The 72089-nt window shown below is 43.1% G+C and overlaps 2 protein-coding genes across 10 annotated transcripts; one reads left to right on the forward strand and one right to left on the reverse strand.

Annotated features, from left to right (window-relative positions):
• Positions 1 to 912: 912 nt before the first annotated feature.
• Positions 913 to 46080, forward strand: LOC135214924 (tRNA (cytosine(72)-C(5))-methyltransferase NSUN6-like). 9 transcript variants are annotated; one of them, XM_064249406.1, is made up of 5 exons: positions 913 to 1074; positions 1399 to 1601; positions 2434 to 2557; positions 22506 to 23184; positions 44483 to 46080. In XM_064249406.1, exon 5 carries the CDS (start codon positions 44491 to 44493, stop codon positions 45979 to 45981), a length of 1491 nt encoding a protein of 496 aa, XP_064105476.1. In that variant the 5' UTR covers positions 913 to 1074; positions 1399 to 1601; positions 2434 to 2557; positions 22506 to 23184; positions 44483 to 44490; the 3' UTR covers positions 45982 to 46080. The 9 variants fall into 9 exon arrangements, with proteins under 9 accessions (XP_064105476.1, XP_064105479.1, XP_064105478.1 ...); XM_064249409.1 differs by having other exon boundaries at positions 22506 to 22548; XM_064249408.1 differs by lacking the exon at positions 22506 to 23184.
• On the reverse strand, positions 10784 to 11257 carry LOC135214699 (uncharacterized). The gene has a single exon (XM_064249032.1). It carries the CDS (start codon positions 11255 to 11257, stop codon positions 10784 to 10786), a length of 474 nt encoding a protein of 157 aa, XP_064105102.1.
• Positions 46081 to 72089: the final 26009 nt, after the last annotated feature.

The following is a 72089-nucleotide window of genomic DNA, read 5'->3' on the forward strand; positions in this document are numbered from 1 at the left end:
AAGTATATAGAACAATTTTGAAAGTGCCAAGTTACACAGCAAGTTGTGTGTTAAGATCTGAAATAGGAGCCTCTTCCTGTCACTCAAGAGATATGAAGAATAAACTATTCTACCTGAAACATTCATTGAAGAGTGGCAGAAAAAGGCTCCTATATGACATAACCATGGATCAATTATATTATATATATTATATCTATATATATATATATATATCAAATATATATATGTATATATATTATTATATATATATATATATATATATATATATCTATATATATATATATATATCATATATATCTATATATATATATATATATATATATATATATATATATATATATATATATTATATATATATATATATATATATATATAAACATGGATAATGCAAGTAAAAGAATATATGAAAGAACTAAACATAAACTTAAGTAAAATTGAATCAGTTAAAGACAAACAGTTAAGAGAAATAATAAACAACTGGGACAGAAAAGCATGGCAGAAAGAAATGAATGAAAAGTCAACATTAAGAATCTACAGAAAATATAAAGAAAACATAAGAAGAAACCTGGTATGACAACACTGAAAAAACAATGCTGATCACTAGGGCCAGACTAAGTACACTAGGATTAAATGATAGAAATAGGATGAAAGAAGATACAAAATGTTTATGCTATGAGGAACAAAATGAAAATTTAGAACATTTCTTACTTTACTGTCCAGCATACAATGAGATTAGAAATAGATATGGATTTGTGCAGCCACCATATCAAGAAAATAAAGACATTAGTAGCCGAGGGAGGAAGTGGAGAATAGGAAAGATTTTCTAAAAGAAATGTGGTATTTCAGAGAGAAGAAACTCAAAACAAAGTAGGAATAAACAAGCAAGGGAGCCGTTTCAAAGGCATATCCCGCCTAATACTACTACTACTACTACTACTGAGCATCAAATCCCATCAATTCTGAAAAACTACTAAATTTTTAAGGAAGATGCATGATTGTTTAATAAGCACATAGGTGCCAGACTATGCCTCACTGCTTGTGAAGAAACTTGGCAAGATCACCTAATCCCACAAGGTAGTTTTACAAGTTAGGAAGGCAATTTCATTCTTGACTTCAAAAAACATTCTCATACATTGGCTAGATCAATTTTGTAGATTAAATTTCACATCTGAACAGCCACAATATTACAAGCCATCCAAATGTTAATTACATATATGTACTACTATAATATTGGTTAGACACTTTCAAATGTATTTCACCATCCCAACTGAATATAGTACAATATGAACCAGTTCTAGTCTGAACATCCACAATCAAATCCCAAACACCCGAAGGAGTCTAAAAAACTACTATTTAGATTTTGAGAATATGGTAAATCAGTTCATTTTTCTTTTTCAGATAATGAAACCCAGGGATTTGAACCTAGTACCACAACTCGCTAGCCTACACCCATCCAAGCGCTAAATGTCAAGTGTTACTAGGTAGGTACTTAGGGGAGTCCATTGGATATGTAGCCCCCTCAGCCAGATCAGGGCACAGCGCCCCGAGTCAGATTAGGAACAAAAGTTCGGGTCAGGTGAGGATACAACGTTCTAGGAAAGGTAAGGTCAAGTTTGTTTGGTTAGACTGTAGCCAGGGCCAGACCAAGTATATTTGAATGGAAATTTAGTCCTTTAGTCCTGCCAATCTGTTTCTGATAGTGTTACTTGGGGGATACCAGGGGGAGGGGGGCTGAAGTCCCCCCCCAGCCAGGTCAGGGCACAATGCACTAAGTCAGGTTAGGTAAGGCCTGCTTAAGTCAGGACACAGCATTCTAGGAAAGGTTAGGTTTGGCCTGTTTTTACGGTCGGATTTTTCACACCTACAACAGTCTCCCTCCTCTGCGCCCACTCCAACTTCCTTTCTTATATGAGACTGAAAATTGGTATAAATTGAAAATAAAAGTTAGACAACCACATTGGGAGACCAAAGGGATCAGATTAAGAGAAACTGTAGTAAGCAAGACAACAAAAGGTCAGGGATGATGCTAAGGTCATTTAATATTGTCTACTGTGTGTTGTTCAAGACACGACATGACTTTTAGAACATAGTTTGAGGAACTATTGTGGTAAACTACTACTGTGCCTCTCTGGTTTGGTAACTACTAGTTGACATACAAAATGAGTGCTGTGTTTACTATCAGGCCCATGGGGATACACATGAAAAAATAAGTCAGTTAATATTAAAAACATAAGCAAAAGAAAAATATAAAGTGGTAAGCATTCCAGGCAGTGACTAGCAGGAACCAGGCCATGTTGGTAATATGATATTTTTTAATATATTTAAGTTTTATTTTACTTACCCAGTAATTGCATCGCTGTAGTTTTTTTTACTTCGATGGCAGCTGGAATTTCAAATTTCGCAGTAATACTCTCTTTTTCTTCTGTCAAGTAGGTGACTGGGCTCCACCCACTTTCTGGGAAGAAGAGGAAAAACTTCATGAAAAAAAAGAGTTCAATTTACTTCCCCAAAATGTCCATGTGAGAGGAGGACAGTGGGCTCTACTGACAATTACTGGGTAAGTACAAATAAACAATATTATAACAAAATTATTTGAGTAACATACCCAGTAATTACATTGCTGAATCCCACATTGATAGGTGTGGGGATTCACGAACATCTCGTAAGTACAGTGGTACCTTGGTTTTCATACATAATCCTTTCCAGAACCTCCAACGATATCCAAAGCAATAATTCCCATAAGGAATAATGTAAATACGTAGTATTAATGTGCTCCAGACCCCCAAAAATATTAACAAAAAATACATTTTACATGAAATAAACAGTTTTAGATACAAAAAACAATGAGAAATAAATATAAATGAATAATGAAATGAATAATGAACATTTACCATCACTCTTACCTTTATGGAAGACTTGTTAGCGTATGGAAGACTGAGAGGAGGGGAGACGGAGGAGGAGAGGTTACTGTTTGGAAGGGGAATCCCCCTCCAGAAGGACTTCGGGTATTATGAACCTATCTGGGGTTACTTCTTCGTATTTTTTAGTGGCACTGTCTGAGGTTACTTCCCCGACTTCGTTTTTTTACTGGCGCTAGGAACAGCTTGAGAGTCACATGCTGGACCCCTGCCAAATAACAAACCTGTCCAGAGACATTTGTTCCTGACGTCTCTTCGATATCTGCCTGAAATGGTACAAAGCATTGTCATTAAACATATTAGAGACATGGATTGCAATGTCTTCATTAGGATGATTGATTATGGTTTGACTGATTATGGACTTTAGGGGATGAACCAAGGGATGGGACTTGTAAAGGTCATTCAGCGCTGCAGTGGTATGATTTAATGAAATGTATAAAATGATTATGTGAATCAATTAAAATCTTTTATACAACTGATCAATTAAAATTGCAATTTGAATATCTAATGATACACAACAATCTAAACTATTATCATCTAATGATATACAGCAATTAAAACTAAGACACTCACTCATTCAAAACCATTTACACCATAATTAAAAAATCACATTTGAAATTACAATTTAAAAACTATCTGACATGCATACATTCATTTAACACCATTTATACCTTAATTAAAAATAAATAAAAATTATAAATAATTAGGTATATACTTAATATGATGACTATGAACAAAAATAAAATTAAAAAATAAAATTAATAAGTTAAAATTTGCCATGCTACTAAATTTCATAAAATCTTAATACATTTTAAAAATCACAATTTGAAGTAAATTGTATTTTTCCTAACTATACAAACCTGAGGTCCTTTACATAAGGAATTACTTACGGCATAACTGGAATTACGGCCGTTGAATCTTGGACAAGGTGGTTAGGCAGTAACTACCGTGGGGCAGGCTAATCCGGGCCTGCCCGGATGTAAACACTCCCACTTTGCCCTTCGGCCCAGGTTCAGGTTGAGGGTGGCATGAGGTGAGCATATATGTAAAGGACCTCAGGTTTGTATAGTTAGGAAAAATACAATTTACTTCAAATTGTGATTTGTTTGATTTGTTCCGACACGTAATGCAAACCCTCGGTCCTTTACATAAGGAAGACTCACTGATTGGTGGGAGGAATCTGAGACTTCAACCAGGCACGAGGCGTCAGTCAGGCGCGAGACTTTTTGAGAGGCGCGAGGCACCAGTCAGGCGCGAGGCGCCAGCCAAGCGCGAAGAGTCAGTCAGGCGCGAGACGCCAGCCAAGCGCGAGGATCCTGCAGGCGCGAGGCGCCAGCCAAGCGCGAGGAGTCAGCCAGGCGCGAACGCCAGCAAGCGCGAGGCAGCCAGAGCGCGAGGCGCCAGCCAGGCGCAAGCGCCAGCAACCGCGCGAGGAGCCAACCAAGTACGAAGAGCCCAGTCAAACATAGGAGCTCTTTACACTCTCTTAGCCCCTCTCCTATTAGGGAGTTTGTCCCCAGTAGAGAGTTGTTGGACAGGAAGACCCGGAACGGGAAGTGGCCTCTCCTAATGATCCGATTTTGGAAGAGGACTCAGAGGACGAGTCTCACGGTAAAGAAGGACTGTCGAACTACAAAGTTTTGACAGCTCTCCTTCTCCAGGAATACGGAGATGCATTGATCCCTGCCGCTCCTCCTTCGCCTCGTTCACTTTTTCATGCTCGAAGACTCCGAAATCGTCGGCTTTCTTGAAGATGAGACCGACGATTTCTATGAAGAGAGCTCTGCAATCGCTGGATAACTGGATGCTAACTAAGAAAGAGCTAGTAAGGACAGTCTTTTGCATGCCTCCCCCTAGACTTATGGGCAGAGAGGGATTTGGTACCAGACTGGGGAGAATATGGGTCTCACTCTTCCAGCTTCAGCTGAAGCTGACTTTTCCCAGTCTGGTAGATGCATCCAGGAGACATAGCCTTCACACGGCTAAAATTACTTGGGGTCTTTCTGAGTTGGATCATCTCCTCAAGGGACTTTTTCACATTCTAGAAGTCTTTAACTTCCTAGATTGGTCCCTTGGGGTGATGTCCAAGAAGGCTCATGCCCCTGAAGGGCTAGAACCGGAGGATGTACTCCTGGCAATTTTGTCATGTATTGACAAGGCGGTGCAAGATGGCTCAGGGGAAGTTCTTCCTTATTTGGAGCAGGTCTCTTGAAGAAGAGATCTGTGTTTAGCGCTTTCTTGACGAAAGCAGTATCGCATTCACAAAGAGCAGCTTTGTTATTCGCCCCTAGGTCTGATTTTCTTGTTCCCGTCACAGTTGGTGAGGATATTTCCCGATCTCTGACGGAGAAAGCGACTCAGGATCTTCTCCTGCAATCGTCCAGGAAGAAGAGACCAGTGATGGTGGGAGAAAAAGAAAGTGGCGTCTACTCCTGTTCGGCCCTTTCGAGGTGGCCTCCCACTAGAGTTACCGCTAAAAGGGAAAACAACCGAGAAGAGAGGTCGAGCCTCGTTCCCGCCCCTTTAAAAGGGGAATGTGAAGTGGCGCTCCTCCAAACACCATGTGGGTGCCAGGCTCCGGGGATTTGCGGAAGCCCTGGACTCGCATCGACACAGACCCTTGGTCGATGTCGGTTCTTCAGAAGGGATATCTCATTCCTTTCCTGGACAATCCTCCCCTGACGTCAACTCCGAGGGAATTGTCCGCCAATTACAAGGACCCTGTGTTGAAAGATACTCTTCAACAAATGGTGGATCAGATGTGGGACAAGAGAGCTATAGAACTTGTGTTGGATCAAAGCTACCGGGGTTTTACAATCGTCTTTTCTTGGTGCGAAAGCCTCGGGGGGCTGGAGACCAGTTCTGGATGTCAGCGCTCTGAACAAGTTTGTTCAAAACAGAAGTTCTCCATGGAAACCTCTGCTTCAGTCCTGGCGGGTCTTCGCCAAGGGGATTGGATGGTGTCTCTGGATCTCCAGGACGCCTATTTTCCAGTCTCGATCCATCCTTCGTCGAAGAAGTACCTCCGTTTCATGACGGGGGGGGGGGGGAAGGATCTTCCAATTCAGAGCCTTGTGCTTCGGCCTGTCGACGGCGCCTCAGGTTTTCACGAACCTTTACATAAGGAAGACTCACTGCTTGATGGGAGGAAATCTGAGTGAGCCTCTAGAACTGACCTGGAGTTCTGCACACCTAGGCTACTCCTCCTGGTCGTAAGAGCGAGGAGGATGCCTGCTGCCTCTGACAACTTGATCGGAGTATAGGAGCTGCATGATCAAGAGTAGGACTTCTGAGCCTTTTCGAAATGAGTGAGGAATCGTGAACTCATCAGAAAAAAGGGCTGTGAAGAATATTTGGCGTCGGAGACATTAATGCAAAGTTCTGGAAGGGTTTGCATTAATTGTCAGTCTCCTTCCTCCCCTTGCTAGAGGAAGGAGCGGGAATGCTTCTATGATTCTGATAAGAGCTTACCGGGAGAACGAGCGCTTACAGTTCGTTTGACCACGGGTTTCGTCTGCTATGGAATCGGCGGAGCAATACAAACAAGATGGCGGACGCTTTGTTTTGGCGCCCGGTTTAAAAACCCCGAAACCTATAAAAACGCTAATGGGGGACCCTTTTGGGAACCGGGTTTTTGGGTGGTGGGAGTACATGCGAGTAAATGAAAACGGTAAGGGGGGAGCCATTGGGAAACCGGGTTTTTGGGTGGGGGGAAACCCAGATGACGACAATGAACACGAAAAACAACAAAACCCTAGCAGACGAAACCCGTTGCCAAGTAAACTGTAGAAGCTCACGTACCAACAAAAAATGTAGGAGGTCCCGTCCCCCGTTGTGTTAGGCTAACAACGACGGCAATTGACACTAAAAACCACGAAACCCTAGCCAAAAAAAACCATGGCCAACTAAACTGTATGAGCTCCCTTCCAACTCCAACTAAACTGTAGGAGCTCCTGTTCCAACTAAACTGTAGAGCTCCTGTTCCAACTAAACTGAGGAGCTCCGGTGATCGTAACCAAACGAACCAACCTAACCAAACTTAGGCCGCGCGCCCTTACCTGGCCGGGGGGCGAAGTATAGTATATTAAGTGATTGCTACCTAACCAAAGGAACCAACAACCTAACCATAGTTAGTCTCCACGTCCTTACCATGGCCGGGGGGCTTCGCCCCCCTGGACCCCCCAGTATAGTATTAATTCACGTGATTGCTACTAACCAAAGGAACCGACCTAACCAAACTAAGTCTGCATGTCCTTACCTGGCCGGGGGGCTTCGCCCCCCTGGACCCCCCTGTGTAGTAAGTTAACAATTATAAATATCTAACCAATATAACTTGTCCATAAATATGGCTGGCACCCGTATATCCTTACTGATAACTAAACAAAATGAATATTTCCGAGAATACATTGGTAAAGAAAGTCAAGGCCACGTTGTTTGCTCGAACACATGGACTGCGTTCGAACACGTGGACTTCTAGCGAACGTGAATGTTCGGATGTGTTGAGCGTGCCTTGACTTCAGCAAAGCGGAAATAACAATGGCGTGCTTAATTTTGGCAAAATAATTAAAATAACGTGCATTTACATTGATAACCTTACCTTGGAGATGTTGCTAGTCGTCCAGAATATAGAACTTAATAAGAGAAATCCGAGTCGTTCAAATCTTCTGGGTAGAGGATTTTTTTTTTCTTTCTGGCGGGACGGTTGTTTTCCGAGATGACTGAACAAGGGGAATTTGTTTTCATTAAATAACTAACTAGGGATCGTTCGTCTTGACACAAAATGTATATGTCTTCCAGCGTGACTGGGAACGGCGGCAGCGAACGCCACGTGTGCGGAACACGACAAATTCTCGGCAGAAGAAGACATGGTAGTTATGACGAAGCACTGAACTGGCTGAGAAGCAGGAACAGACTGAAGGGTCGAGGAAGGTCGGGCAAGGGTCCGTTCCAGGTACTAGTTATCCTAGCGGATAACTAGTACCTGGAAAATATGTATCGAAGAATGTAAAAAAATGTAGGTCATACAGATGAGTTGGGGCAAAGGAAAGAAATATCGAATAATGGGGAAAAAAAATGTATCTCCTACAGATTATGGTTGGCACGGGTAAAACTATCGTGAGCAAGAGTCAAAATATCGAATAATGAAAAAAAAATGGAAACTCCTGCAAATTAGTTGGGCAAGCATGGGAAAAAAAAAATAGAATAACGAAGGGAAAAAAATGGAGCTCTTACAGTTCAGTTGGGCATGGGTGAAAATATAGAAATACTTGTAAATTAAATTGGAGGTCCTAAAGATTAGTTGGGCAAGATTAAAAATATCAAAGAGAATCGGCTTTCATGTTGATGCATGTTCGGGTTCGGTCCTGTGGGTTGGGTTCGGGTTTGGTCTCTGGGGTCGGGTTTGGTAGGCTGCAGGTCATCTGCGAGACTACTTACCTTGGCAGGATTACGGACCAGGCAAAATGGTGTTACACGGTCCGGTCACTGAACTGTAATCTACCCGCTTACCGCTATCAATGTCCGACCAGCCAGTGTGAGTTTTGAGTCCTATCCTCAACCCGAAGAAGAGGAGTGGAAGGACGAGGGGTGGAAGGGGGGAGAGGCAGTCACTCTCGCATCCTTCTTACTCTACAACTGCACACCATGGATGAGATGCAACTTGGTCCTTCTTGAAGGAGCTGGGTAAGCAAACACATCTTGCAAGCATCCACCACTGGTCCAGGAAATGAGGTTCCAAGGACCTGAGGGCAGTCCCAAAGGGAAAGAAGGATATGGTTGCTGTGTGGGATGCTGCCACATACATCATGCGAGAAAAAAATGGAATGAAGGTGTGACAAATTAAATCCATAGGTTCTTTAAAATCTTGTAATGAAGATAAACAGACATCAAGACAACAGTAGCGGGAAGCAGGTCCACGCTTGTCACTACAATGACCACTGGACAGTGACTGACTATGCATATGGCGGGAAATAAAGACAGTGTTGACACATCTAATTACAATGTTGCCATGATGCATAATGAAATTGTGGTCTCACAGTATGTGCGATGGGAAATATACATGGAAACATAAATATCATCCTTCTATAGAATAATACAAGCAAATGTACATTAATGTTCATAAAACTGTACGTAATGTAATTAATATACAGCCTAACATTAAATATCTATACACCTCTCTCCCCCTTTACGCTCGTAGCAGTGTCTCGAGCGGAACATTAATTCCTCTGAGCTAGTCGAGGTGAATGACGAGGGACATTGGAGGGTTTGAATGATGGCTCTCTTTCCTAGCCAGGGCAAGGGGACACAGGGACTTGGGGAGAGGTGTCATCACTCATATTAGCCACTGGCCGTAAATGTCTTCGGTTTGCGAAACCATACACGACCACTTGAAGGCTATTTCATACTTTCTTGACATTCCGCGGCCCATCACGATGCCAACCTTGTCCCATCGAAGCGTCGTTTGCGTCCTGTATCCTAACTTGTTGGCCGATGGTGAGCTTGGGTAGAGGGCGGGCATGGGAATTGTAAAGGCTCATGGCTTGGTCGGTTTGGGCAGCAGTGAGACGGTCGTAATCTTCAGTCTTAGTTTGCCACTCCTCTGTGAATGATCTGGGGTGAGCTGGAACACAAGTGCGGAGAGGATGGCCATAGAGGATCTGCGCAGGGGAGTGTCCAGCAGGGTTCGGTGTATTCCGAAGCTCCAGCAGTCCTCTATCAAAGGCTTCACAATCTATGTTCCCGGATGGGGCAGGTCTTGATGATAAGGTGTTTAACCGCTTTAACTGCAGCTTCTGTGTGTCCATTAGCCTGAGGGTAAGTGGAGAAGTGATGATGTGATGAACTCCCCAGCGGTCGGCAAATTGCTTGAAGTCATGGCTGGAAAATGGGGGTCCTCCATCAGTTCGTAAGCGGAGTGGAACACCAACCTCACGGAAGAAAACACAGAACATTCTTGTAACTCTGGCTGCAGTTGTGTCAAGTCCACAGGGAACAACCACAGGCCAGCCTGAAAGTCTATCAGCAATAACAAGGAAGGATTTCCCTGCCACGTGGAAGAAGTCAGCTGACACACTTTCGAAGGGCCGGGATGGATGGTCGTCATACATGTAAGGTTCTTGTTGCTGACTAGGGAGAAGCTGTTGGCAGGCCTCACAGCTTTCTACTTTACTCTTGATATCTGCATTGATACCTGGCCAGAATACTGTCTGCATTGCACGACGTCGAGTAGCTTCAATCCCTTGATGGCTGTCGTGAAGTCGATCTAAGGTGCGTCTACGGAGGGCTGCAGGGATGACGATCCGGGGTCCATAGAATACTAACTCTCCATCCGCGTAAAGGTTGTCCCGCAACTTCCAATACGGGAAGGCGGAAGCGTGGAGATCATGCGGTTGGTAGGAAACCGTTGGAGACGTAGTGAACGAGACGACTGTAATCTTGATCCTGAGATGCGGCCGTGCGTATTTCTTGTAGGGACTTGTCTTCTTCGATGATGGGTCCTGTTGCCTGGTCGTCAGTGGAAGTGGCGGTGCTGGCAACGATACGCCTGACATGTGCAGTCGAAGTAGTGCACTCCTCTTCATCTTCAGGTGTGGGGCGACTGGTTGGGGAGCGAGACAGGGCATCTGGTATGCAAAGTTGTTTCCCTGCGGCCCATACTGTAGTGAATGTAGGAGGCCACTTCATCTTGAGGCGCTGAAGGCGTGGATTCTCAATAGCATCTAAAGTGTGGTGATTGAGAATTGGCATCAAGGGGCGATGGTCAGTCATTAAGGTGAAATGTTGAAGTCCAGACAAGTATAGGCGGCACTTAGCTATAGCCCATGACTGCAAGTAGCTCCAGCTCTATGGTGGCGTAGCGAGTCTCTTTATCCGTAAGGTAAACGAGAGCCACACTGGACGAGACGCATCTGACCTCGGCCGTTATCTGAAGTATGGGCATAGCCGAGACCGTATCGGCGTGAGGCATCTGTTTGTAGAACCACAGGCGAGGCAGGATTGAAGGGTGCCAGGACAGGTGGTGAAGTCAGAGCTGTCTTGACTTTCTTAAATGCTCGCTCATGGTCGGGCATCCAGACGAATGTGCGTTTGGGGCTCATAAGTGGGTGTAGGGGCTGTGCTGCTGCTGCGATGTTTGGAGTGAAGTCGGCAAGTTGATTGACGAGACCCATAAACGACCTGATGTCTGTGATATTGGACGGTGTCGGGAAGTCGCATATAGCTGATACCTTGTCAGGGTCTGCTGCAATACCATCGGATGATAAGACATAACCGCAAAAGTTAACTTTAGGGGCGGCTACAGTAAATTTCTCCTTGTTGAGGTGATGCCATATTGACGGCATCTGGTCAGCATTTGGTTTCACGTTGTTGTAGGTGGGAAGGGAGATCCTCATCGGAAAGGAGAATGTCATCTACCACCTTCACACAGTTGGGAACACCTTGTAGTGCCATATCTCCACGGAGGCAGTATGCATACCTGTTGCTGAAAATCCCATCGGGCCATGACAGTGCTGGAATCTTCCATATGGAGTTTATAAATGTAGTCAGTTGGCGGTCCTCTTCTACCAACTCCATTTGCCCAATAGCCATGCAGGGCATCCGCTGTGGTGAAGTACTTCGCAGTAGGAGTATGTTGCGGACGGCATCATGGGGCGTAGGTGAAGGGTGTGTAGGGCGGGCTACCTGAGAATTTAGGTGGGTGTGATCCACAGTGATGCGCACACCTTTGTCCTTGGGTACCAAGACCATGGGATGGCACCATTCAGATAGGGTTCGTCGCCTGCTGGTCTGATGATTCCTTGTTGCACCAAGGAGTCAAGTTCTTCTTTCACTTGATCTCTGAGAGCGAACGGAATGGGCCTGGGTGTATGCACAGCGAATGGTGTAGCACCAGGTTTCAGGTGAATCCTCATCGGATGGCCTGCCATTTTCTTTAGTGGCTGGGTTTGTAGATCCTTCTTGGATATGAGGACGTCGCTGAAGTGCCGAAGAAAATAGTCCTTAATAGCTGCAGGTGACATCATGGCAGAGGCAGGAAACTGAACGGATCTGTTGACGTGTTACCTTGAGGATGGGCTTCAGGAATTCCGGTGACACTATGGTGAGGGCTCGGCAATGTTCACGGGAGAGGAGGGGAGTCTGGATATCCTCTGAACATGTATGGTTGCTGAGCAAGACTTGTTGCCAAGACAAAGGGTTTGCCTGGAAGTATCCTACAGCTGGTGTCATGGGGGTGGTCCATCTGCTGTCACAACGTCTGTCAGGGTGGGAGGTTCGAGCCTTGTTCGAGGTATGCGGAGTGCATCCAAATGTATGGTGCCAATCACTGTGATGTCTGCTCCTGTATCGGGATTAGCTGGAGTTTGTGCTGATATATCGCCAAATGACAGAGAGACAGTGACTGGTGTGGGGGACTCGTTACCCAGGTTATCACCCACGAAACGGCAGCTGGGATTTGACTTATTAAGAGGGAGGTGAAGCTGTGTACCCAGTCTGACTTTTCTTGGTCGACCTGCACATCTTCTCAAAATGTCCCTGTTTTCTGGCAGGTCTTGCACTGAGCTTCCTTAGCGGGGCATTTCTGAGTGCGGGGCCAGTGACCCGTGCGTCCGCAGTTATTGCATGATACACCCGTGGCTGGGCATTGTCCGGAATCGTGTTTGCGAGAGCAATATTGACAAGGGTCACTGTTAGGAGACTGGTGAGAAGTCCTCTTATGTAGACGCTGGTTCTTCTTGTATGTAAATACTGCATTGACCTGGCTAGGGGAAGATGCAATGGCTGATGCAGTCACACATGTAGATTCGTAGGAGCGGCAGCATGTCACGAACTCTGCGAGGGTAGACGAGGGTTGGAGGGGGATAAGGCGTTGTATAACTCTTCTCTTCTCTCACACCCTCAAAATTACCTTCTGCAATTGCCGTTCGGTGCAGGAGGTGGGGTTGCCAGTGCATAAGTTCACTTCATCAGTGAGATCCTTGAGGCGTGCGTAGTAGTCTGCAAATGATTCACCGACAGCCTGTTTGCAGGACAACAATTCCCTGCGTCGTAAGGCTTCATTTCTGAGGCTGTGAAAGTGCTTTTGCAGAGTATCCAACACCTCTGTAAGGGAAAGTGATGTGTTGGGAGGGATGCCCAGTGTAGGCGCTGGATGTCCAGGGAGATGCAAGTTCTCAGGTGAATCAGCTGGGAAAGTTTGATGTATCCTATCAAGTCCAACTAATGCCGCATAGTCCTCGAAACGGAGTCCTCCATTGGCGAAACGCTTGGTACGTTGCATCTTGTTGCAGGAGAGGTGGGGGATGGACTGTAGGCTTGCTAGAACTGAAGGTGTATTCTCTGAGAAACCAGGGGGTGGGGAACAGGTGTAACAAGAGGTGCAATCATGGGGTTAGTTTGCTGGGGTTGCGATGCCGCAATCTGTCTTGATAGCAAGGAGAAAAGAGACATGAACCGCTGGTTTGTCTTCCTGTCTTGATTGCTCCATCTGTAGTCTGAAGTTCTGCTCCTCTTGTCGTTCGGTCTTGCTCTTGCATGCTGGAAGTCTGCAGAAAGTGTATAAGATGAAGTATGTCATTATTCTGGTCTCCTGTCCTGTTGGGAGTCAGGGGAGGAGGGAGAGTGGTGCTGGTATCTTCATCAGCGGTGGGTAGGTGCACAGGTACCTCGTCTCTCATCAGACCCTCCGTTTGATCCTCTGCCTGATCCGCTGTCTGCTCCTCTGTCTCATCCGCTGTCTGATCCATTAAATCAATTAGCTTTTCCTCTTGCTGAGCCATACCGTGTTCGGTGTCGTAAGAGAGTTTGAGAGCTGCAGAATGTCAGAAAAATATCCAAGTCGTTGTATGTAAGTGAAAGAAAGCACTTAGGATATTTTAAAAATTACAAACGTTTGACCAGTGTGCTTGTGAAATAAGCGGCAGTCGGGTGGGTGAGTGAGTGTGTGTTGCGAGCTAGCGACCAGAGGGGAGGCAGGAGGGGTGAGAGTGCCTCTGGGGGAGAGACTCGGGCCTCAGTCACCATCGATGCATGACGAAGGGAGGATGTATGGTGGGGGCTCCCGAGAAAACAGGCGCTAGAGTTCAAATGTCCTGAAGAAAGCTTGGCAAGGTCACTTTAATATAAAGCAACACAACACTATAACACACTGTCACTAACCCTGCACTGCACAAACACTGTATCACTCTTGGAGACACTGTAGTAAATTGTCGTTGATATCTTGAGTCACTGTAAGGAATCCAATGTGCGAGACGAGAAGTAAGCGGCAATGGCGGTCAATACGTGCGGTTACTCACTGCGCCATGTGTGGGATGCTGCCACATACATCCATGCGAGAAATGGAATGAAGGGGTGACAAATTAAATCCATAGGTTCTTTAAAATCTTGTAATGAAGATAAACAGACATCAAGACGACAGTAGCGGGAAGCAGGTCCACGCTTGTCACTACAATGACCACTGGACAGTGACTGACTATGCATATGGCGGGAAATAAAGGCAGTGTTGACACATCTAATTACAATGTTGCCACGATGCATAATGAAATAGTGGTCTCACAGTATGTGCGATGGGAAATATACATGGAAACATAAATATCATTCTTCTATAGAATAATACAAGCAAATGTACATTAATGTTCATAAATTGTACGTAATGTAATTAATATACAGCCTAACATTAAATATCTATACAGTTGCAATGACCTATCCATCTTCCTGTCTGATATATTCTTCGGAGTGATGGCCAGTACCCATCCACTGGTCTATCCCACTGCAGCAAAGTCTCTCACGGTCTTGTCGTCTCCACAGTAGATAATGACACCGACACTCCATGGTGGGTGTCGATACTTATGGGTACTGGAACACGCCAGTAGGACAAAGTAATGATTGATCTGGATCAACTGATACAAAGTCCACAGCGTAGCTCGTGAGGGTCTCGGACGCTTCAACAGCTGCCGACTGACTGCTTTCGGTTGTGTGAGGCGAGCCGTCGTGCATCCGAGGCATGGTCACATGACACTCGCCTTTTGAAGGGTTATGCCGAGAAACAATACAAATCGTCTATCTTGTTGCCACCGATGCTGGAAGGCGAGATGATGATTCTCTCAAGGCATGTGCCCATCAGACGAAAGTCAATTGCCTTCTAGTAGTCAAATCTCAACTAAGGAGAAACAATCCTATGTGCTGTTGAAGACGAATGTGATTAAGTGGATGAAGACCTACGTCTTCACAGCTGAATCGAGAGAAGTTAACTCTCAAGATTCTGAGCGTAGAAAAGTCCCGCCGATGACACCAACCCATGAAGACAGCTTTAATCCCTGTTGTTTACAGAGGACTGAAAACGCTAAACCGCTACTTCATTGCCGTTCGGTGAGAAGCTGGAGTTGCAATGAAAGCGGAGCGCTTTTCAGTAATGATAACACAGGGATCGTACTGCCTGAAGAACCGCTTCTCATGGGCTGGATCAGGAAGGACATCTATATACTTTGAAGTAGAGCTGGCAGGGCGGGGAACAGGCGATGTCTTCTGTTATTCATCTACAATTTGGGGTGGATAAAGAATAATTGCACACCTACGAATACGAGATGTATTTAGAAGACAAACCAGATGTCTGAAAGAAATCATTCTGCGTCATTGCAGTGGCAGGTGCGATGCAGCGGGAGACTAGGCTACAGACTTCTGTTACCAAGTGGTAAACAGAAAGATGATAACGAGTCTAGTGAGATATCTCTGTCTGAAAATTCTCGCAACGGCAAAAGGCGATGCAGTAGAGATGGTCATACACGGTTGCGAGAATTCCAGCCGACCAGAGACCTAAGTCTGTGATTGCTGGGCAGAGATTCGGTTCGGTAGTCAATCATCGCAGAGGACGAGAGACAATATCTGACCGTACTATCTCAGAGAGCCAGCTGGTACTGGGCTGTGGCAGGCAGGGCACCAGCTGGGCTGTGGCAGGCAGGGCTGGCAGGCAGCCTATACACCGCTAGCTCTCGCTCACTCGTCATCCTGAGTTGCCAGGATTCCATTCCAAGAAGGAATGTGTTCGGCTAGAACCATCGAGCGCAAGAAAATACGCTCGAACGTCTGCATTTTAACCAAAACGGATTTCGGTGAATGCAAACGCTGTGGTATTGTTGTTGTAACAATACCACAAGTATCTCAAAATCGAAACTGGTAACTCTTGGGAGTCTTGCACGACAGTCCCGAGTTGTAGTTCAATTAAGAAGATACTAGTATTCGTCTCGGTCACAACCCGTACAGTTAACTACGGTATGTGCCTACCCCTCAGACAAATCAACTGATAACAGAAGCATGTCGTGAGGGAAATATACGTAGTATATTAGTAGGTTCGTGTACATAGACTTCCAGCCAAAATTCTCTTCCATACAAGGAACAAGAATAAGGACTGGAAGCTGACTTCCTTCCTTCTCTAATGAAGAGAGCGAAGGTGAAGTTTTCCCGAAGGAAGACTTCTACGGTGTCACAGGATACTGAAGATGATAGTTCAAGCCGAACTGGATGTTCTCACCCATTCTTCTCTATCCCGGGGTTGACTGCCTACTGAGGCTCTGTCCAGGCTGAGCCCCTCCCGAGATACCTTCCTTAGCAGCAGTACTTCCTTCGAACGCTAGAAATTCCAAGAATTCGAGCATTCAGCGGGATTCCCAATTATCGTAGTAATGATATCCGGGATCTCGTCTCGCCCCCTCTGGACCGTGGTTTTCGCCCAAGTGTTCTCAGATCGTAGAAGACTCGAACCCTCGAAGACTGCTAGAAACTCCGACCCCCCACGCAAATCTCGTCAGATGATCATCGGTTGGTGGTCCTCCCGATTCTCGTAGAAATCGAGGATTGGGCAAGATCCTTCCTCCACGACGAGGCCTTCCATCCGGTAGGACCCGAAGGTCCCTCCAGGAATGTAGTCCCCGACGCGGAATCCTACGGAGAACGTTCTGCAGGGTCCCTCCCATTCCCGTCGCCATCATAGGAGGAGAGGGAATGGGGGAGGAAGACTGGACGCTCTCGCTCGCCTTGCCAGCGGAACTAGCAGTCGGAGAAGTGAGTTACGGGTAGCCGTCAACCTGCGGTGATGGCCGCTTCGAGTCTAGGAAAATGTTATCGTCTAGAGAAAGCGTTTCCCGAGGAGGGTTACGAAACTCGTACTGTAGGCGAAACGTCCGCCGTCACCGTGACCGTCGTCTGGGTGGGGCTGAGCGTGTACGTGACAAGAGAGAGCCGATACCGTCCTCTGACGCGTCCCAGCCCTCGTCGAGGTCGAAACCTCTCAAGAGGACCGAAGGGGGGGCTCACACCGTTATCTACGTGTGTGGTCCAGCGGGACCATCACGTGAACAGCGGTGATGGTCACTCCGTGAGTCCAGGAAGCGTCATCGTCCTCGCCAGCCCCCACGATCCCCTCCAACCACTTGAGCGAGGATCTGTTTGGTCCCAGGACCGAACCAAGCTCGTGGTCGGACCATAAGAAGTGCATTCATCACGGTCACTCCTGTTCGCCTCGTTCCTCCCGGTGTAGCCTGAGGAAGTTGAAGGGACAGGTGAGGGAGACCTGACGCTCCTACCCTGCCTATTAGTCGAACCAGTAGGCTGGGAGGACTGCAGGCGATCGCCAACCCACGGTGGTGATCGAGCTGCAGGTCTGGACCAGTGGTCTCCTTGCGGAGAAGCGCTGGACAAAGGAGGGGGCGTTGGTCTTGTGTGTCAAGGGAGCTGCTACAAGCGCTCCTCCCTGCCTAACAGCAGAACCAGTAAGCTTGGAGGACTGCAGCAGGGGATCGCCAACCCACGGTGGTGATCGAGCTGCAGGACTGGACCAGCGGTCTCCTTGTGGAGAAGCGCTGGATAAAGGACGGAGCATCGGTCTTGCGCGTCAAGGGAGCTGCTACGAACGCTCCTACCCTGCCTACCAGCAGAACCGGTAAGCTGGGAGGATTGCAGGCGATCGCCAACCCTCGGTGGTGATCGAGCTGCAGGACTGGACCAGCGGTCTCCTTGCGGAGAAGTACTGGACCGAGGATGATAATGTCGGCTACGTGCATCAGGGGAGCTGTTATCAGTCATGCGAGCTGTCCGGTCCCGGTGGGAGTGACGGTCAGGTGACTGGTAGTGTCCACTAAGGCGGAGAGAGCGAGCACCGTCCTCTCGACGTGCCACGGTACCAGTGAGCAGGCCCAGCCAGGTGAAGATGGACCAGGTCCAGGCGAGGCCTCTTCCCAGCCTCGCTACGTGAACAGTCTGATGGGAACGTCTCATCTACCCTGGGTACTGGATGATCGCTGCGCAAACGATCGCCGGTCTGGCGAGTCACTTGAGCGCCTCTTACCATCCTTCCGCTCCGTGCCTGGGTCCCGACACGGTGAGCATGCTCAGCAGTCTGGACTTTGGCTGCACGGTCACCCGTACGTGACCGTACGTTCGGTGACGCTCGCAAGCGAGCCGCCGAGACGGTTCCCGGTCTGGAGGTAGAACCTCTGGAGCTGGGACCAGGGGTACCAGCGTAGCCGGTACCCCTACGGTCCCCGTCTTTTCTTCCCAGGGGAAGGAGAGACGGGCCCCATTCCAGGAGGAACGGGAGGACCAGTGGAAGACCAACCTGTCTCACCGGAGCGAGACAGACCCTTAAAAGTCTCTGCAAGACTTCGTGGGGGGGGGGGGGGTGGGGTGGGGGGGGGGGGGGGGGGGGGGGGGGGGGGGGGGGGCACCCAGGCCACCACCTTATTCCTTCGGCTGGGGCCCTCGGAAGGTCGAAGGGAAAGAGGCGGCAGAAGACGATGACGACACCTTCCTCTTCTTCCTGGGCTTCCTCTTAGACAGTTCCTCAGGACAACCGACAGGTCCTCCATCCAGGACGGAGTTGAGGCAGTTGCGGTAGCAACACGGCCCAACTGCACCTGTCTGGAGGAACTTGCGGGAGCAGCAGTGGAGAGAACGCTTCTTCGAGGAGGTTACGAAACTCTTGCCTGGCAGGCGAAGCGTCTGCTGCCACCGAGACTGGTCGGTCTGGGTGGGGCTGAGCGTGCACTTGACAGGAGATGGCTGATACCGTCCTCCGACTCTTCCAAGTCCTCGTTGAGGCTGAAACCTCTTTGAAAAGAAAACGAATAATTAAAAGAGGGCTGGATGGGCCGCCTCCACTGGTCTCTGCGTGCACGGACCCGTGGGAACGTCACGTCAACCCTGGGTACTGGACGATCGCTGCAAGAGCGAACGCCGGTCTAGCAAGAGTCACCCGAGCAACTCTTACCATCCTTCCGCTCCGTGCCTGGGTCCTGACACGGTGAGCATACTCAGCAGTCTGAACCTTGGCTGCACGGTCACCCATAAGTGACCGTACACTCGGCAACGCTCGCAAGCGGGCGGCCGAGACGGTTCCCGGTCCGGAGGTGGAACCTCGAAACCGGGAGAGGAGGTACCAGCGGTGGCCGGTACCTCCATGGTCCCCGTCTGCTTCCTCCCTGAGGAAGGAAAGACGGGGCCCATTGGCCCGAGGAAGCGGGAAGGACCCAGCGGAAGACCCACCTGTCTCACTGGAGCGAGACAGACCCTTTGAAGTCCCGTGACAAACTTCTTAGGTGGGGAGACCACCTCCTCTTCTACGGCAAAGCCTTAAAAGTCGAAGGGGTGGAGGCATGAAGGTCTGATGATCTCTAAGAGGAGGACGACGACACTTGACGAGCTCTCTTCCTCCTCGATTCCTCCAAATTCTGCCAGACTTCTACCATCAGTAGATAAACCTCACAGGGCAGCGCGACAGCTTCGTCCAGTGACATAATTCCAGGGTAGTAGTGGTAAATGAATATGATTATCAGCAGGGAATCAGTACACACAATCTTTGAAGTCCCGTGCAAAACTTCTTAGGGGGGAGACCACCTCCTCTTCTACGTCAAAGCCTTAAAAGTCGAAGGGTGGAGGCCATGAAGATCTGATGATCTCTAAGAGGAGGACAGACGACACTTGACGAGCTCTCTTCCTCCTCGAATTCCTCCAAATTCTGCAGACTTCTAACCATCAGTAGATAAACCTCACAGGGTGCAGCGCGACAGCTTTCATCCAGTTGACATAATTCCAGGGTAGTAGTGGTAAAATGAATATGATTATCAGCAGGGAATCAGTACACACACTCGAGGATCGGTACGCAACATGCTACGAGTTATAGGTACAATTCCAAGGTTAGGATAACCAATACGAAGAGCATCCAACCAAACTGTTGTAAACACAATCACCACTAGTCTGTAAAATAAGGAAAAATTATTAAAGTAATGAGGATACTCATCACGCATCCAAGGGCACCGCCCTCCTAAGTTGAAGTTAGAGATCCCCCAACATCAACAACCGCACGCCCATTCTTCTACCTTCTTCCGATAGTAAGTGAAAGGATGAAGGAGAAGAGAAATTACCATAAAAACAAAGCAAGGACAAACCTTTGAAGTTCCCCTCGGTATTCCCAAGCATGAGCGTAAGTTTCGGATGAATACATGTCTCGTTACAGGATCAATATCACTCACGTTAAATACATGTCTCATCCTCACGTTAAATACATGTCTCATCCTCACGTTTAAATACATTGTTCTCATCCTCATGTTAAATACATATCTCGTCCTCATGCAGGTCTGAATCAGTGTTAAAGGGTGAAAGAATGTAAATAATATGTTGGCATACCTTTGCCCGACTCTTAACACAAGAAGAGGGGCGGTTATAAAGGCTATCACAAAAAGTGGGTTTGTATATTAATTTAAAAACAAGGACAAACCTTTGTTTAGTATTTATATCAAACACCGTATATACATATTTATTTAAAAAACAAAAATAAACCAAAAGGATCCCACCGGGAAAAAAGATCAACGACCAGTCAGCCAGAGCTCACAAACACACGTCTTCATCGGAAGACAGCCAAAGCAAAGTGGAGTGTTTACATCCGGGCAGGCTAGCTAGCCTGCCCAACGGTAGTTACTGCCTAACCACCTTGTTCAAGATTCAACGGCCATAATTCCAGCTACGCCGTAAGTAATTCCTTATGTAAAGGACCGAGGGTTTGTATTACGTGTCAGAACAAATCTCACTAGTGTAGGAATATCTGCTCTGTCATCTAGAATATTGGCAAGAGATTTTCCATCAAGGTGGAATCTCTGACTCTGTTCTCTTTAATTTGCACGATGCACCAGGATGTGCTCCACTCATAAGGTAGCATCACATCTAGCACACACTGGCACACTGCCACCTTCTAAAATAACCTTATGCAAAGTTGCCCCAAAGCAATTTCTATTCTCTCTTTTTGAAAAGAGGAGGGGCATTTTTCTATGCTTTTCCTTATCTTCTTAAATTTCTTATTGTTGGCTAAGAGAGGGGAGGACCATCTCTCTTGCCACTTAAAGATGTACAACTTGATGGGTCTTTTCATATCAACATGTGGCACTTTGGTACCTGATACCAATTACTCATAGCTGGTTCCTTTGATTATCTATCTGCCTCCTCATTCATGCGAACTCCAACGTGAGTTGGATCCAGCAGAAAAATGAAATCCAAAAGAGCCACTCCTGGGTATTTTGTACCAGAGGATGAATTGCATACCGCTGCTTTAATTAATATGATGCACTTCTTGAGTCACTATATATTATTTGAGTTATAAATAATTTCTAAAGCTTAACTATAGCTAATAATTCTGCATGTATATGGAAGCCGACTCCGGCAATTTTGCCTCATAAATTTCAATCCCAAGCACAACTGCACACCCAATTCCATTATCAGATTTTGATCCATCAGTGTAAAACTTTACCTGCCCATCATGTTTACTGTCATGCTTTAAAAAATGAGTTCTTATCTCTTCGTCAGACTGTTGCTTTTCGTTTATTTTCTTAGAACATAAGGAAATCTTGGGAGTAAGCCATGGAGGTACAGAGGATGGTTTTACTTCAACTTTTTGGCACTGAATTACCATGTCATTCAAACATTCCAACTGTCTTATTTGAAAAGGTTTGGAAGATCTTTCATTAAACTTTCTAGAGTCACACACTAAAATTTTTTGTGTAAGGTTCTCTCGAGAGCTTTTCAGTCGCAAGGTGTACCACAACCCAAGCTCTTCTCTTTGCAGATCTAAAGGAAGTTCATGAGAGTCAATGTAGATACTCCCAACAGATGTCGTCCTGAAAGCACCTGTACATATTCTTAACCCCATATTATGAAATATGTCCAATTCTTTGAACCTGGACTTGCTGGCAGATGAATATACCTGACAGCCATAGTCCAGTTTTGATTTACATAATGAGTCATACAACTTTAGTAAACTTTTCTCATCAGCTCCCCAGTCGAATCCCGATACCACCTTTAAAATATTAAGCGATTTTCTAACCTTTGTTTTTAAAGAGTCAATGTGGCTATGCCAATTAACTTGCTGTCAAATATCATGCCCAAAAACTTTACTTCTTTCTTGTAAGGAATAAGATAATCCTTCAGTTTCAAATTACAATTAGTTTCGTTGCAGGTACACCTGGTGAACCGAATGGCTACAGTTTTAGTTGAAGAAAATCAGAGACAATGTTCATCAGCCCATTTACTGATGACATTTATTGTCTTTTGCAGGTAGTTACAAGCTGATACAGCGTTGTACGTGGTGACATAGATGGTGAGTCATCCACAAACAGTGAAGCCCTAACTGGAGCAGAAACAGATTTCACAATATCATCAATAGCAATGGCAAAGCTAGTAACACTCGATATGCTGCCAGTGGGAAACCTTCTTCCATCTCATAACAAGGAGAAAACTTATTCCCAACTGTTGCTGTAATAAATGTCACTTAAAAATGAGTTGATAAAAGTTTAACATATTGTCCCAGTTCCAATTTCATTGAGCCGTTTAACAATACCAAATTGCCATGTCAAATCATAGGCCTTCTCCAGATCAAAAAATACTCCTATTGTCTGAGATTGATTGGAAAATCCCTGTTGCATCTGATTTGATAATCTCAGTAAAGGGTCCAATGCAGAACAATTCTTCCTGAAACCAAACTGAACAGGAGATAACAATCTGTTTTTCTCCAAATGCCACATTAGACGAGAGTTCACCATTTTCTCAAACAATTTACAGACACAGCTCATTAGTGAAATTGGCCTGTAATTAGTGAGCTGATATGAATCTTTGTTTGGCTATATGACTGGAACTACTATGGCTATCTTCCAAGATGGGGGAATGATGCCTGTTTCCCAGACCTTATTATTTTCATGAGATATGTTTTGGTATGTTCCAGATGATGTTTAATCATGTAAGTAATGTTATCTGCAACAGGGGCTGTTGACTCACAAGATGAGAGAGCTTCTCGTATTTCCCTTAGTGAGAACTTAGCCTTATATGCTTTATTGTTTTGCAAGTTAAATCTAATTGGCACCTTGACATTTCGAATCTTATTGAACTGTGGTGTGTAGTTTTTGGAACTTGATATATTAGCAAATTGCTCTCCAAATTTTTCTGCCACATCAACTGGTTTTGAAATAAGGATATCACTGATTTTTAGAGTAGAGTAGGTGATTTCTCACTTAGCTTTTTAATCGTTTTCCATACTAATCTTTTTAGTTTTTTAGAATTAATACCATTAATATAGTAATGTCAAGATTCCTTTGTGGCTTTTCTAATATATTTTCGTTGTTTAGCTAAGGCCTGTTGGCATGTAGTTTAGTTGTTCCAGGGAGTTTTGGCTTAAAGCGTCTATAACATTTTCTCACTATTCTTCACAGCCTATTACAAGTTTCGTCCCACCAGGGAACTGCCGGCTTGCTTGGCTTACCCTCTGTCTTTGGGATATATTTCTAAGCATTATCCAATGTAGTTGAGGTCCAGTAATCATATGCATCTAAGTGTGACTCAAACGACTCTACTTCCTGATATAATTGAAAGCTTCCTTTATAATTCACCCAATCCACTTCATTCTCCTTCCACTTTATAGGAGATTCAGCAGGTATATTTGTAGCATACTTTAATGAATGGGAAGGTGATCACTTCCGTGCAAAAATTCGTCTACAGATCAGTTGAAGTCTAAGTGGACTGCAGGTGAACTTATGCTTAAATCTATGGCCGAAAAGACATTGGTGTAGATGTTATGAAATGTCGTTGTACCATCATTGTAAAGAGAAAGATCATTATTCAGGATAAAATCAGTGATGGTTCTACCTATGCATCCAAGGTATCTCCTTCCCACAGACTGTTATGGGTATTACAATCCCCCTTGTAGTAAGAAAGGAGGAGGTAGTTGAATAGCTAGTGCCTGAATGTCATTCAAAGTAATCTCTGACCTAGGTGGGGGTTAAATAGAGCAAATAGTAATCTCTCTTTCAAAGCATGCTCGAATGAGGACTACTTGTAGGTTTATGCTCAAAGGAACGCTTGTATGTTGCACAGACTTTATAACAATAATTGCAACCCCCCATGAGCTCAATCACCATCTTTGGGGTTCATCATATACATTTTATAGTTTAGTCCTGAATTGTATAGTGTTGCCTAACTTAGTTCCTTGAAGGCAAACTACATCTGGATCATGATGGTAATAATAATTTTAACTCTTCCAAACAAATCCTAAGGCCTTTGCAATTCCATTGCAAGATATTAAATTGGAATTTTGACTGTGATTCTAATGCCCAGCCGTGTCATTTTTTGAATGGGTTTTCAAATACGGCCGAATGATCTTGGGTTTGAAAGTCTCTTAAGCCTGGTGCCTGGCAGACTTTTATTTTTATTAGATGATAGGGAGTTTGAACATTTTTCCTGCACATCCTGTTGGTTCAGTTTAAGACTAGATTTATCTGAACTTTTAACCATATTTAAAGAATCAATATGTTTTCCCTTCACTTCAGAAGTAGCTGTTTCTGAATATGATTGAAGGGATTGGGAGGGATTGGTCATACTTGAATGTGAGCAGGACTGAGACATCTTTTCCAATGGCTGTGAGGTTGATAATGGCTTAAAGGGGTCATCTAGTACATTGAATCTGTTGGAAATTTGAGTTTTAAATGTTATAGGAGAGGATGTTCTACATTTTTTTGGCTTTGGGAGCAACTGAAAACTCATAAGATTTGTTAAGATTTCCTTTAGATTTTATTTTCTCTTTGGGCTTAACTGTTTCATATGATTATGCAGAAGTATGTCAAAATCGACTTGATCACTTACATTACTACAATACAAAACTCAGATTTTCATTTATACCGCCAGTATTTACAGCCTGGTGTCCCGGTGTTTGGTCAAGTAAAAGGCCAGAGACGGAATTCTTAATGAAGTGCGGGTCATCGTCAGAGGGGAAAGGACAAAATCCATGTGACTATGGTATGACCATTCATCCAGGTTGGCCCCATACCCACCATAGAGCCACAATTAGAGGGTGATATAGCACCCTAGGAGTCCAACCCAGATATAAACCCCACACCCAGTGCCTTGTGGGTTGTCAGTCTGTCGAGATCAGACCCAGCACTGAGTGCAGAATTTAAACATGCCCCATACCATATAAATGGCCTTCAGTTCCTTTACATTGATGTGGGTGTTCCTTAGGTCTTCTGACCATTATGCCCGAAATTCTTATTTCTCTAGAAGAGCTCCCCAACCCAGATCTGAGGCATCAGAGTAAAAGTGTAGGTCAGGGTTCAACGGTAGAAGGGATTTCACTACCTGAAGTCTTATTTCTAGGCAACAACTCTGCCTGGACTGCAACAAACATTCCCGCGAATATGACAGCCACTATGGATTGGGCCATCAAATGTATTTTGCCGTGTTTAATACTTGCCCCTGGGGGTTAATTTCAGTCGAACTCAAAAATAACAGCAAATTCTTAATAAGCAACCAAAATACTATGGGAAACTGAAAATTCCAAAGAAATACCCACCGCGGAGTTATTAGCTAGATTTAATGAGTCCGGTCGAGACTTATTGGTCCAGTTTGCCTTTAGAAAAAATAGCAGCGGTCTCATGTGCAATCTGCCCAACCTCATGAATTGCTCCAGAGGCCAGGGTTCCTACAAGACTCATTTATTGTACAGCTGAGCAAGACTGGAGAGAAAAATTTCTGGACTGTCTGAAGGCAGGAGGCAACTCTTCAGCGAAACAGAGAAGCCCAAAAAGCTCAAGTGTCTAGAATCACCCCTAAACCACACTGAGCCGCCCTCCCCCAAACCGAATAGCAGGGGCTACCTATAAACATTGCAGAAGCTCCACAGGACACATGTTTAGTATAGGGGGAAACACCGCAGTGGATCCATCGTCATCTTGTGGATCTGCCTTATTCACTCGATATGTAATTGTTGAAACATGAATACAATTACATCTTTAAGCATACCATTCAAAAGATTGAAGTTTCCTCAACATAATGTGAAAGCGCCATACAAACTATAATAGGCATGTGAGGTCTTCGTAAAATATGTTTTCAAGGCAATTATGAAATCCAATATGGTGTCCACCGACTGAGGTGCCGTTCATAACCGCCAAGGATCCAACATCTTTCCCAGCACTCATTTGAACAATGTTAGCGTATATATGTCTACCGTTTATTGATCTTAGTTGTAATCAGCACAATAAAACAACATTTTTTTGCCTATAGTATTAGTGAAAGTATGAAACTTCTTATTCCCGGGGACATGGTTTGAACTGAAATTCATTTTTACCTTGTAATTGGTGGTTTTATCCTTACTGCCATCACAACTGAAACTTCACAGTGCTTATTTCATTGTAATTATACATGTTTTGGTCTTAATTCACTCCAGATTGCACTTGAACTAAATTGCGGTTCCTGGTTCCTAAGTGCTCACTCCACAAACACAGTTGCGGGCCGCACACGACTACACAGTTTATGAGGTGCAAAGCTTGATTCCCTTAATTGTTTACTTTACTCATTAGTTAGTTTAACTTTACTTTATTACTTCAAAATGTTTATTTAATTCATGTCTATTATCCCTTTTTTGCAACCAAATTAACCCCGAAAAATTACCGATACAAGCAGACAGCAGCAAAATGTCATCGTTGCCAATTTAGTGGAGCTTTACACATACGCCGATGCATTTACAAACTGTTTCCATGAATTCTAGTTGTCATAGTAATGCAGTATGTAATGATAAAATTGCTCTAATACGTATAGCATATACTACAATTAGATACGCTAATTTCACTTATTTCCCCGGTTTTGTGTAAATCTTATACCCAGCTTGGAGGGTAAACACATACCTATTGGCAACACTGATAAACACTAGAAGAGTGTGAATGACGCCGTAGGTACTGTTCACAGCAGAACTGTTGATTAATTGAGTCAGGAATCTATTTACTTTTTTAACAACGAATATTTTCAAATTAATAATGAATATGTAAAAAATTTATGCAATTCATGACCTTATATTGCCGTTTAACTATTTACTTAAATAATTATCTAGTGCACGCTTCTTTTTCGTCTACCAAATAATCGTAATTTCCTTGGATAGGTCGTGTTTGGAAGTCAAAGTTTACGATTTTTGTGAAGAAGGTGCCCCAGTGTCTATGGGTACAAGTGGTGTGCGGATTTAGCACATGAAATGAGAAGTTTATTGACATAAGCGACTCTGCAAACATCCAGATGGTGTCAATCTTCTAAATATTTGGAGTTGTAAGTAAAAATTTTGAAAGCGTCATGGAGGTATGTGTGCACTGCGTAGAGCCAGACTTTCATTAACCTCTGTTTAACCTTAAAATATGACCTTAATTTCTAACTTTAGAGAAAATATTTACTTCAAAAGGATAGTAGTTGTCTCGAGCTGTTGCTGTCACCGCCGATGACTTGTGACTGGTGCCCATCTCCGGAGTCAGGATGTGTTAAAGTACTTTTTCGGAGGGTGGATCCACTAGTCCAATTGGTTGTTCCAAGGGGGAAAAAACCGACTGGACTAGCTAATCCAGTTTTCACCGCATGTGGATCCACCCTTTGTAAATGTACTTTAAGATGTCCTGACACTGGAGATGGGCACTAGTCACGAGTCATCGGTGGTGAGAGCAACAGCTCGAGACCTCTACTATCCTTTCAAAGTAAGTATTTTCTCCAAAGTTAGAAATTAAGGTCATACATATTTTAAGATTAAATACAGGTTAATGAAAGTCTAGCCATGCGCAGTGCAAACATATCTCCATGATGATTTCGAAATTTTACTTATAACACCAACAATTTAGAAAGAAGATTGACGCCATCTCGATGGCAGATCCAAGGAAACTACGATTTTTTGGTAGAAGAAGAAGAAGCGTGCAGTAGATAATTATTTAATTAAATAGTTAAACGGCAGTATAAGGTCATGAATTGCATAAATTTTTTACATATTCATGATTATTAATTTGAAAATATTCGTTGTTAAAAAAGTAAATAGATTCCTGACTCAAATATCAACAGTTTTGCTGTGAACAGTACCTATGGTGTTGTTCGCGCTCTTCTATTGTTTATCAATGTTGCCAATTGGTATGTGTTTACCCTCCAAACTAGGAATAAGACTTACACAAAACCGGGGAAATAAGTAAAATTAGCGTATCTATTTGTAGTATATAATACATATTAGAACAATTTTATCATTATTGCATTACTATGACAACTAGAATTCATGGAAACAGTTTGTAAATCGATCGGCGTATGTGTGAAGCTCCACTAGATTGGAAACGATGAGCCATTTTGCAGTCTGCTCGTATCTACTTTAGAAATATCTGTAGTTTTTCGGGGTTAATTTGGTTGCAAAAAAGGGATAATAGACATGAATTAAATAAACATTTTGAAGTAACAGTAAAGTTAAACTAAATAATGAGTAAAGTAAACAATTAAGGGAATAAAGCTTTGCACCCCATAAACCGTCTAGTCGTGTGCTGCCCACAACTGTTTGTGGAGTGAGCGCTTAGGAACCAGGAACTGCATGTAGTTCAAGTGCAATTTGGAGTGAATTAAGACCAAAATGTGTATAATTACAATCAAATAAGCACTGTGGAGTTTCAGTTGTGATGGCAGTTAAGGATAAAACCACCGATTACAAGGGAAAATTGAAATTCAGTTCAAACCATGTCCCTGGGAATAAGTTTCATACTTTCACTAATATAGGCAACAAAATGTTTTATTGTTGTGATTACAACTGCAATCTTGAGTAAGATCAATAAACGTTACATATATACGCTAACATTGTTCAAATGAGTGCTGAGAAGGCTGGGAAAGATGTTGGACAATTGCGGTTACGAACGGCACCTCATTCGGTGGACGCCATATTGGATTTATAAACTGCCTTGAAAACATATTTTACGAAGACCTCACATGCCTATTTTAGTTCATATGGCACTTTCATATATCTCATTTTGTTGATGAAACTTCAATCTTTTGAATTGTATGCTTAAAGATGTAATGGTATTCTTGTTTCACCAATTAAATATCAAGTGAATAAGGCTGATCCACCAGATGACGATGGATCCACTGTGGCGTTTCCCCCTAGTACCAGTCCCCCTGGATTATAGTAAAATATAAACGAAAATACTACCTGAAATCATCTCGGCTGTAATGCTTTAGGCTACCTGTACTACTTTCTACATTGTTTGGCCGAAAAATTACTTTGAAAAATACTAGGGTAGGCCTAAGTTAGGTAGTAGGTACATACGCTTAACTATTCGCCAAACGACTCCCTAAAATAAACTTATCCTGTATTACTTCTAAGTAATAAAAGCCAATGACCAAATCTGCTATAACTAGGTACGTATAATATAACACTTTGTTGAAAATTGTATTTTTCCTAACTATACAAACCTGAGGTCCTTTAACAATAGGAATGGTACTTACGGCAGCTGAACCTGTCATTAGCTTCGAACAAGAGAGTTCGGCAGTTAACTGCTTGTCTCGTAGTTGGCGGTCAGCTCGACTGCGAGGAGAGGAGTCACTTTGCTTTAGGCCCAGGAAAATGCAGAGTGAGGGGTGGCATGAGGTGGGACTATATGTAAAGGACCTCAGGTTTGTATAGTAGTTAGGAAAAATACAATTTTCGACAAATTGTTATTTGTTCCGGTACGTATACAAACCCTCGGGTCTTTTAACAATAGGAAGACACTTATTGGTGGGTGGAATCTGAGTCTTATGAACAGACTGGTGTTCGTCCTACCTTGGTTCCCTCCCTGGTTGTAAGAGCAAAGGGAGGGATCCTAGCCTCTGTCCAGCTGATTGGGGTGTACACCGCAGGATCAGTGGTCAGACTTCTGGACCAAATTTGTAAGAGGGAGGCAAGCGTACCTCTTATAAATAGCAACAAATGCAAGAACTAGTTCCTACTTCAAGAGCCAAGATGAAGTCATGGGTTTGTCTCTTGTTGGCTTCCACTACCTCCCTTGTTGGGGAGTGGTGGATAAAAACTCCTATCCCTAATGAAAGGGATAGGATGGAGCTTACCTGCATCAGCCTCCTGTTCAGCGTAGTGATGACCGTGGCCCTCTGCCCACAGGTAGAGGAGGAAGAACGAAGGAGGAAGAGAAGCCAGTCACACTCTCTTTCACTCGCCCATTCATGCAGTCACACAAGGATGCGATGCTGTTCTGTCCGCTCGGGTGCTGGGTAGACTACACAACTTGTTAAGCAGCCACCACGGGTCCCAAGGGAAAAGTGTCCAAGGACCTGTGGGTAATATCCCGAAGGTAGAAGGAAGTAAAGGTGGTCTGGTTGGCCCAAACCCCTGCCTTCAGAACCTGCGCCAGGGAGAAGTTCTTGCGGAATGCAAGGGTTGGACCAATACCTCTGACTTCGTGGGCTCTCGGACGAAGGGTACGAGTGTCGTCACTACCATCCGCGTCGTACGCCCTCCTGATCACCTCACGTAGCCAGAAAGAAAGAGTGTTCTTGGAAACTTCTTTCTTGGTAACTCTGACGCTAACGAAGAGGCGTCGACACTCAGGCCTGAGGTGTCGAGTTCTCTTCAGATAGCGCTGTAGCGCCCTAACCAGTCGTCAGGGACCGAAGGATTCTGAGTCTTCGCTACGAAGTTCGGGACAAAATCGAGCGTCACAGATCCCCATCCTCTGGAATGCTTGACGTTGTAGGAAAAACCATGAAGATCCCCTACTCTCTTCGCCGATGCCAGGGCCAGCAAGAAGAGGGTCTTGAGGGTCAAATCCCTGTCTGATGACTCTCAGAGTGGCTTGAAGGGTCTGCGAGTCAAACTCCTAAGGACGAGAGTCACATCCCACCCCGGGGGCCTGAGTTCATTAAGTGGGCAAGACCTCTCGAAGCTCTTCATCAGGAGGGAGATCTCAAAGGAAGAAGAGATGTCCACACCTCGCAGTTTAAGGATTAGTGCCAGGGCGGCTCTGTATCCTTTAACTGCAGAGACGGAGAGGAGCTTCTCTCGGCGAAGAAAAACTAGGAAATTCGCTACCTGCTGAACAGTGGCTCTGAGAGGAGAGAGACCCCGTCCACGACACCACCATCAAAGACGGCCCACTTCCCCATGCGTTATAACAGCTGCAGAGGACTGTCTGAGGTACCCAGCCATCTCTGTTGCTGCACTGCGAGAAAAGCCTCTCGCTCGCAAGAGATGGTGGACAACAGCCAGCCATGAAGACACAGGGACTCAACCGACCGGTGGTACCGCTCTACGTATGGCTGGCACAGGAGGTTGTGCCAGGGGGGAATCTCCTTCGGTGCTTCAGCGAGCAGAGCCAGTAGGTCCGGGTACCAAACAACTTGAGGCCATTTGGGGGCCACCAGGATCATCCGGAGATTCAAGGTGATCAGTGCCCTGCTGATCAGGTGGTGAAGAGCGTTCTCTGCAGCTGCCCATGGGTCCGGCACGACTGAGTAGAAAACCTGGAGTTTTCTGTTGTGCCGGGTGGCAAACAGGTCTACGACTGGACGCCCCCACAGGTTGAAGAGCGTTTCCGCCACGTCTGGGTGAATGGACCACTCGGTTCCTATCACCTGATCCCGACGGCTGAGCTTGTCTGCTACTACATTCCTCTTGCCTGGAATGTATCGGGCTGACAGCTCTACTTGAGTGTTCCACGGCCCACTCGTGCACCTGCAACGTCAACTGGTGCAGCGGAAGGGACACTAGGCCCCCCTGCTTGTTGATGTACGCCACTACCGTGGTGTTGTCACTCATCAACACCACTGAGTGTCCCACCAGACGATCCCGGAACTCTTGGAGAGCGAAGAACGCTGCCTTGAACTCCAGGACGTTGATGTGAAGGTGCTTGTCGTGATGATCCCACACACCCGCAGCCAGCAACTCCTCCAGGTGTGCACCCCATCCCTCGGTCGATGTGGTCTGAGAACAGCAACATCTTTGGGGGGGCGTGCGAAGAAGCACTCCTCTTACGAGGTTCCCGTCCAGCCACCAGGCTAGGTCCTGCCTCATCTCCTCCATGAGGGACACGGGGAAGAAGGGAGGGTCCCTTGCCTGTGACCAACACTCCTTTAGTCTCTACTGAAGAGACCGCAGGTGAAGACGCCCGTGAGGGACTAGCTTCTCAAGAGACGACAGGTGACCGATCACGACCTGCCACTGCTGAGCTGGCTGCTCCTGTCGAGACAGGAACTGTCTTGCTGCCTCCCTGAACCTGCTGATCCGCGAATCTGCGGGGAAGACTTGCCCTGCTACCGTATCAATCAGCATGCCCAGGTACTTCATCCTCTGCTTGGGCTAGAGATCCGACTTCTCGTAATTCATTACGATCCCCAGATCGCGACAGAATTCGAGGAGTTGGTCCCTGTCCTGTAGCAACTGCAAGCGGGAGCTCGCCAGGACTAGCCAATCGTCGAGATACCTCAGAAGATATATCCCTACCGAGTGGGCCCAAGACGACACCAGCGTGAACACCTGTGGGGCGGTTGAGATTAGATTAGATTACACTTTTTGGCACATAGCCAAGCGCCGGAGCCGAGGGCCATTCAGCGCATATATATCTTAATACAAAAAGTCACTGTCACAAACAAACATACACACAACCGATCTAACATACAAATCATTCATTCATAAACCAAACAAGAAACCTAAAACAATTAAAAGAAAACTACAATTCGTAAAAAAGACCAATATTTTTAAAAAATGTCATAATTTGCTCTGCCCGAGCACCTTCACATAAAATACGGCAAGAGACTTATTTGCCAGCAAACAAGCTCTACGTTTGGTTTCAAAATGAGGGACTCCACAAAATATGCACCACAGTCAAATCCACATGACAGGTGGAACAGCGAGGAACCTGCTATCTGCTCCACTCGTCATTGAAATTACCCGTGAGTATATTTAGTGTGGCCAATACCAATCTAGCTAAAACTATCTCAGACCTTCTATCCATCCGGCTATGAGGCCAAGGATGAACAGAAGGCCTAATCGATTTCAATTTAAGATTATTATCTAAAGTAGACCAGTGGGCCTGCCACTGGTCTCTACAATAAAATCGAATGGTACTTTTTAAAATCAGATACAGGGACGCCCATGTTGGAAATGTGCTAAGCCTAGTTGCAGCCTTAGCAGCAGCGTCGGTCTCGCTCATTCTCAACAATTCCAACATGGGACGGAGCCCAACAAAATCCAACAGAAATCCCTCTTCTATTAATTAAAAGATAACCAATCTTGTACTTCTTGCACTAAAGGATGGCAAGAGACTAGGGCTTTTTTAGAGAAGATAAAACACTCAAAGAGTCGGTAAAAATGGTAAAAACCTTGTTGGTACAAGAACTATAAAAAGATATATTTAAGAGCAGTCAAACTGCCAGCAGTTCAGCTGTTAAAAACATGAAGAATTAGAAGGAAGTTTTCTTTTTTTAATGAATTATTACCAACCAGTCAGCTTACAGAGCCAACCAACCCACCCATCAGAAACCCTTCGAGCCCATCAGTATACTATTATATGAGAATCACCATGTTCGGAAGCATGGTCCAAGAAACTTGCCCTCAACTGTTCACCAGAACTGTTGCTCCTGCTGTCCCTAATTGGGCAGATTTCTAGGCATGGTCTATTCGAAGGATGAAACTTTGAAGGCGAATTTCAGCTACTGCAGGGGGAAGTAATCCCACCTCCCTGGCAGAGCTTGCTAGTCGGACCTCAAGCGGCTTTGGAAGTCTCGGTCTATTTGGGGCTCTGTCAGTTGGTTCTCTAACGTACTTATAGTTAGGGTTTGTTTAGCTTTGACGTAAGTATTCTTGATATGGCTCTCAAGCCTAATTCCTCCCTACGGATAAATAGTGGGGGAAAACCGGACTCAACATATAGGCTTTCTACTGGTGAAGTTCTATAGGCTCCCGTACAAATACGTAAAGCCATATTATGGACAACATCTAATTTCTGCAGTGTTGTCTTGCACGCACAACCACTAAACTTGGCAACCATATCAATTTTGCTTAGGCATAACACCTGGTACATCCTCAAAAGGGTAATTCGATCTGCCCCACGTTAAATTAGATACAACTTTAAGAATATTAAGTCGAAGTTTCACGTTACATACAACTTCATTAACATGTTGAGTAAAAGTTAATTTCTTATCAAATGTAACACCTAAGATACTTAATGCTATCTTCATAAGGTAAAATCGAATCGTTTAAAAACAACGTAGGGATCTCTTCCACTCTTCGTAATCGACAAAATCGTATAGCTTTGGTTTTTTTTCTGGTGAAAAATTTGAACCCTTTAGCACTGGCCCATGAGTTGAAGCATTAATAGCAGTCTGGATCATTTGACAAGCTTCAACAGCTGTGGACTTACTACAGATTATTGCTAATCATCAGCAAAGGCCAGACCATGCACCCCGACAGGAACTTGTTCTAGTAGACCGTTGACAGCTACATTAAAGAGTGTTGGACTAAGAACGCTTCCCTGAGGTAACCCTTCTTCCTGAGGGAAAGCAGAAGAAATTGTAAGAGCCCACTCTTACTTTCAGGTAACGTTTCTGACAAAAAATCTTTCAGACAATAGAATAAATTACCCACAACACCCCACTCTACAAGTTGCAAAAGGATACCCCCTCGCCAGGTCGTGTCGTAGGCTTTTTCTAGTCAAAGAAACACTGCAACAGTCTGGTTTTGCACAGCAAAAGCATTCTGTATCTCCCGAGTAGGAACATCAAAGGTCAGAAAGTCACTTCTATTTTTCCTAAAGCCAAACTGCCGATTAGATAAAGATTCTTTGTCCAATCCAAATACCAACAAGTCGAGCATTGACCATCCTCTCATAAATCTTGCTAACACAACTGGTTAGAGCAATTGGCCTATAGTTCTTAGGAAGGAAGGAATCTTTAAAAGTTTTAAAACAGGTACAATAATCGATATCTTCCAAGACTCTGGTGAGTTCCTGAAAGCCTAAAAACTGTTTAAAATGTCTAAAAGACAAATTGTTTTGTACTTCTAGGCAAATTAAAAATCATTGAGTACAGTATATCATCTTCCCCAGGAGATGTTGGGGGGAAGATAACGAGATTGCATGATCTAATTCTTTCATGGTGAAAGGGAGATTATACGACTCTGATTTAAACTTACAGCAGGAACAACCGTGGTATCCGCCATCCCTAATATTCCTGAATGCAGGAGAGTAATGTAGGGCACTAGATTATATTGGAGAAATGCCTACCAAGGTTTCTGCAACTTCTCCAGATCAGATATGAAGAAGCCATCACTTTTTCAAAATAGGCAAGGGAGATGGGAGAAATTTTCCCTTGCAGCTTTCGGATTCTGTTCCAGACAAACGACATAGGGGAATCATATTTTAATTCACTTATATATCTGATAAACGATTCCCTCTTTGCCTGCTTAAATATTTTCTTTTGCTTAGCAAGAGCTCTTTTATAGATAATTTGATTTACCAAGCAAGGATATCTACGATATCTCTTGTAGCAAGTTCTAGTTATCTTTCGGCTCAATTGGCGCATGCATCACACCACCAAGGTACTAGAGGACGACGAGGCTTACCAGAAGTTCGAGGAATAGACAGCATGGCACCGCACAGCAATATACTGATTAAATACATCGTAAGCGGATGTTGGGTCTCTGAAAACTTTTATATCTTGATCAACTTCAGTAGATTTTTTGAATAATCCCCAGTCAGCCTCCCCTACCTTCCATTTTTGGTAAACATGGAGATGGAATATTTTTCATAAACTTTAAGTGAATGGGCCAATGATCACTGCCATGATCATTCTGGTCTACTACCCACTGGTAATCTAACCTCAAGGACGAAGAGCAGATAGTGAGGTCAATGGCTGAGTCAGTATTATGAAAACATCATGTCTTGTAGGGGAACCATCATTCATCAAAGTGATGTCATTTAAGTCGAGCAGCTGTTCTATTATTAAACCCCACCGGTCGCAGTTTGGCTCTCCCCAGAGGGTGTGCTTGGCATTAAAATCCCCCATCACAAAATGAAGGGTTTAGGAAGCTGGTCTATCAATGTCTGAAGATCGTTTAATTCTAGCTGACGAGGATTACCCTGTGCATCCTGTAATCTACTTTCTAATGATGGATCTAGGTATAAAGAACAAATAGTGATCCATTTATGATTGAAAACTTGAACTGCACAAGCCTGCAACACAGTGTTCAATTGAACAACCCTATGATTAACAGACTTGGCAGACTATGATGCCTGTGCCTCCCTGAGCACGTACACCTATCAGGGGTGGAGACCTATGGAATGAATAATTAAAACCCAAGTTGGGAGTGTGCTCTCCCAACTTTGTCTCCTGAAGACACATTGCAGATAGATCATGATCCCTAAACAGAACCCGAACTTGCTCTCTATTTGTATAAAGCCACGGATGTTCCACTGCATGAGAGCCATTATTTAGAGGAAGGCATCTTAAATTCCTACTAATTTAGGAATCTGTGTCCTGGTGAGAGAGATCTTTTCAGTTTTACCTGTACTATTTGACCTAGATCTAGGTGTTTACAGATCTTTTAGAAGATGGCTTTCACTTGCCCTTTCAGTTTTACTTTTGTTTTTTCTATGATTGCTGAGTTGACCGTGAATGAGGCGAAGAGGGAGAAAGGGCCCTCTTCTGACGAATAAAGAGGGCCTCTATCTCCTCACCGTCATCTCCACGGTGCACTGTAATGTCAAGATCAGGTGAGGGCTCAATGTCAGGCAATGTCCCTGACAGAGAGAAGTCGTCAACATATTGAGACCTGGCTTGAACCCTTGAACCAACAGGGTCCCCTGGCTTGACCAGAGTCTCTGCAACATGGGAAACCCCAACAGGGGGGCCCATGAGAAGCCCCACCAGGGGGGGCATGGAATGCCCCACCAGGGGGGGCCCGGGAGCCCCACCAGGGGAGGCATGGGAGGCCCCACCAGGGGGGCACGGGAAGGCCCCAAGCCCCAAACAGGGGGGGCACGGGGCGCCCCCCCACTAGAGGGGGTGTGGAAAACCCACCAGCGGGGCACGGGGACCGCCCACCAGAAGGGGCACTAGAAGCAGCAGTATTCAACTGTTGTGCCTTCAAGGCATCCGAATAGGATTTCCTGCCCAACAGCTTTTTGGCCTGTCCAACACTGATATGTTCAGCAATAGATTTTAGTAATGCCTCTTGTTCTTTTTTTGAATTCACTACATTTCTTATCACGGGCTCGATGTTCATCCCTTGCAGTTTTATGCAAATTACCGGTCCAGAACATTCGTCGTGCTCAGGCTGGCCACACGATTCACAAGAGTTTATTTCTGGTACAAACATTAGAGGAGTCCAAAACCAAAACCAAAACATTTAAAGCACTGGGAGCACTCTCGGTCTATAAGGACGAACTTTCATGATTTCACAGTCAAGAATAATTTCAGATGGCAGGAAAGAATTGATAAAAGTTAAAAAAAATAAGCATTGATGAGCGGGCACTTTAAAAACCTTCCAAACCAAGTCTGGACACATTTCCAAAATTTCCTCCTCCATCCATTTCATGTAGATCTTCATTGAAGATAACACCCTTCGCGTAACTAAAATTATAATGATGTTTTGGTTTTTACCTCTTTTACCATACCCTCAGGATCAAGCTTCAAATTCAGGAGCCATTATCGATTGAACATCTGTCTTGGTATGGACTAAAAAAACTATTACGCCCAAAGCGAGTTACTTCTGGGCTCCCAACGTTGCCGATCTTCTGGCTTACCAACCTTTTCACCTTGAAGAGGTTGCCTCTCTCACCATGTGTGGTGATAATTAACCACTTAGCTGGGTCTGGTGATCTGGATATTTTACTTATTCTACTAGCATCTTTTATTTCATTTGGTGGTTTATAAATGTCAAGATACCTAGGGACCTCTTCTGTCTCCACAAGTCCAACACTCATAGAATCCGACCTAAATTCTCTAAACGCTCTGTGAGCTTCTGATTCATTGTTGAATAAAATTATCCAGATTTCAAATAACCAAAATTTTTGCCAAGTTTATTCCTTAATTCTTTGATGTTCCCAATTTACAAAATTCCTTAAATATTGTGTCATAATTCCAGTCCAAAGGGCCCCCCACTGGTTTCACATGCAGAATGTTTGTAACAAGGATCTCATTTGAAAAAGGGCTCCAAAGTTACGATGGGAATTACCAGGTTTTTCCTTGTCCTTATCCTTGCCTAAGTCGTCAACCGAAGGTCTAATTGATGTCGCCATAAGACGAAGGATTTATGATTCTCCAGGTAGCCCCCCCCCACCCACCATGGAGCCACATTTAGAGGACAGTGTTATCCCATACAGGGCTGCCCTAGGGGTACCACCCAGATATACACCCCACCTCAGTGCTTAAGGCGTCATGATGTCCGTCGAGATCAGACCCAGCTAAGAGCAGGGTTTGACATATAAACTTTCCCCTTCGCTCGACCACGTTAGGTACTAGAGTTCTACGGGTGAGGTGGCATGCCAACCATCCTCACCCTCCACCAAATCCAATGAATAAGTCCAAATCATGTCCAAATCAATCCAAAAGTCCATCAACATAAAATCTGTACCTTATAGGGGGAGGAAGCAGAAGGATGAAAAGTTTTTAGTGAAAGGAAAAGAGCTGACTTATTTAGTTGGATCAACAGCTGGGCACCAAGGCCCAGCGAGAAAGTAGTTCCACCAAGGCATCAGGGCCCAGCTGCTGAACCCTAAGCCCCCATCCTCGGCAAGGCTTCAGCATCTGGGGGGTGGGGCGGTTTGAGAGACTGAAACAAAGTGCCCTGAATTGGTACAACCGTCCCATCGAGGATGAAGCGGAGGTACTTCCTGGAGGATTGATGGATGGGTATCTGGAAATACGCGTCCTTCAGATCCACAGAAAGCATGAAGTCATCCTCCCTGATGGAATTGAGCACTGATCGTGCCGTTTCCATCGTGAACCAAGTCTGGCGAACGAATCGGTTCAAGGGAGAGAGATCACCAGGCGCCAGCCCCCTAAGGACTTTTCCACCAGGAAAAATCGACTGTAGAAGCCCAGCGACTGGTCCCATACAATCTCCACAGCATGTTTGCTCAGCATGGCATCTACTTCCTGCCGAAGCGCTACGTCCTTGGTCGAACCAGGGACGTATGTCTGAAGATGGACCGGGTTGGAGGTGAGGGGTGGCCGAGACTCGAAGGGAAGTAAATATCTCTCCCGAAGAACGTTCACTATCCAGGTCTCTGCTCCGTAGCGCTGCCATGTTGTCCAATGGCTCGCCAGGCACCCCCCCCACTTCCGGCAGCAGGTGAGGGGGAACGCCGTCCCTAGCGTTTCCCGCCTCTCTTCGGCTTCTTCTTCCCAGACCTCCTCGAGAGAAGGACTGGGAGGAGGGCTGGTTACGGTCGCTCCTTACTGAAGAAGTCGAAGGCAGAGTCTTTCCTCTGGGCTTCGACGAAGCAATCGTCTTAGCCGCAGAGGAAGCGCTAGCTAAACTCTTAGGCTTAGCCGCATTCGCTCGAGGTTGCCCAGCCACCTTCGAGACTGCCTGGTGGACCAGACGGTCACTGTCATCAGTGCGCCATAGCGGTAGATTCCAAGGCAAGTGCCTCCTGCTGCGTGAACCAGAGGTTCTCCGACAGGAGCTGCTGCAGGGACACCCCCGGAGTTAGCCTAGCCAGCTCTGGGTTAACCTGTTTGGGCGGCAAAGGATTTTCTGAAGGCACGTAGAATCTCCTCTGTCGTGGTAGAGGCGGGGGAAGGAGCTTGGATGACCTACCGGACCGAAGCGAACCCTCCTGTCCGGAGACAAGAGCATCCACCTGGCTCAGTACACTGTCAGCCAAGGCTGATCGCAGCAGACCCACCGGTGTCCTGGGTTCCTTTTTGGGACCCCAGAACGACTCCAAACCCGATGTGGGCTCGGACTGTGGGAGCGGCGATCCTTCCCTGAGGTCGTTGTGCCGACGAATCAGTGCAATAACCTCTGAAAACGACCTCTGGATCTCGGGAGTGACTGCATCCTGAGGAGACGGGCCGTCAAGCCCGTCCAGTGAGAACGCCTCCCGAGAACCTCCTCCTTCCACATGAGGAACCACCTCATGGTCTCCTCCTGCCACTTGCGCACACGATCTGGTCGATCCGAGGACCGTGCCAGGTTCGTAGGGCGTCGTGGGGTGATCTCGAGGGGTGCGCCGCTCGCGATCACTCCTAATCGCCTCGCTCTTCCCGGTGTAACCCGAGGAAGTTGAAGGGATAAGAGAGGCAGACCTGACGCTCCCCCCGCACCCACCAGCAGAACCAGTGTGCTGAGGGGGCTGCAGGCGATCGCCAACCCGTGGTGGCGATTGAGCTGCAGGCCTAGTCGAGCGGCTGGACTGAGAACAGCGGCGACAGTCCCAAGCGTCAGAAGAGCTGCTGCTAGTCCCCCTCTCCGCCCAGTCCCGGTGGGAGCGCCGGTCAGGGGACCGGCAGAGTCCGCTGTCGCGGTGGGAGCGAGGCCTGTCCTCACGGCGTGCCATGTCGCTTGGACCAGCCGAGGCTGGTTCAAGTGACCGAGGGGACCGCTTCCTTGCCTCAGCCCGCGGACGGTCTGGGACCGTTACGTCAACCCTGGGTACCTGTGGCTCGCTGCGAGAGCGATTGCTGGCCTGGCCGGAGTCACCTGGATGACTCCCACCAGTCTTCCGCTCCGTGCCTGGATGCTGGCGCCGAGTCGACTCGGTTGCCTGGGTCTTGGCTGTATGGCTACTGGTGGGCGACCGTACACTCGGTACCTCTCGGCGAGCGAGAGGCCGAGACGGTACCTGGCACCGAGGCAGAGCCTTTGGCGCCAGGCGAGGAGGTACCGGTGTTAGCCGGTGCTCCTGCGGTCCCCGTCTTCTTCTTCCTTGTGGAAGGAGAGACAGGCCCCATTCCCGAAGGAACAGTAGGACCAGCAGAAGCCCCAACCTTCCCACCGGAGTGGGAAGGTCCCTTAGAAGTCTCAGAGCGAGCCTTCTTAGGGAAGGGAGGAGGCAACCTTCTTCTTCTTAGGCTGTGGGGCCTTAGAAGTCGAAGGGGAAGCGGCGGCAGACGACAACGGAAGAAGACGATGAAGACGACGATGACACCTTCCTCCTCTTCTTCTTCTTCTTCTTCGTCAGCTTCTTCAGGACCACCGTCTTCCATCCAGGACGGAGCTGGGGCAGTTGCCAATGCAACAGGGCCCGACTGCACCTGTCCGGAAGGACCTGGGGTGGGAGCAGCAACACCACAAGCAGGAACGACGGCGGCAGGAACTGGTACTGGTACTGGAGTGGGAGCGTGGACAGGAACAGGAGGCGGGGCAGAAACCAGCGGCATCCTATGCACAGGTGGCAGGTCCAGCGGAGAGCTCTTAGGACACCGGAAGTCAGGGGATGAGGCGAGAGCGGCAAAACCAGGTGGCGGCGTCACAACAGGCATCCTCACCTCTGTCAGCGGCATCTGCACAGCGGCTGTCGGAGTCACCGTGGCTATGTGCTGTGTGTACACCAAGTGCAGTAGCACAGCGTAGCCAGGCGTGGATACCGTAGTTGTAGTGGTGGTGGTCGAGCTGTGGGTGACCGGATAGACCCCCTCGCCAGGCGACTCAGCAGCCCATGAATCGTCGGTGTCCCCTCGAGCCCCAGCGAATACCAGGTCCGGCCGAGATCGTCACCCGTGGCAAGCAAACCTGAAGAAGGGAACAGAGTTGGGTTAGTAAGGGGGGGGATTACCCCTTGCCTGGGGGGGGGACAGATCCCACAATGAGCGAACGGAAGACCCCGAATACAGTTGAATGTCGGGGTACCTCAGCCCCCGCTCTACGGTCGACTGATCGAGCAAAGAGAAGGAACGAAATACCTCCCCCGAAGGGGAAGGAGCCATACGAGGGAGCTGAGATGGAGGGAGAAAAGAGGAAGACGTGTCCGTGACCAGGGAAGCAACCGGAGAATCCTCCGACAACTCCCTGGCTGGCTTACGCGGCTTCTTCCTCCCCCCATAGCGCTCCCACTGCTCCTCCGACCAAGAAACACATACATCACATGACTCGGTGCGAGAGCAATCTCATCCTCTACACCGAGTACAAAACTCGTGAGGATCGACCTCAACAGAGGACCGAAAGGCCCCACACTTTCGGCCCTCCACACCAGGGCACAATCTGCGGCTGATGTTGGGGCGCGGGGGTCTCTCCGGTTCTCGGGATTCCATTTCGAAGTTCAATCACTGAATGAATAATACAAAAAAAACACACGTACTTACGTATCCTTTTGCACAATCACACAATAATAGAGAAAGCCAAAAGAAAATCTTCATGCAGTGAGGCACACAAAGCATACGACGATGGCGGGCCAGAGAGGTGCCGGGAACAACACGTCTGTCTCCGTCGGCGGCCGAAAAGCAAGTGACTCCTCTCCTCGCAGTCAAGCTGACCCCCAACCAACTGCGGGACAAGCAGTTAACTACCGAACTCCCTTGTTCGAAGCTTACGACCGGTTCAGCTGCCGCTAAGTACCATTCCTATTGTTAAAGGACCGAGGGTTTGTATACATACCGGAACAAATTTCAAATTCCATTTTCACTTCTAACTTTTCATAATTCAGGGAGAATTTCCACACTACGTTGACAATTCACAAAAGGCATGTTATGATGGCAGTGCCAATCCTCAAGCAAGACTTACATTTCTTCTTCTTCTTAATTTACTACCGAGCTGTTTTCTACAGTCCTTGGTAACGCGTCTAAAAACAAATTGGGTTTGATAGCAATGATTCAGTTTTTTCTTCTTCTTGTTTACGTTTGCAAGTTTTATTGACCCTGATGTGTTGTGGTGGGATCACAAGCTAAAAAAACAAGCTAGCTAAATCCCCCCCGCCCCCACATAAACCTAATTACTCCACTGCCAAGCACTCACCCCAGTCCCACACTTTCCTCTTTTCACTACGCATACATGCGGACGATTGACCTATACCTACAAAAAAAAAAAAAAAAAAAAAAAAAAAAAACACACATGTACTTACTAACCACTCCAGATACTCCGGGCTATCCTGTGCTGTCTGCTGGTCAAGGTAGCTGAGACACCAACAACCACCACCAACAACCACAACCCACAACCCGGCAACAACACAACACCCAAGGACTACAACCAACAACTCAACAATCAAGGACCACAACAGCAAAACAACAACCGAGGAACACAACCACAACCTAACAACACAGCAAACAACCAAGGAACACAACCACAACCTAACAACACAGCAAACAACCAAGGAACACAACCTCACACTCAACAACACAACAAAAGACCACTGCACAAACAGCACAAAAAATCACAACAGCACAGGCACAACAACTCTAAGCAAACAACACTAACTTGACAACAACTAAATAACAAACAAAAACACACAACTCAGCTGAATATCAACATCTTCACCAACTGCTCCCGACACTACTGACTGTCACAGGCTCTAACCCAAGACTGCCTGAAAACTAACCAAAAACACAGAACTCTGATCTCTAACAGCACCAGCAGACAACCCAGAACTCACCAACAGCCAATCTAGTCGTTAACCATCCAACCACCAATTACTCTCTCTCTCTCTCTCTCTCTCTTCTAATGCAGTCCGGATCTTCTCCCCTTCCCTCTCTCTCTCTTCTCTTCCTCGCGTTCTCGTCTCTCTCTCTCTCTCTCTCTCTCACAGACGTTGTCAAATGAAACTCCATAACTCCTCCATAGTGTTCAACAGTTATGATATTTTTCTGTATTTAACCTTTGTTTTTAGAACAAAAACCGGAAACACACGATGCTCATGCACAGAGTAAGCAACAGACAGAAATACCTGGTTTCTGGGCATGATATCTAAAAGCCAAACACTCATCCCGGTGTTCACAAGCAATCTCAATTCACGAGTGCGGTCTGGTAGTCTCCGAATGGCATTGAATTATAAATTTTCATTAACCCTGGTAATTAATATCCTCAAGAATGCAAAACAAAGAATGGAAAATGCTTAAAATCCACTGTTTTAAGGGATTCATATTTTTGTTTGTTTATTATCAAGGAGCTTTAGCACAAAAACCGACACTTCTATGATTTTTAGCTAATCAATATTTGCTTGATATCACAATGATGTTTCACTTGATTTTTTTCTGGTAATTTTCCTAATATTTCGTATCTTATTTTCGATGTAAGCACATAGCATACATAAGTGTACATTTTATTAATCGCCCATTTACATTTTCAGCAAGACAAATGGAAAAATCGGCCCAGAATTTGCATCAAGAGAGTACTTGCCAGGCACAGTTTACTCCAGGCAAGTTTAATCCTCTTTCAGATGAGATTGTGCAATATATATTAACTTCATCCGGTGTACTACCATTAAAGGAGAGCCACGATGCTGCAACCAAGAAAACTGAAGAATCATTTAGTGATTTCCTGAAGTATTTTGCTGTTTTATCCATGCCCCCAAAATATACTACAGTGCGAGTAAATTTGCGCAAATTGCCTTTGGGAGATGCACTAGCAGATATTGAATGCTATGTAAATGGAAAATGCAAGACAAATCATAAGTCTTCAGTGTATCCACATCCAGTGATTCCAGATGTTATTATAATTGAATCGAACGGCATAAGAAATGTTACTCCTGAGACTAAAGAGGTTATTGTCGGACGAAAATGTGGCTCAGCAGTGCTTCGTGGGGCGAATGTGTTTGCCCCGGGTGTTATGGGAGCCACACCTGGTCTTAAGACAGGAGAAAAGGTCGCAGTTTATTCAGATTTAGATGATAAATGCTTGAGAGGCAGTAAAGCTTACAAAGGGCACAAAATGTTTCTGGGAAATGGTATAGCTGAAAAAGGGAGATTGGAACTATTTCGTGATCCAAAGCCTAATGGCCTGGCTGTAGTGATGGACGAAAAGGTTTTTGATTGTCCTAGTTTTGGCGATTTTCGAAGTGATGTTTTTTATTTACAAAATTTGCCTTCTGTTTTGTGTAGTTATGTGCTGGGACCAGAGCTAAATGGAGTTGTACTAGATATGTGTGCAGCACCAGGTGGAAAAACTACTCACTTAGCTGCAATGGTTGGTAATCATGGAAAAGTAATAGCTATTGATAGGTCAAAAAGGAAAGTTGAACAGATAGAAGAAAGTGCAAAGAAACTAGGCCTAGGAAATATTCATGCTTTTGTGTATGATAGCTGTAGTTTAGTAAAAGAAAATGTTGAGTCCGAGAGTGAAAAGCTAAAGGCAAATGACGAAAGACATGAACCTGTCAGCAGTAGAAATAAACTCGTCTTGTCTCCACCATATGCTCCTTCGTCTTTCAAATGGATATTGTTAGATGCTCCGTGCAGTGCACTTGGTCAGAGACCACAAATGCAGACAAAGTGTTCCCTCAAGGAACTGAAATCCTTTCCGGTTGTTCAACAACAGCTCTTGGCAAATGCAGTCAAGCTGCTGAAATCGGGAGGAGCTCTTGTGTACAGTACATGCACTATTGTCCCTGAAGAAAATGAAAAGATGGTGAGATGGGTATTAGATCATTTTAAGGACGTAGAGTTAATAGACAGTCAACCAAAGATTGGGCAGCCAGGGTTACGAAACTGTGGGTTGGACAGTTACCAATGCAGAAAAGTGCAGAGGTTTGGTTTTGTAGATAATGAAGGGGACGTTCCACACTCGTATCCTACTGACTATGACAGAGATACAATTGGATTTTTTATTGCTTCATTTAGAAAGTTATAATGGTATATTTAATTTACCGTAATAACTATGTCCTCTAAGTAACTTTAATGAGAAACGACTGTTGATTTGATATTTTCATAAATAAAATCATATCTGACTCATGGGCTTTTAATTTTCATCTTTCTAGTTTATTGTAATATGCATAGAAAACGGATTCAGAGCGCCAAGAGGAATGAATTCCCTTTGGCTGTGTAAGGTCTCTGTTAAACTTCTGGTTAATTAGCAACTACATAACTGCTGCCGTAAATTACACCGTTGAATTTATGGTCCTAAGTCTTAGCCAGAAGAACTAATTATAGGCTCCAACATTAATTAGCCAGACATAGATAAGGAAGGAATTATAATTAATTGCATTTAGACTAAAGTCAGAGCCGAGATGAAGTTTCGAGGGTTCTGCGGTTTTTCTTTACGAACAGATGATGAACGCAAAGCGTCACAAGGAAGCTACTACACTGGGCTTGTAAGAACTTACTGGTCGATACTCCAGCGTTAGCAAGTACGAGAAGGGAACAAATACGCATCTAGTGCGACTCAGCACTAAGTAATCACGAAAGAACTCCATGGAACAGTCCTTAATACTGCATAGGCGCCAAGGGACGTGAGTAGAAGGACTGAGCTACAAAAGGCTGGACAGCAAGACGGTAAAGAGCGCAACATTGCGATCTCTTAGACTAAGACTGAAAGTACATTCTAATTGGCAAGTGTTAATTATTACCTTGGGTCGTGTAGGAGGATGATTGCAAGGGAAGGATAAAGAGGGACGTCTGTGAATATGTCACAGTTATTAAATTATTTCATAGTGCACGTCATAAACAGCAGATAAATTCATTTGTCTAAATATGAAGATATGCTTACAATAAAATAAGTTCTTTTTGTCTATCTTCATTATAAATAAACAACTGGACCAAACTATCTTAGTCTTTAAGATTCATTACAAAGACTATAATTAGTTAATACAGTTCTCAGAAGCCATCTCCAGCGTATCTTGATAAAAATCCCTCTACGAATGATTTAAAAAATATATTATATATATAAACCACGAGCCTTGTTGCTGTAAAGGATCGGTTTACTAGCATTGTAATTAAGTCGCCGACACGCCCTTTCATCTGGAGGCTATAATTACCTCTGTTTCATATCTGGACATTGTTCTATATATAACCCTTTTGATACAGAGTCAATAGCTTTGGACTTAAACAAGGTTGTGATGACTCTTCCTTCCTTTGATGTTAACGATGATATCGGTGCTTTGTGCTTCAACGATTGAGAGCGTTTACGGCGAAGCGTCATGACCGCTTGCTGGTAGTTAGACCACTCTTGTTGGTCGCAATGATGATGGAGAAGGGCGAGGGAGGGCTAGCGACCTCATCCCAAAAGACTTGTTTAAAAACTGGAAGGGAAACAGCCAAGATTCCTGGACAACGCCGCGAAGGAGATAAGGCGTATGAAAAAAAAAAAATTACTTTTGAGGTGATCATCTGACAGAGTTAGAAATATTGTCTTGGCTGTGTAAAAATAAATAAATAAATAAATAAATCCCTCTAACGACTGGCGGCGATTATTATGCAAGTGAATCCCAATTATGCTTAGTTTTAATTCTGGAAGCCGACTGGAACTCTGGATGGAAGGGAACGGGAAATCGACTTCGTTCCAGGAAAGTTTGTTATAAGTTTGTCCACTGTTATGTGCTTTACTCGATCCTCATCAATAGCTAATTTCAGTCTGCCTTTTATCAGTCAACGGCAGCCATTCTACGATGTTAATTCAGTCCGATTTCTATGAAACGGTCTTTGTTTGCTTGTTTGTTTGTTTTACGGTGTTTTTCGTTGCATGGAACCAGTGGTTATTCAGCAACGGGACCAACGACTTTAGGTGACTTCTGAACCACGTCGAGAGTGAACTTCTATCACCAGAAATACACATCTCTGACACCTCAATGGAATGCCGAGAATCGAACTCGCGGCCACCGAGGTGGCACGAAACGGCCTTCATTCCTCGTTTTCTGAATTCAGCATCATTAAATCTGTTTTATGTTCACTACGCTCGCTTTCAAGATTATGTCGAATTTTCCTTTATCCTGGACTTTCTTTATGCGTGTTCTTACATACTACATGTTTCTGTAGCTCATTTTTCTCACCCCCCTGCAGTCTTCGTGTAACTTGTAACTGCGAGGTGCCCATTTTTTTTCTATTTTAATTCGTCAACTCGAAACTGGCCCGCCTTACCTAATTCCCAGATTCCTTCCCTTAATTATATTTCTAATATTCTTTCCCTCTTGACCTAGTTTTAATTATTGGTTCTGACGTTCGCTTCACAATTTATTAATACCAGCCAGCTTTGTGGAAAACTGGTACGTTGCCATTGGATTACGCTCCAGCGTTGCATTTGTTTGTTTGTTTATTTTTTTGACATTCAGTAACCAATCATACCATATATCGCATCAGTTATCATAAACAGAACCTTGGAACTATTAGTGACGTATAGCAGATTCGTTGTAAAACGAAAACTGTTATTTTTAAAACCGTAAAATAAAATTGAAAGGAGAAAATATTGTCTTTATTCTAGCGACTATTGTACAATTTCAAAGGCTCCGTTATCAATAGAAATATAAAGGTAATTCAAATCAATGCTGCATTAATAATAATTTTCGTTCTTCCAGTTGGCCATGGACGTAGAAACGGCAAAATTTATTTCGAATTCCATTTCACCACAGAATCATGCAATTTTGATCTCTTGTTGCCACATTCAAGGGTTTTTATTTATAACCAACAGATAAAGGAAACAAGATGAACAAATTCGAGAACTCGGTAAATAAAATGCAAAGTTCAGGCAACATTTGACACCCACTGATTATTGCAGACAAAAACGTGCAAATAAAAAGACGTATCTAATTATACATGGCACGTACAAAAACTAATTATTTTAATTAAGAGAGAGAGAGAGAGAGAGATGTATAATGGGACAAGAATAAAGGAAAAAGATGCATTCCTCTTTTTCTTTGTCTTTTCATTTTTTTCCCAGGATGACCCCGAGGCGAAATCTCGTTAATTATGACATGGAACACTGGGGACAATTTGGTAACTACTCTCTCTCTCTCTCTCTCTCTCTTATACCAGTGTAGCATGTCAGTAATACTGAATATGATCTTTTTCAATGTTACTCCGTTTATTAAAGTTGTTCCCCTGCCCCCCCCCCCCCCTCTCTCTCATATCAGTATAGCTTATCAGTAATACTATACGCGATCTTTTTCCGTACCACTTCATTTACGTTTATTGAAATTGTCATCCTTCTCTCTCTCTCTCTCTCTCTCTCCTATTGACAGAAAGTAAAAGTATCGTTCTAAATTACATCTCGTATCTTTAATTAACATTCTTTTTAATAAAGGAACTGAATCCATAACAAAATATTTACAGCTTACCAATGCTGAACTAAAAATATGTGGATGTGTTTTTTCCTTCTTTTGTGCTTGATAGATGTAAACAATCAAAACGATTAACTGTTGATGGGATGTATATATTTTATTATTTACACTGCTGATTAAATGGAAAAATGCATTCACGTCGAGAGAGAGAGAGAGGAGAGAGAGAGAGAGAGAGAGAGAGAGAGAGAGAGAGCAAAAGGTCACATCTCGACGAAGAACAGGAAATATTTCGAAACCAGCCCATCTAAATGTTGACGGCAAAAAGAAAGCGGCAAACATTTTAGTCGGAGAGAATAATAATAATAGTCATAATAATAAAAGAAAAACCAAAAGAACGATAGCTCATCAGTGGCGGTGTGTTTTGACAACGGAGCAGAGCACGTGTGTGTGTGTGTGTGTGTTTACACTATTTTGACACAGCAAAGGGGCGGCAACTTTAAAAGAGCTTATTTATAGACAGCCTTGTATCACACAGCGATCAAGCCAGCAGCAGCTGTAGCCGGAAAAACACCAGCAAGAGAATCCGTATCACATCTAAATGTTAAATGATGCTGAAAGAGAAAATTAGCCCTCGCTTTCATTTTCGTATATATGTCTTTGAGCGCACTTTTTTGAAGTTTCGTATTTTATTTTTTTTTAATGTTGTTTCATCTCTGTTCCACCGCTGGAAAAATATATTTAGTTGTTTACGAATAATTTTGTTCGTAAATAGTAAAGGTTCTTTTTTGAGTTGCTTTCTTTCTTTGGAAAATGGAAGTCTTGAAATGTGGGTTTCTGTTTACTTGCTGTCTTTTATACAATATTCAGTATTAAATAGCGAATGAGACTTTTAAAAAATTCGGAAACAAAGATACGAGGGGGAATCTGATATTTTTATTTTATTTCTCAAGACTGGAGGAGAAAAGTGAAAATATAAGAAGCCTATTTCTTTTATATTCAAGAGTTTTTTTCCCCTGAAAAGAGACTGTAGTGTCACAAATATAAAAAAAGCATAAGAATATTAAAGATGGTAAAAGAAAATAACCATCTCTCAGACACCCAGATCACGTTCATTCACACGAAAAAGACCAGAGACGGCTTCGGTGAACAGCGTGAGAAGAACAACAGCTGGAAATGGAAAACAAGCTGGAAATGGAGGAGTATCGGGTATTTAAACAAACGAAAACATCAACACTTTTAGATGCTTCCCCCAGCTAAATGCCTCTGCACCAGCTGAACCCACAGCTATTTCTATAAAGGATCTATGAAAAGTGAAAATCTTAGCAGATCTCATTCTCAATAATACTGAAAGGCATAACAAAAGTAGACAGTAACCTATTTACATTAAACGAAAACAGGACAAGAAATAATGGATGGAAACTAGAACTGAAGAGATACAACACATCCCATTGTGGGAACTTCTTTACATACAAGATATGTGACGCGTGGAATAAACTGCCACCAGAAGTTGTAAACAGCAACAGTGTGGAAGAGTTTAAAATAAAGCTAGACAAAATCATTAGGACACTGTGAATGCACAGTAAAACCTGCTCCTACAGATAAGTGAGCACACGATGTCTCCTCGGATGGACTAACAAGTCTTTGAGACATCCTGGTCCTTGTAACTCCTTCGTGTTTTGTATATTATTCCTGTCACCGAGATCTGTTCAGGTTAAAATTGTATATCATAGTTTTCCAGATCACTGAGCTGGTTAACAGCTCTCCTAATGTTGGCCAGAGGATTATAGTAGATATTTTCACGTGGCTAGGAACCAATTGGTTACCTAGCAACGGGCCCTACAGCTTACTGTGGGAACCGAAGCACGTTATATCGCGGAATGAATTTGTAATCGCTAGAAACAAATTACTCTTGATTCAACGCTGGCAGAGTGGGGAACTGAACTCTGTTCAGGTAAAAAAAATAATAAATAATAAAATAAAGAACAAAAAAATAAATAAAAAAAGTTGGTATAACCTAATGAAGAAGCTCCTTACAGCTTCATAAAAAGCATTTCTGTTTTCTCTGAAATATCCATCTCCCAAAGTGGTCTTGGGTCCTGGAACATACCACAATATTCTACGCTTATGCAACTTGCAACAGTCACCTGGGGTCTGGTGTTAGGCCGGGGAAGAAGCCGATAGAGTGAGTGCTCGGCTGAAGAAATCTTTAAAAAAGGGAAATTAAGCTCACCGAGGTCGATGGAAATATTTATGACGTGTTATGTTTTCTGGCCCCTCTGCAACAGGAACCTGGAACTCTCTGTATCTTTTTCCAGGCTGCGTTTATATTTCGTTCTTGTGAATGATGTTGCATCGCTCTGGAAAGATTACAATATTCCATTCAGATCCTGACCAAAAACTGTTTATTTTATTTTCCTTTTATCTCTCTCTCTCTTTGTTTACTTTAGTTTCTCTCTCTCTCTCATCTTTTCTTTATTTTCCTTGTCTAACCCCCTATCTCTCAGTTTACTTTATTTTCCTTCTCTCTCTCTCTCTGTTTACTTTAGTTTCTCTCTCTCTCTCTCTCCGTTTTCTTTATTTTTCTTGTCTAACCCCTATCTCTCAGTTTACTTTGTTTTCCTTCTCTCTCTCTGTTTACTTTAGTTTCTCTCTCTCTCTCCGTTTTCTTTATTTTTCTTGTCTAACCCCTATCTCTCTTTCTCTTAGTTTACTTTATTTTCCTTCTCTCTCTGTGGTTACTTTATTTTTTTTTCTCTCTCTCAGATTTCTTTATTTTCCTTTTTTCTCACCCCCTATACATATATCTCTCTCTCTGTTTTATTTTCCTTTTCTACCTCTCCCTTCTCTCTATTTCAGTTTATTATGTTTTCCTTCTCTCTCTCTCTCTCACTGTGCTACAGCCCAACTCCTTTTCTCTCTCTCGCACACTGTGCTACTACAACCCAACTCCTCTCTCTCTCTCTCATCACTACTTTTATTCATCATCGCGTTTAGAACGGTATCCTTTTATAACTGAATAATATGAAGAACTTATGATTTTTTATACATCCAGCAATTATCGGATAGCGCTGGAATAAATTTCATTTATCTGCCCAAGGCCTGGATTTCCCGTTACTTCCTTCTGACATCTGAACTACATTTCTGGAACCTTCGGCGTCCTCAGTGTTCCCACGTCACTGGAGCGTCTCTGATAAAAGCAACAGTGACGTCACTTCCTTCTTTGTTCTGCTCGCCTTCTTCGTTGTTGATATCTAAAGCAAGAATCGATTTAATATAATAATAATATCATTATTATTATTAGAACTTTTAAGTTGTCTAAATAACTGACGAAGCGTGGAAATGCTGAAATTCAATAAGTCACGGAACAACATGATTGATATATATGTAGAGTTCGTGAAAGCCGAATGAATGCATAAATAAATCATTGAGAGAGAATGTTTGGCTAAATGGTTTCCTGTAAGTCAATCGCTATTGTGACAACTTCTGCTTCATATTTTGTGAAATGCAGCGAAGCGTTGCACCTCGAATGCTCATACAAACGATGGCCACACCTCTTCCACATCACAGACATTCAAAATCTCCGAACATCTTTTATAAGGGCCAGGGAATCGAGACTCGGTATGAGATACAATTGGAATGTAGGTACAGCGCGTTCCTTGACACAGCGGGCGTCTCCCGGCTCAAGAGGACATGTTAAAATAAATCAATAAATAAATACCTAATGGTCTTCTCTCTCTCTCTCTCTCTCTCCACCGTCAAGCTGTACAGCATATACTTACGCGATATCTAATCTGAAAAGTTAAACCTTTCCGTATTTCTAGTCGCAGTCATGAAGCGCGTTCCTTGACACGGCGGGCGTCTCCCGGTTCAAGAGGACAGGTTAAAATAAATAAATAAATACCCAGTGGTCCTCTCTATATCTCTCTCTCCACCGTCACGCTGCACAGCATATAATTACGCGAGATCTGATCTGAAAAGTTAAAAACCTTTCTGTATTTCTAGTCGCAGTCATGACTTCGAATTTCACTTTGCTGGAGAAGGAGAAATATTGCATGGCGAGGCTTGGCCTCCTCCTCCTATACGCACGAACTGGATGCCCCCTCGCCAATACATCAACTTTATCTCATAAATAAGTCAGCATTTCAAGAGAGGAGGTCGCAAGGCTCACGGTGATTGGGTAACAATTTTTTTTCTTGGCTTCTTTTCAGCGTATAGTGATTCGAACGAGGAAGCAAATGTAAACGACTTTTAAAATGCTGTTAACCTCCCAAGAAGTTGTATACGAATTTCCGTGTTTGCTGAGAGTTAAAATCTATAGTGAATAGGTAAAAAGGAACACATTTATATGTACAAACATATGTATATATGTGTGTTAATATATATATATGTATGTATGTATGTATGTATATATATATATGTATATATATATATATATATATATATATATATATATATATATATATATATATATATATTTATTATTTAAAACCCTTATTCTACTTTAGTGTGAAATTCTTCCAAATATAATCCCTAAGTTGATGAAAAGTTCCAGTTCTAATGTAGATTTCATTATCATCAATAACTTTACATAACTGCAAAATTCGACTGAAAATCGTCTCTGTTGTTTGTACTGCTCTGGTGCTACAATCGTCGACAAACTTTCTCCGGAAACTTGTATTCTTGTTAGGAACCGTAACGAGAAACTCTTAGTCTTGTCTCGCCGTCAGATCACAAATGGGATTCCATATCAGGCAAATGTCAACATAAGGTATGTCACGAGGGAGTCTCAGGGGAACATTAGCTATGGATAACCAGCCGAAGTTTTGGTGGTCTAATACTCAGGTGGCATACGATATGAGAGTTGGTTTCTCTGCTCTAGATCTGAGAATCCTGTGGTGTCACTGGAACAGGGCACTGTCGTGGCATACAGGAAGCGCCTCAGTGGCGTGGTCGGTATGGTGTTGGCGTACCACCTCGGTGGGCGCGAGTTCGATTCTCGTGCATTCCACTGAGGGATGAGAGATGTGTATTTCTGGTGAAAGAAGTTCACTCTCTCGACGTGGTTCGGAAGTCACGTAAAGCCGTTGGTCCCGTTGCTGAATAACCACTGGTTACATGCAACGTAAATTAAACATATAAACAAAACAAAGAATGACATACAGGAGCAATATTATAATTTGATGGAACTGTTTTGATCAAACTGAGCGCATAAAAGTATCTCACAGGCAGCTGATTAGCTCACGATATGAATAATGCATTCCAAATGAGGAGAGGAGAAAAAAAGTAATGTTTTATACTCTGTTTTTTTCCATCTGTCCATCCGCCTGTGGTGGTCGCACATGGTGAACACTGCGTCCCTGGCTTTAAGTAGTTACGCTATGTGTAAGTTTTAGGTAAATAAAAGGATATCTTGGTGTACATTTGCAACTTAAAAATGTCCGAATTACACAGTTAATATTTGAAATAGGATATTATTTAAAGCCCGGGACGCAGTGTTACCATTCGCAAACACCACAGGCGGATGGACAGATGGAAAAAAAAAACAGAGAGTATAGTTTCTTCTGCCATTGATGAAAAGAAATTGGTTTAGTTTTTTCCTCTGAAGTTTTATCTCCTTATAGAGCGATGCTGCTATTTGCTCCTGCACACGTCATTACGTATCGATCGATTAAATATTTCTATTATCCTACTTTCACCTCAGCCTGACATTTAATCTTCGAGTTAAAATTTCTAGACGTTCTACGTCCTTTGAATCAGATATTCTCTCCGGTGTCAGCGAATTCTTTCTCCCCCACAATTCTTGGCCAAGACTGAGCTGTGATAAAAAATATAAGTGACCTCAGAAGGAGACGGAAATACTTTATAATTCACAGCATCTTTCTCTCTGTCTGGTATCTTCCCCCCCCCCCCCCACCCCACCTCCCCCCTCTACCCCTCACAAAAAAACTCTTCCAACTAATCCTTAATGAATGAAGGTTTTTCCATCCTGAAACTTCTCAAATAAAAAAAATTTCATTTAACTTCTGTTCGATGCCTTTTCTTTACTAAGTTACACGCTGGTGCAGAAAAAATTTATTACTTTCTTCGTCTTTGGATATGACTGAATATTTTCAATTCCGAGTAGCAGCCGTGGGACGTGTATGTAAATATATTTTGAGACAGTTACGACGATTCATTCTTGCACGGTTTTGACGAGGAGTTACAAAGGCAAACCTCAACAATTACTACTTCTTGTACTACTACTACTACTCTTTTGTTTGCTTGTTTGTATGGTGTTTTTATACGTTGCATAGAACCAACGGGACCAACGGCTTTACGTGACTTCCGAACCACGTCGAGAGTGAACTTCTATCACCAGAAATAAACATCTCTGACCACTCGATGGAATGGCCGAGAATCGAACACGCGGCCACTGAGGTGGCAGGCAAAGACCATACCGTCCACGCCACTGAGGCGCTTACTACTACTCTATAATGAGCGTTTTCTTTTCTTAGATAGGAAGGGTGTACCGCTACGATCTGAGGTAGATCCAACAGACTGGAGTACCAACGAAAATGGATAGTTAACCAAACTACAGCAGGTGAGTAAGGTGATTTGGAAGGCCTCTCAAAAAAACAGAGAGAGAGAGAGAGAGAGAGAGAGAGAGAGAGAGACTGCCTTGGTCTGCTTTTCAATCATTACTTGATTCCTTGTCGAACTGTATACATTTTTGTCCTGGGATGAATTGTTATTTTCACGTCCAGGATTGGCCCCCCACCCGGGACCCCCCCCCCCCAAAAAAAAAAAAGAAAGACAGAAAAAAAAAAACTGGTTCCTGTTGTTATTTTTCCCATTCACTGACTTTTTCACCTGAACGCTCATTCACTGTCGGACAGATGACCTTTTTCAAAAACCTGAGAAAAGGAAACGAGATGTTTTTTCTCTCTCTTTCCTGAAAAAGGTGTTACTCATGAAAAAAAAAAAAATCGATAAGCGCTAATATTTTGGGTTGGTACTATATGAACGGGGGAATTTAATGATCGTTGACAATGCAACAACGCTTATAAGAGAGAATAATCACAGCACCGCTCGTTACAAGGAACACAATAGCGTATTCTCATCGCAAAATTTTCTTCTTGCTTACGTAAAACACTATAAATGACTTTACCTGACGAAGTATAATTATGCTCCAGACTGAGTGACAGTAAAAAAGGAAACCTATCATTCACGTTGAGGCAAGATTAAAATACCTACTATATTTTGTCAAAACGCTGACGCACTGAGGGTCAGAAAAGACATGACGAAGCACTGGCGAGCACCTTGACCTTTCACCTTTACCTAACATGTTAACATCAAGCAATGAAATTGTTTTCACGATCTAAACATAATTACGAAAATGATTAATGTGCTTAAGAGCTCAAACAGGGTCGAGGGAACTATGCGCTGTGCTTAAGCTTTTAAGAACGACGCTGTTCAATTATCCAGAAGTAAATAGGTTCCCAGTCTATTTTACATTGTTTTCGTTCATTTTATTCTGAAGATTAAAAACAACGTCGTCTCCACTTAATTTTGAAACACGAGCCTGACAGTCAAAACCTTATGTGGTCCCTCATCTATTGATTATCGCTCTCATCCAACATTTCTTGAATATTTTTTTCCAGCCTGTTAACGAATTTAGTTTTTCAATACTTCAGAACCTCAAAATGCTCTAAATTAATATTCAATATTTTTGTTTTTGTTTTAAAATCCAGCTGCCGTAGCTCTTGTTTTCATATTCTTAAAGGTTTCTTTTAAAGCTTATACGCAACGCATATAGAAATAGCTGCAGTTTTGCATTAGAAAGCAAACATGCATATATAGTGAACAATCATTTGATATATGCTTGTTTTTTTAACATTAGTATTAATTTAAGGAAATCTGGGAGCTTCAGAAGGTTTATCTAGCTTTCATTTGCAGTAATACAAAAGAGAGGTACTTAGGGTACATAGTCGTCTTTGAGGTATATCCACTCGCTCATATCCGCTTGCTTACTGGAAGCATTTCAGGTTGTAGTGTAACTTCACAAATAGATTATTCCACTTCAAAATAATGGTCTCCACAAGTGCTGCCATATTCTCCTTGTCATCAAGTGAAATGAACTGGACTCTACGTTGGATTCCTTCGTCAACTGGAATCCCTCGTCAACAAAACTTGACTATTTAATTTACGCAGAACCATTGATGAATGGATGGTCCAATCAGAAACAGTGATAGTGAGTGCTGCCATAGTCTGAAACTGCTTTTATCACATTAAGTTACCTACATGCATTTCTATACAGAAAATTAAATCAATTGTAACCTTGTATTTCTGCTTAGAGGTATTGTCCCTGGTCCCTTACGAATCTGATGATTAAAGTTCATATCCCGAGTCCCATTTCTATTGTGAGTCCCATTTTCTAATAAGCTGAGTTCCGTTTTCTATTAATCTTTTTTTATTTTTCTTTTATTTTTACATTACTTCCTGTGAACCACCCGTTAAATGTATTAAACCTTGCACTAAATTTGTTTCTATTAATCTGAGTACCATTTTCTATTAATCTGAGTCCCATTTTCTATTAATCTTTATCATTTATTTTTACGGAGCTTCCAGGGAACCATCCGTTAAATGTACTAAGTATACCTTAGTTTTACCAGACCACTGAGCTGATTAACAGCTCTCCTTGGGTTGGCCCGAAGGATTAGATATTTTTACGTGGCGGAACCAACTGGTCACCTAGCAAAGGGACCAACAGCTTATTGTGGGATCCGAACCACATTGTATCGAGAAATGAATTTCTATCAGCAGAAATACATTCCTCCGATTCCACGTTGGCCGCGCCGAGAATCGAACTTCGGGTCACCGGATTGGTAGCCGAGCGCGAAATCCACTCGTCCAACTAGGAACTGTATTACTCTCGTGAGAAAACCCTGCACTGAATTTGGCCGTCAGTAAAGAAATCGTTACGAGGGGACTCACGCAGCCAGATTGCCTATTTAGCAACAACAATAGATCAAAGTTTCCCCGCTGCGGCAGTTCAAACGGAACGGGTATATTGGCCTAAGGACTCGATACATCGCCTAGCCATAATTGAAGGGAACGGATTGAATCAGTCATTTCCGATTCATTCTCTTCATATCCGATTCTCTGGCTTGTCAACAGCTGCTGTTCAATATCAGAACCGGGTTTTGGCCGCTGGATATTGTCCGGGAGAGGGAATTAGACCGTTGGCGAATGAGGCAATGAAACGCGCTCGGAATTTGTTTGTTATGGCATCTATCTCGTCATGCCAAGTCGTGCAATCATAACCAGTCTCGTCAAAGGATATTTAGCTGTCCATTTTCACAGCTTCGCGAGAAAATGATGACCTGTGTTGTGTGTTTCTCTCTCTCTCTCTCTCCAAGCGTAAGGAATTTCATTTCTAATCTTAGGTCTGACTGTGAGCTAAAGACAGGCGTTGTTGTTGTTGTTGTTGTTGAAGATTAAGCTGGCCTTATGCCCAGCACGGGCTCCTGCTCGCAGAGCAGCCCGTAGAAAAACAGGCGAGCTCATTAGGTCTTGGCTTTGACATTGTGTGCTTGTTTGTAGCCCTTTTTGCTTAACTGAAGTTCTCGGACCGCTACGCTATTGTATGCATTGAGCCTGCTTCATAATACAATCAACAAGCATCCCTTCGCCATTGCTTGACACACACACACACATACACAACAAATAAACACATATACGTTCTCTCATTCACCGCTCTTATGCCTTTCACATGCTAGTGGTTCCTCACAAATTGCCCCCTAATTGCATGCTAATACTAGATTTGAATGGTTCAACGTATAATGTACATTATGCAGAAGCGTCTATTATGGACGCGTAATTAACTTCGCCGGTTAATTTCATTATACAGATATTGCAATGCATGCTTTGGTAGATATTGCAATAGTGGTAATTAAATGCATCACAAATATCAGCTTTAAAATATGGTTTTTTGGAGTGTAAAAAAATAAGGCTTTTACAATTACTGGTTCATGGATTTCCCAGAATCTGTATGTATTGTGTATGTATGGTATGTATTATACATATATATACATATAATATATATATACTATATATATTATATATATATATATATATATATATATATATATATGAATGAATGACTCAATTGAATGCCATATAAAGAGCTGAAAATGGTAACGGTCCTTACAACATAGCTGTTACCAATCATACAGGACATTTATTGTACAAGTTTGTATACAATGTGCATTTTAATATATATTATATATATTTATATACTATATATATAATATATATATATATATATAATATACACATATATAGTGCGTGTGTGTGTCTGTGTATTATATAGAATGAACCAAATGAAAATCCACCTTTACTTCATACAAAATAAAAAGATGAATATTTACATTTACATATATGACGCTTTCTCTCTTTATCACTTTGTAGTAAATCATTATGTGTAGGCACATCTCCAAACCCAAGTCTACTCAATACTGAACCTAAACTAGGCTATATCCAAAGTTATAATACATAAGTCATATTTTTACTGCTAAATTACATGTACTAATTTTACCATAATGTTTACCCTATCAAAATAAGTTTTATTCATAACCTATAACAAGTACCCTAGATCTACCAAATCATATAAGTCGGGCGACAACTCGCTGGAGTAAAATCAAGGGTTATCATTACTATGAAAATTAGTAATCACGGAAGAGAACAAATCTTACCTACCTAGCTAGATCAGCTATTGTCGATATCCCAGGGGAGACGCCTTGTTTGGTTCCTTCTCTTTGGGCACCCAATCGTTCACATTTCTCCCTCAGATGGATGGCACTTCTCTTGATTCTTGGCATGTTGTAAAGAGTACGTAATAATGCTCTCGAAGCCATGAAAATGCGTCACACAGAAGAACACTTTCGCTGACCAATAAACACTCACAGTCACAAGTTCAAACTCACAAGTGTCACAACATTGTTTATAACTTTATGGGTAAACTTGACGCTGTAATGTACTGTTACTTACGCTTATATAATTGTATATGTCTAAAAATACATAGTAAAAATATGTCAAGAAATATAAAATATTATGTGTGTACTTGATGGCACCGTACACATGTGATACGACGATGACGGGTTCAAAATATCGAGATACATAAATATATAATATTAATGATTTCATATTTTTTGTAGAGAACGTATCAGTCCTTAATATAGAAAATGGGTAATTTTGGTGGGACACTAAAGTATAGTTCTCAACTTTCTTCAATAAAAAGATCGTTATTAACTAATGGCCGTTTGTATCTTATCAAGAATTAAAACGCTATTTGAAGAAAAACTGACATCAGCATATACGTATTCAGTCATTTTTATATCGTAATTTTGAGACCGTCCTAGTGACCAGAGGTAGTAATATGAATTTGGGTTGAGATGGACAGAAGGTCATGCATGCACTGGTTTTCCCCTCCCATTACAATTTTTTCCACCATTTACCATACGTTTAAAGTTCCCATTCCATTAACCTTTCGCGTAATCACGTTTCACGCCTTCTGCACGTACATATACATGAGACTAGAGTGTATGTTAAAAACATGCGCCCACTGGGATCTCTGTCTATCTATCTATCTGTCTATACATGTGTTTTACTTGTTCCAAGTAAAAACATCCTCTTATTTGTGAAGAGAGAGAGAGAGAGAGAGAGAGAGAGAGAGAGAGAGAGAGAGAGAGAGAGAGAGAGAATTTTCGGATCTGGGAAATCAATGTCTCTGAATAACGCAGGACTTGATCAAAGTCTTTTGACTTTGATCAAGTCCTGCGTAGGCAGGTATATATGCTGCAAGAAATAAATGTGAGACATCGTCACTTTATCCATTAGCACAAAGGGTCTACAGGGACTCTATATAAGCTCTCTCCAGATTATCTTACGTCATTTCCTACCGGAGAGACACTTCCACTACCTTCCTTCTGCTTGGTGACTTGATCAGCAATCGAAGACAAGTTCTGAAGAAAAGCTTCAGTTGACAAATGAAGTGGAAAGCTGATACACAAATACGCACGAACGCACGAAATAAGCATCTTTATCTTACGCACGGAAAGGAATACAGACAGGATCCTGCAAGAGAGTAACCACAATAAGCATCTTCGCTCTTTTTGCTGATCGTAATCTTTCTTGGCTGTTTGAGTGACACCTTTCACTCCCAGCTGAACCAAGAGCTTAAAGCACTATACAAAGAGAGAGAGAGAGAGAGAGAGAGAGAGAGAGAGAGAGAGAGAGAGAGAGAGAGAGAGAGAGAGAGAGAGAGAGAGAGAGATTTGGCTGTAGATGAGAGATTCCTTGTCAATACTGGAGTAATGAAGAACCACGGTAAACATCCAGCCCACACCAATATTTGTTCCCTGTGAGAAATAGGAAAACACTGGTAGTTTTGTTATTCATTTTCGGGTGAGTGAGGGACGTACGTCTCTTGTTTCCCCAAGAATAACAAGGAATTCTCTATACTTCACTCGTTGTTATTTAACATCCAAACCCCCTTTCTTTTTATATCACAGTAATAGGTCATAGTTTAAGACATCATATTTGCTTTCATGATCCATGTTCTCAATTTATCCTTCAAAAAACGATGTTTACGTGAGTGGGGTCGGTGTTAACACATCTGGGCGAGATAATGAATGGCAAATATTCTAATTATATTTTCTTTATTTTTTTTCTAAACTTTTGCCCTTCCCCGTTTGTGAGGGGTGGCGCCAGTGTATGACTTAGACTTTCTGAGCAAGTCTATATTATTAATATAGCTTCTATTACTGTTAATAACTTCCTTACTTTAAATACTGAAAGGCATAACAAAAGTAGACAGTAACCTATTTACTTTAAACGAAAACCAGACAAGAAATAATGGATGGAAACTAGAACTGAAGAGATACAACACATCCCACTGTGGGAACTTCTTTACATACAAGATATGTGACACATGGAATAAACTGCCACCAGAAATTGTAAACAGCAACAGTGTGGAAGAGTTTAGAAGAAAGCTAGACAAAATCAGTAGGACACTGTGAATGAACAATATAAACCTGCTCCTACAGATAAGTGAGCACACGATGTTTCCTCGGATGGACTAACAAGTCTTTGAGAAATCCTAATCCTTGTAACTCCTTGTAACTTGTGTTAATGATATAATTTTTCAAAAAAATGGTATATGCATTATCAACAGACGAATTTTAATATATATTTATGATTATAATCTGGTAATATTGTATCACTGATTCACCTACTGCCGATCTATTTTTGTTCGCAAAGAAACTGAAATTTCTGTATCAAAATACTACCTGCCGATTATTTTTCACCTTATGCCCTTCTATCACGCAAACCGAAATTGATTAGCCCATCACAGATTCATATCCCATTGTGGATGACCCTCGTTGCTGTGACGTCAGCCTATTATGCTGCCTACCGAGGCTCCTAAAACTGTAATAACATTTCAATCTATATGCTAAAGACTTTAATAAAAATGGCCGTCGTTCGACAAGTCCTGTGAATTCGGTATTTGAAAAATAGCTTGTTTTGGGAAAGGTCTGTCACTGTGTACTTAGTATTCCCTGTGGGATGAAACACCTTGTATAAATCCATTGCACACACACACACACACACACACACACTTACATACATACATATCACACATATCCACAGGTGAAAAATAAGAGGCGGCGTGTTTAGGTCCTGACCGGTTTCGACTTTATTTTCAAGCCATTATTTCTCACCTGTGGGTATGTGTGATAAATGAATCACGTGCTAAAGTGAATATAATCATACATACATACATACAGGCACACACACACGTATATATATATATATATATATATATATATATATATATACTATATATATATAATTACGTGTGTGTGTGTCTGTGTGTGTTTGTTGACAAACAAAAATACCTTCTTCATGACTTTGTTTCTTGATTTATTTATGGAAATATCTTCTAAAAATCCTCAAATTAAGTAAGCGAATAAAACCACAATTTTGGCACCGTTTCCATCCGAGCACCAACACATATTAAACTATACAATAATTTCGGACGTTCTTATATTTATACAATCTTATCGTTCCTGTGTTCTTTCAACCTATATTAGTTTCTTAACATTTATTCGGTGCATATTCTCTAAGCACTCACGTCCAGCCCTGTTCAGAACACCAAGCCCCCTCCCCCCCACGCCTCCCTCCCTTTCATGTCTCCCCCTCCCCTTCCAAGGACCCCATCCCACCAATACCCAATCCCCTGCCCCAGAACAAGCAGAGGGTCGTTCCATCACCGCTCGCTCAGAATCTTACCCTGGAGGAGGAGGAGGAGGATGCGAATGGAGAAGTCTTTTGTTAGCATTCCTTGCACAAAAGCTTTTTTACTTTCGTTTCTTTCTTTCTTTTTTCCGGAAGCACTTTTGCTGGACGGGAAATGTACTGATGCATTCTCTCTCTCTCTCTCTCTCTCTCTCTCTCTTGCTCGCTCGCTCAGGAACCCTGGGGGAGTAATATCGAGACAAAAGCTACAGATGGATGAAAGTGAGTAACAAGCATTGGAAATGGAATTTTCCTGAGTAATCATTCTTTGCTTAGGATGGAGATGCGGTCACCTGAAAGCATTTTCCAGATTGATGGGAATTACACCGTTTGCATAAAAGATTTAGATGGTAAGGCAGCGTACTATAATAGCAAATATAAACCGACAACGTCAGTTTATATTCAGTAATACAGCTTCCTTTTTATATAGCCAATGTTACCTTGGAGATGTATCTGAATACAGAACCTGTTACCGTTTTCATTCATCCTAGAGTATACCTCATTGTCAAGAACCACTTTACCAATCTCAAATACTATTGCTGTTTAGTATTTGGTTGAACGTGTCGTCAACATTAAAAAAAAATATGTAATATTTTTTTTTTAAACTGAAACTTTCACCAACTTTCACTTCAACTCCGACGCTTTTCTGGAAGTAAACGTGAAATTCATTTGCTAACTGTAACAAAGTATTTCCACGTCAAGAAACTGCATACGTAAAAATAGCACCTCCATTTCTACACACCCAGAGAGCCAGAGGACAATTGAAAAAGCTGCGCTTTGTTTTACAAGTAATAACCACCAACTTCTTTTTCCTCGAATTTCCAACGCGGCTCTTATGGCTCCCACATTAATTCTCCCAAAAACCCGGGGTTTTAATTTACTAGAAAGATTCATAGGTTTTATAAAGGGGACGGTGTATTACTGAGCCAACAGAGGGTTTGGACGTCACCATTTTTCTCAGTTCCTTCTCTTCGCACACGTGTATTTCGGTATACGTACACACAAGTATTCATGTGTGTGGGTATATATAAAAATATATTATATATTATATATATATATATATATATATATATATATATATATATAATATACTTGAAAGGGGGAAGTTGGTCCACCGAAAAAATATAGTCCCTTAGCTTCAAAAAGAGAAGTGTTTTGATGGGCCTTTTATACTTGAAGACGTATCCTGTTTTAGCAGAAGAATTTATTTACATTTATATATATATATATATATATATATATATATATATATACACACACACACGCATTAAGTTACGAATGTCTTTTAATATCCAATTCGCTCTACCTCGGAATCAATATATTTTCATACATGAACCAAACAAAAACTTCTTTCAGTTTTCTTCTGAAGATTGAAAAAGAAACCCACAAAATAGGATGGATTTCAAAAACAGTAGGCTTATATACAAAAGCAACAAAATTAGTCACAGGAGGGTAGTAGAAGGTGCACTCATCAGAGAGATTAAAGTAATAGAAGGAAACAAAGGTTTTACCTCAGAAGATCCCATAAGCCGAGCTTTGATATTAAAAGAAGCTAAGATTGACCCTGCTGACCTGGAGATTAGGTTTTCCTGCCCAACACTTTTGTTTTGGGGACCACACCCTTACCTCAAGGATTAATCCCATTGACCATCAGCTGAGGATATCAGAGCGACAAGAGGGGATTGGCAACTCTCAAGGAAACCAGAACAGCCATCACATAAATGACAGCTCAACGAGAAGTTCCAGAAGACTGCTGGGCCTTGACCCAGGCTAACATCCCAAACATCTCTTGAAAATGGGCCACAGATAGGGCCTGAAAGTACTCGAGTGTGTAGTAAAACTAAATGTATATACTTAGAAGTAAACAAGTTACAAAGTTATTTTGTGGGTTCTTTTTCAATTTTCATATATATTAAACAAAACAGAATTTTTCAGTTGATAAGAAATTCGTCGGGTCATGGGCGCGGAATAGGGAACCAAGAATTCAGGCGGTACAATGATTATCAAAATTTTTACACAGAAGGCTATGACGGTGATATGATAAAACTCACACACACACACATATATATATATATATATATATATATATATATAAATCATAATGCTTATCAGTGGGTGAACATACATACATACATATACACACATATATATCCGGAATCACCGAGGGAAATTGATCCTCTGGTTGGAATCACGCAATGGGATTCGTGGGTGGGCTGGGATGATTCAGTGGGAACTGATAGAAAAAAGCATATCGCTTATCAGTGGGTGAACATACATACATATACACACACACACACACACACACACACACATATATATATATATATATATATATATATATATATATATATATGTGTGTGTGTGTGTGTGTGTATATATATGTATGTATGTTCACCCACTGATAAGCGATATGCTTTTTTCTATCAGTTCCCACTGAATAATCCCAGCCCACCCACGAATCCCATTGCGTGATTCCAACCAGAGGATCAATTTCCCTCGGTGATTCCAGGATATATATGTGTGTATATATGTATGTATGTATGTTCACCCACTGATAAGCATTATGATTTTTTAATCAGTTCCCACTGAATAATCCCAGCCCACCCACGAATCCCATTGCGTGATTCCAACCGGAGAATCAATTTCCCTCGATGATTCCAGGACCAACATCCAACTACTAGTACCATTTCCATTCGCCCCTCGGATCAATTATATACCTGCCATTCACACTGTTGCCCTTGTGACTTCACAGAGTTCTCAGTGTCGCCTTTCAACCCTGAATGGGAATGGGTTCATTACGAAATAGGGAAAAAATGCAATCTTTCAAGCGACAGACCTATAGGGTCTCTCTCTCTCTCTCTCTCTCTCTCTCTCTCTCTCTTACAGAAGGGTTTTCTATATTTATCTCAGCAGTAACTTCAGGTCAAAGAGCTTTACGTGACAGTGAAATCTGGCGTCCTTTGTCAGCTACTAATCTTCGCTCTCTCCAGACATAACGTTTGCTGACATGGCCTCAAAGAACGCAAAAGGTATTCGAATACACTAAGAGTATAAAAGCGAGTCAAGTAATACCTCTGTCAGCTTCTAATCTTTGAGGCCTTTGGACATAAAGTTTGCTGACATGACCTCGAAGAACGCAAAGGGTATTCAAATATACTGTGAGTGTAAAAGCGAGTTAAGTACAGGAGCATTCATTTAATAATACCTCTTCTGGCACCATGGAGAAGAAACGGTGAAATGATGCGGTTTTCATTTTAAGAAGCGAAATACCTGAACGTGCACAAACTGAAACTATACTTTAATCGTTTATCTTGACTTGGGAGAGCCGTGGCAAGCTCTCAGCCTCGAGAGGATAGGGAAATAAGAAAGGAATATGCTCCCTTTGGGACTTTACCTTTTTGGTTATTACAATCATGGAAGTGAAGTTACATGTTTGAAGCAAATGGATAATACTCTTTTTTTCTGTTTGTTAGATATTCATCCAAATTGTTAAACATTTATTATGGTGAATATTGATTATAATAAACCTGGTGTCTCAACCCAAGATTGAAAGAAGAGACGGTTTTGGCAGAATATCGTCATCAACTTTGCTCATTGCAAAAGGCCTCTGTGAAATAACGCCACTCACGTCATTGAGTTGCTTTTCGACGTAAATAAGCCCTCTTACTTATGTTTTCAAGTATATCGGGGCAGTATTTTGACAAGTATATACATTACTGAAGATGCGGAAGACATCGTATCAAATTCATAGATTTTTGAAACTTTATTTATTTCCTTATTCATTATTCGTTAGGTTCGGAATTGACAATTTTTTGTGAGCAAAATGAAAGACGCAATTTTTTTGCTTTATATTCATGATAAAAAAAGCTGTGTCTGAATCAAGCCGTGAATATACAGACAAGGAGACGCGCACACTCTTACCTATCTATCTCTCTATATATCTATCACTCTATTTATCTATTCATCCAGCTATCTATCTAAATAAAGATGTAATTACAGACGTTATCTATAGAACTTTGCAAGTTTGCCATATCAAACTTACCGCCCACCACTTGCGTGGGAAAAGACTCTAGACAAGCTCTGTTTTTGTGTGAGTTTTTTTTGTTTTGTTTTTGTGTGGAGGCTGCTAAATGAAAAATGAGATGCTGTCCTCCAGCAGGAACTGGCTCATTAGATTTTCATGTAAACGGTGCTCCGCCACCAGTGACGAGAGGAAAAGGAAAATCTTTGACTGTGTTCTCGTCTGTCGGCCAAATGTCTGGGAATGGGAAAGGGAGAACATCATCTCTCTCTCTCTCTCTCTCTCTCTCTCTCTCTCTCTCTCTCTCTCTCTCTCTCTCTCTCCTGTTGGAAGTGTTTATTTTTGAAAATGTCACTATTTTTCAAGTTGGTCAGCCATATTTAGGTTTTTTTTTTATATCGAAACACTTAATTAGAAAAGAGGCTTTTGCTATAGCGACAACGAAACTCTCTCTCTCTCTCTCTCTCTCTCTTATGTTGGAAATATTTATTTTTGAAAATGTCACTTTTTGGGCGTTGGGCAGTCATATTTACGATGTTTTTTTTATATATATATCGAAAGAAGACGTGAATATTTATTTTTGGAAATGTCACTATTTTTGAAGTGGGTCAGCCATATTTAGGTTGTCTTTTTTTTTTTTATATCGAAAGACTTAATTAGAAGAGAGCTTTTTGCCATAGCGACTACGAAACTCTCTCTCTCTCTCTCTCTCTCTCTCTCTCTCTCTCTCTCTCTCTCTCTCTCTTGTTGGAAATATTTATTTTTGAAAATGTCACTTTTTTTTGGAGTTGGGCAGTCATATTTACGATGGTTTTTTTATATCGAAAGAAGACGTGTATATTTATTTTTGGAAATGTCACTTTTTTCAAGTTGGCCAGCCATCTTTAGTTTTTTTTTTTTTTTTTTTTTATATCGAAAGACTTAATTAGAAGAGAGCTTTGCCATAGCGACTACGAAACTCTCTCTCTCTCTATCTCTCTCTCTGGATGTCTATTGTGACGTGAAAAGGCTGCGGCTTCACTAATAATGGATTACTCCGGACAGCCTCTGTTTCTGAGGTTGAAAATGATCATGCACCTGACTGATGATGAGGATGTAGATATGACTCATTGGACCACACTCACACAATCTCTTCTTCATAAGCCCTCCAGTACTGTTGCTAATACCCCCATGAAGCGCCCAGTGGATTATGGGTCAGATACTAGCAGTGCTCCACAGTCTCCTGCTGCTAAAACATCCAAATGTCAAGAGATTTTCACTAGACAAAAGAGTGATGTCACTCTGCCTCAACCCCCTACACGACTTGCTTCCTCTGCTACCCCAGCTTTTGCTCCCCGTGATGAATATGTTAGGTTGGTCTTCAAAGAAAATTTGAGCACTGACACTAAACTACGGTGGCTGACTGAAGTAAACAGAACCTTCAATCTTGATAAGGAGCTGGCAGAGGTGAAAATGTCTGCAATCACATCTAAATTTGTATATATTGCAAGGAGTCGTGAGGACATCATTGGCAGGGTGAAGGGTGGTGAATTTCTGTCCATAAGCCTGGATATTCAAGATTCAATAGACAGACCCCGTAAGTATTTAACATATATTTTTTTTTCTCATTACTCGCTACCCTATTGAAGCAGACCCTAACCTTGCTAAGGAACTGCTGTGTATACAGTACACGAAGATTTCTCAAAATGGGAAACCTATTAATCGCATTGTCATCACATGGAGTCTACTAGAACCACCACCATCTGTTTATGAGTTTTCCTTCCTCCCTTGCCTCCCTCCTTGTGAATTACGCAGGATGAAGGATGATCAGCCCAACTGCTTCAACTGCTGGGGTACTGGCCATATCTCCCGATATTGCTCTGCCTCACCTAAATGTGCCTGGTGTGCTGCAGCCCATTCCACACGCACCTGTCCATACCGTAAACCTGTTACTGATGCTTCCACCTCATTGTCAGAATCATCATCAACTCCAGAGACTGTGCATTGGAAATGCCCTCGTTGTGGTGAAGCAGGAGTTAATGTTTGGCATGGATGTTCCAGACGGTCGCGCGCTGCCACGCAGTCACTTCCACTGACACCACCACCACAACCAGTGTCAACCTCCTCGTTATGCCCTCCTGAATCAGCTAAAATTTCAAAACTTCGTAAGGCTGTTGCTGCCTTGGAATCGCACTGTACAGCACTAACGACACGCTTTGATGCTATTGATGTACGCTTCGATAGCTTGATCGCTCAGCAGGCTACCACTGCAAGTAACCTCGACACACTAGTCAAGGCACAACAAGTTCTCATAACCTCTGTTGCCTCACTTACTGAGAAGCTAGATACTGTTGCCTCTTGTCTTGAAAGGGTCAGTGGCCTCCTGCCAGCTCAGCCTCCTACACTTGGTGCACCATCTAACAGTGCTGCTTCTCCAGTACATGCTCGACCTGTCTCTCGCAGTGTTAAGGGTAAACTTCGCTAGACTCATGCAACTACATGTCCTTTCATGGAATGCTCTTGGAATTACAATACTCCAGACACTGCACTCAGGACATATGTTTATCGCCATCACCCACAAGTAATATTTATTCAAGAAGCCTTCCCTGGCGGTGCTCAGCAGGGTGATGAAAGCTCCAACACTCTCCGGTTATGTTTCATATGTACATCATCAGGAATGGTCTTATTACTTACATCCACTCTTCCTCCCTCATCAACTCCTTCGCTCATCAGCAGATATTAACATGACCTTCCAACTTTTTCAGGTTAAGATAGGTGATGGTTCATATTCGTTTATGCAATGTTTACTCTGCCCCTGGCCTAATTAACCTCTCGGCACTTCCTACACCTACAAACCTTGCATGATCTACATGGGTGATTTCAATGCCAGACACCAGATCTTGGTGATGTCTCTCCGATTCCCAACCGCAGTGGAGTTCCTCTGCTCAACTACATCCATCGTTACCATTTAAACCCGTTGGGATATATGGTGGTGCCACACACATCCGGGGAGGCACTCTTTGATCATATCCTTTACATCTGGGCTCGTGGCATCACATGTCTCCTGTCATTCTGTTCCCTCGCTTTTTTCTGACCATGTTGCCTTATGCCTACAGTACATACAGACTCATCCAAGTGACCCCCTATCATCGTACCGGATCACCATTCCACCCAAGTACTGCCACAACAATGTTTCATACATCCTCCTCGTCCTACCTACCTTTGATAAACACTCTCCAGAACACCTGTATAATTCTTTGGTAAAAGCTACCCATGACTTCTATCAACTATATATTGTCAGACCTCACATTAAAAGTCATATTGTTTGCCCATGCCTGGACCTTGGATCAACGCATTATGCAAGCAGAAAGAGTTGCAGCTGATGCTGGCCTTGCCTTTCAGACACAACCGACACCTAATCCATCTACTTCAGTATCAGCAGGCGAGGGATGATTTAGTTGCTCTCCAGGAAGTGTGTCGCTACACTGAAGTCATGGTATAAATACACTGACCATAAGTTAACCACCGAACTTAGCGTTTGGGACCATTGTTGGCATCTCATCAAAAGGACTGTCAAGAAAAAAACCACATGTGCACTTCATCACAGTCCACAAGCATATGCCAGGATCTCATCACTACTTGGTCAACCCAGTCACGGTCCAGTAATCTCCCCTTGTACAAAATTCCAAGAAAGCACTTTCTTCCCAGAGCAATTTACGCAACCTTCGTCTGATGGCTGCATTGTTGGAATCAGACAAGGAGGACAAAGAGCTGATCACTGAGGATGAGCTGCGACGTGCTGTATGGGGAAAAAAAAATTCTGCTCCTGGGGATGATGGCCTTACTTATCAAGTGCTTCGTCTCCTCCAGAAGGTTCTGGAAAATCCTCTTCTACAATTGTATAATCTTTGCTACCAACATGGATATGTACCTGCTGGCTGGACCATTAGCACAATTATTCCTATCCCAAAGCCTGGAACTGATAAATATCGGCCTATCTCCCTCACCTCATGTTTAAAGTAAAGTGTTTGAGCGTATTACTAACCAGGCTAATTGTACCGGTTTGCAAGAAAAACTTTCTCCCCATTGATGGCTTTCTTCCTCAGAGGAGTACTCATTCACTGTTTAGCTGAACTCTACTCCCGATTGTCCTCCAACAGTGTAGTTGCCTTCCTTGACCTCAAAAGTGCTTTTGATATAGCCAACAGGGATATCATTCTTGATCAGCTTGTCGACTTTGGTATCAGAGGAAACCTTCTGAAGTGGATAAAACGGTTATCTCAGTAACAGAAAAAATCACGTGTTTTTTTGAAAGGTGCATGTAGCTCCTATGAAAATTTTGAGCTTGGCACACCTCAGGGCGGTGTATTGAGCCCATTTACTTTTGTTAAATACTTATGCACCGTGTACTGT

Source organism: Macrobrachium nipponense, chromosome 46 (genome assembly GCF_015104395.2).
Source record: "Macrobrachium nipponense isolate FS-2020 chromosome 46, ASM1510439v2, whole genome shotgun sequence".
Taxonomy (NCBI): domain Eukaryota; kingdom Metazoa; phylum Arthropoda; class Malacostraca; order Decapoda; family Palaemonidae; genus Macrobrachium; species Macrobrachium nipponense.

What these genes read in the sequence shown, in the direction of transcription:
- LOC135214699 (XM_064249032.1), bottom strand. Translation starts at nt 11,257, where the DNA reads ATGCCGTCAATATGGCATCACCTCAACAAGGAGAAATTTACTGTAGCC.
- LOC135214924 (XM_064249406.1), top strand. Translation starts at nt 44,491, where the DNA reads ATGGAAAAATCGGCCCAGAATTTGCATCAAGAGAGTACTTGCCAGGCA.